We start from the raw sequence: 72,089 nt of genomic DNA, 5'->3' as shown, positions 1-72,089 counted from the left end.
GCCGTTTTGGCAAACTATCGTCCGGTCTCCAACCTTCGCTTTGTTGCGAAGGTTGTGGAGAGTGTGGTTGCACGACAGTTCCCACAGTTCCTGGATGAAACCGTCTATCTAGATCCGTGCCAGTCCGGCTTCAGGCCTGGGTACAGCACGGAGACGGCATTGGTCGCATTGGTGGATAATCTCTGGAGGGCTCGGGACAGGGGTTGTTCCTCTGTTCTGGTCCTGTTAGACCTCTCAGCGGCTTTTGATACCATCGACCATGGTATCATGCTGCGCCGGCTGGAGGGACTGGGGGTGGGAGGCACCGTGCTGCGGTGGTTCTCCTCCTATCTCTCTGACCGGTCGCAGTCTGTGTTGGCAGGGGGGCAGAGGTCGACCTCGAGGTGCCTTGCTTGCGGGGTGCCGCAAGGGTCGGTCCTCTCGCCGCTCCTGTTCAACATTTATGTGAAGCCGCTGGGTGAGATCATCCGTGGTTTTGGGGTGCGATGCCAACTGTACGCTGATGACACTCAGCTGTACATTTCCACCCCAGACCACCCCAATGATGCCCTCGAAGTGATGTCCCAGTGTCTGGAGGCCGTGCGGGTCTGGATGGGGAGGAACAGGCTTCGGCTCAACCCTTCCAAGACCGAGTGGCTGTGGATGCCGGCGTCCCGGTATAGCCAGCTGGTGCCATCGCTGGCTATTGGGAGCGAGTCACTGACCCCCACAGAGGGGGCTCGCAACTTGGGCGTCCTCCTGGACACACGGCTGTCTTTAGAAGAGCATATGACGGCCGTGGCCAGGGGGGCTTTTTATCAGGTTCGCCTGATACGCCAGTTGCGCCCCTTTCTGGATCGGGACTCCTTGTGCACAGTCACTCATGCCTTGGTTACATCACGCCTGGACTACTGTAACGCTCTCTACATGGGGCTCCCCCTGAGGAGCACCCGGAGGCTCCAACTGGTGCAGAATGCGGCCGCGCGGGTGATTATGGGAGCGATGTGGCGCTCCCACGTAACACCTCTCCTGCGCGAGCTGCATTGGCTCCCGGTGGTCTTCCGGGTGCGCTTTAAGGTGTTGGTTCTCATCTTTAAAGCGCTCCATGGCTTAGGGCCAGGGTATTTGCGAGACCGCCTGCTGCTACCGATAACCTCCCACCGGCCAATACGCTCTCACAGAGAGGGCCTCCTCGGGGTGCCGTCGGTCAGGCAATGTCGGCTGGCGGCCCCCAGGGGGCGAGCCTTCTCTGTGGGGGCACCCGCCCTGTGGAATGAGCTGCCTCCTGGAATACGATTGATCCCGGACCTCCGGACCTTCCGTAAAGCCCTGAAGACGTTTTTATTTCATCAAGCCGGCCTAGCCTAAATGGTTTTTAATTGGGATTTTAAATTTTATGGTTTTGGGGTTTTAAATTGGGTAGCCAATGATTTAATTCTTTTAATTATCTTAACTCTTGCATTTGTATGTTTTTTAATTTTGGTTGTTCACCGCCCTGAGTCCCTTCTGGGAGAAGGGCGGTATACAAATTAAATTAATAAATAAATAAATAAATAAAAGGGGAGCCCCATGTAGAGAGCGTTACAATAGTCCAGATGAGAGGTGATGAGTGCTTGAGTGACTGTGCGTGGGGAGTCCCGATCCAGAAAGGGGCGCAACTGGCGTATCAGGCGAACCTGTTGCTCTTCTCTGCACTCTTTCTAGATTCTCAACATCCTTTTTGTATTGTGATAACCAAAACTGGATGCTATATTCCAAATGTGGTCTTACCAGTGCTTTGATACATTCTAGGACTGCATTGGCGTTTACAGTGGTGATGAGTGCACCATTGGAAGATTTGAAGATCAAGTTAGGGACCATGTATGAGACAGATTGTCATAGAGGAAATCTATCAGGTCATTAATAGTCATTAATAGTCTAGTAATAGTCAACCCTGACTTGATAGCACATAATCAATCACTTGAGGGTTCAGGGGAGATTTTATAGTCTGAGCAACTTGTTGTTGTACCAACGCAGCCACAGGCTGTATCCTTGTCTTAAAACATTCTGACTATTGTAATTCTGTGACATGAGTTAATTTGGATACATGTCAATCTCACATCCCAGTCCAACTTTCTAAAGATTCTTTGTGAAAATCTCTACTAGAGTAACTATGCTAGAAATCTGTAGAATCAATTTCTTTATAGGTATTGTTAATGTCAGTATATAAGGGTTAATGAATTGGAATAGACATGGTAATAGGTCAGCCAATGGGGACTGTTTGGTGACCCAGATGGCTCGGAGCCTGGGGGTGGCTTAGGTTCACTGAAATAAATAAATAAATAAATAAATAAATAAATAAATAAATAAATAAATAAATAAATAAATAAATAAATTTATTGTCGTATACACAGTATACGACGGGTATACACAGTATATCCGTACAACGAAATTCACTTAACACCCGAAGACCAGGTGCAAAACACATAACAATCCCCAAACACACTCCCACCCACCACAATTCTCCACCCTTGAACCACCCAAACATCCACACAACAGACCAAATAGTACTGTCCAACAGCTCACTGATGGTGGCCCTTTAGTTCATTGTTGAGTGCAATTATAGCTCTGGGATAATAATAATGATCTGTATCATTGATGCTTGTGAGTGCTTCTGTGATTCTATAGCTTCTGTGATTATTGATTCTGTACTTCTAGATTCTGAGTTCTGATTCTGGCTTCTGCTGTATGATATTGTATATAAAGAAGTTTCTTATATGTATGAATCCTGCTGAATTATTTACTTGTGTGCTGGTTGGATTGCTGCAAACTCTTAACAGTTAATTACATGCAGAGTTACATACTAATTTCCTAGTGCTGTACATAAGAGACCCCTAAAGCATCTAAGAATTATCAGCGTGATTGAAATCTTAATAGTTTCATCTCTGGCCTGGGAAATATTTGTATGTAGTTCCATAACCATGATGACAACAGAAACATAAATTGATTCCATACCTTTATTAGAACTGAACCTACTTCAGAATTTACTCAGAAGATTGCCTTAATTCAATGCACAAATGTCAGTCCAGAACCTATTTACTATTCATTGAAATAGTTTATATTTTTTTCAGACTTCTGTGTAAGTCACAAAAAAAAAAAAAAACCCACAGTTGCAGCTGCTTCAAAGAGTTGATTCTTTAAAGCATCGTCTCATCTGGACTACTGTAATGCTCTCTACATGGGGCTCCCCTTGAGGTGCACTCAGAGGCTCCAACTGGCGCAGAGTGCAGCCGCACAGGTGGTTATGGGAGCGACGTGGAGTTCCCATGTAACACCTCTCCTGTGCGAGCTGCACTGGCTCCCGGTGGTCTTCCAAGTGCGTTTCAAAGTTCTGGTTATCACTTTTAAAGCGCTCCATGGCTTAGGATCTGGTTATCTATGGGACCGCCTGCTACCACCAATAGCCTCCCACCGGCCAGTACGCTCCCATAGAGACGGGCTCCTCTGGGTGCCGTCGGCCAAACAATGTCGACTGGCGGCCTCTAGGGGGAGAGCCTTCTCTGTGGGGGCACCTACGATCTGGAACGAGCTCCCCCCGGAGATACGTCACGCGCTTAAGACCTTTTTATTTCATCAAGCTGGCCTGGCCTAAATCTTCTCCCCTTTTTAAATGTAAATTTTAATTTGTTTTTAAATTATGGGGTATTTTAAATTTGTTCAGCCAAATTATTTAATTCGTTTTTATTCTATTTTAAATTTTTGTATGTATGTGTTTTATCTTGTGGCTGTTCACCGCCCTGAGTCCTTCGGGAGTAGGGTGGTATAGAAATTTAATAAAATAAATAAAATAAATAAAAAAGCAGCCATGATTTTTTTCCAGATTCATACAGAAGCCTGCAAGGGGGGTGGGGGGAATGAGTGTTGCAAACAATGACTAGCAGAAGTGTGCTCCATGCTTCTCTTGAATTATTTTCACAGTTCACATCTTTATAGATTTTAAAATTCTATTCGGTTTTAAAAAATGAAATTCAGAAAAGAGTTTTAAGCAGGGAAGTCACTTTTTAACTTAAGTACATTTGTGAATTCCAATTCTTTCTTTAGAAAGAACTCATTGATAAAATGTGAATGCAATTGTAAGAGAATGCATTGCTGAACAAATCACGTTTCCCGCTTCAGGTTGTTATGTATCTTATGGGAACTAAAACAGTTTAAGAGAGGGATTAATGCTCAGACAATACCTGAATTTGAAAATGTGTTTCCACTGTGCATGCCTGACATCTTAGCATTCTAATCTTTGTTAAAAGGAAACGCCTTGGATATCTCATGGTGGGATAAATCCTTGAATAAAAATAGAGAATTATGTAATTCAACCTCCATAAGCAATTAGTACTTAGAAAACTGGAGAGATCTTCTTGTTCACAAGAAAAAAGAACAAAAACGAGACATAGAAAATCTGTTCATAATGTCGAGAAGGACTGTAGTTTGAGGTCAAAAGCAATTGCCAAGAAGACGTTATATGTAATTCTTGTAAGTACACTTTTTCAGGACAAAACAGATTCTTGCAGTTTATAGGCATGAATGATAATATATTTTTGAAACGCACAGCTGAATTAACCTGAAATAGTATGAATGTGAATAGCCAATCAACATAATAAATGTCGTATAGAGGTAATTTCTTCCTTCACTAAGTTTTCCCAACAAAGGCTTACCGTATCTGGAAAACTTGAAAATAAATTAAATATAATGAGAACTAGATACTTGCTCATAGGGAATATCTGGTTTAAGGGCTCATTAATCACTAGTTTAAATCCTAAATTCCCTAGTCATCTTAATTAATGGTATATTGTTGACATGTTGGGCTCACCGTAGAAGCAAAAATGAGAGTGGTTTTGCTGACCCTGTTTATTAGGTGTTATTTTTAAGGAAAATAAGTTGTCAATTTAATTTAGATTTCCAAAAGAATAACTGTGTTTGGAGTCCCTCTGCATTACGAGGCCTCCTTTTTTCATTGATTTTCTTGGGTCATTTATGCCTGCCCTCTAAATTCATAGAATAGATGTCTTCTTTGGTTATGTCCATTTAGGTTCCTACTGATACAGCACATCCTGCACAACCATTTAATTCTGGCAAAGGTCAGGCAATTCTTCATTTGGAATAAACTACAGAACCTGAGATACAAGCAGGCTGGGATTTACTATCTTTCAGATGCTGTGCCCCAAGTTATTTCCTTTTCTTATTCTTTATCTTTACCATATTGCAGTCGTTAACCAGCACAAGAGAATGGATATATAAATGGCCAACATATTCGAAACTAAATGGATAATCTCAAGGTATTTGAGAAAAGCACACACAGACAAAAAACATTGGCTAAAAGACAATGTTAAATCAAAATACGGTAAAAGGTTTGCTCAGGCTACACAAAGCAAGACGTTATTTGATGGAAGTTGGGACTTTGCTTTTTTCAAGAGGCAACTGATCTTTCTGGTTTTTCTTTGAGGACGTTTCACTTCTCATCCAAGAAGCTTCTTCAGCTCTGACTGGATGTTGGGGAGGACCATCCAATCAAAGCTGAAGAAGCTTGTTGGATGAGAAGTGAAACGTCTTCAAAGAAAACATCTAGTCAGAGCTGAAGAAGCTTCTTGGATGAGAAGTGAAACGTCCTCAAAGAAAAACCAGAAAGATCAGTTGCCTCTTGAAAAAATCACCTTTGTGACAACCATGATCTGGATGACTGAGAATCTCCATAGCAATTTGATGGAAGAGTGTTTCTGAGAGATACCTGACATTTATAATATGACAACAATAATTTATTACAATTTATCATAATTTATCACACTGTGTGATAATCTATAAAGGATGATAATAATTGATTTATTATAATTTGTGAATTAGAATTAGATTCCATATTTAGGGGGGGAAAACATAAAATAGCAAGTTATTTGCATCCCAGTGCTCAGATAAAAAATGTGTCCATTTCAGGAAAAACTATATATAAGCACGTTAGACAGTTTTACTAATTTAGTGGTTTTAAAATGTGGGTTTTTCTAAAATTGCCCAATCCTTTTGCCCAATCCATAGACTTTTATGTCTATGCATTTTCTTTTTTCTATTACTTTATAGATTTGCCAGGCCATCCCATAGCAGCCATTTTTTGAATGAACTATAGCACGGGTTCAATCTGTCAGACCTGGAAGCCATCTTTCTACCTTTGTGCCTTCAGGTTTCAGGCCTGCCACAAATCCTACTGTGGGAAATTGGGAGGGGGGATTGCATAGAGGGAAGAAGATATGTAGTCATAATAAAATCCTTTATAGAAAGTCAAGGCCATGGTGCCCTACAGCTGCGTTGAGAAGAATGAGGAGATTCTGGATGATACCTGATTGGATGTGTGGTAGACATGTGAGCAAGGGGCAAGGTCTTGAACTTTCTTTTGGGTGTGGAAAACCCAGAAGCTCTCCGATTCGGGTTTTCCCAGATGTGCCAATATGACATCTCTAATAAAAGTTAGCTTTGAGGAACTTCAAGCCTCGGAGTTCGATTTCATTGGGGATGTTACTTGGAACCCTGACCCAAGCCTGCAATGCATCCCCCAGGCCCAAATAGGTCCTAAGTTATTTTGACAGCCATTTTATTGCCACTATCCAATTATCAGAGTTATTAAGCAAAGGGCTGGATTTCGTACTCTATGCCTTGGCACCGCTTTGCTTCGTATTAACAAGGTCCCATAATGTTGGTATCGCCATTACACTGCAAGATAAATCCTGCCCTGGGCAAGGCAATGCTAGGATTGATTCAACTGCAGAGAAGAAGGTTTCTTCTTTCTTATAATGCTGGCACCAAAGATTTTATTGCTCTTTGCCTTTCCCCTGGTACCCTCTTAGTTCCGTATCCCTTAACCTGGGCTACTGGTGACAACTCTATAAGGAGAAAATTCCATCACCTATGAAATGGAAGAGGAGCCAGCAGACACTGACAATCTCCAGAAGTCATTCCTGAGCAATTTCAGTCCAATTGTTTCCTCTTTCTTCTTCAAGAGAGCTTTTTCAGCCTCAGAAGTAAAACGTTTTCCTTAAAAGAAGTACCCTTTTCACTTGACTGTGTAAAGACTTTTTGTTCTGACTTCCACCGGGCAGAGGAAATCAATATGTACTTTAGATGAAGCCCGAAGGACACCCCCTCAGAAGAATTGGGCCAAAAGGTGTAATTATGAAGCTGTTCAGTTTTATTTTCTTAGCTCCTGCTAGCCAGTTTGTTGGACAGCTTCTTCTTAATCTTGAATATCTTCGTTCCTCCACACCAGGAAGGTGGAAATCTAACCCATGCTAGAATATCCAGGTCAAATAAATCCGGTGCCAGTGGTTATTTAATTCACCTTATTATTCTTTGTAGGCAAATATATCATTTCCAACATCATTCATTTGTTTGCAAGCACATGCAGAGAAAGCAAAAGCTCTCCAAAATGAAAACAAGAACAAAATGTGCTATTTTTGAAATATTTAATCACTTCAGTTCCAGGAAAGGAAAAAAAAATGTAGATGTTTTCATTTTGCAATGATTGGTTCAAGGCACCAACAATGCTCTGGACATTTCACAATTTATTCCAAAGTGGAATGGAAAGTAATTATGAAACACCAATCCATTTTTTCTTCTTCTTATGAAAATGAATTTCTTGTGAGAACATGGAATACAAATTTAGCTCGTTGTTTTCAAAAATACAGCAACAAATGTTGGATTCAAGCCTAATCCTGCATGAAACAAAACCACTAAAAATCAAACTTAATAAAGATGGGTTGAGAAGATTCCACTGATTAAGACTGGCTCTTACTTGAAATAACAGGTCTTGACTTTACAAACCTAGAGCACATTGATCCTTTGTGGGTTTTTCTGTCCTTAATCACAAAACTTTTATTTTAGCACCACTGTTCTGAATATTTTTTGCCAATTCATTTGCCAAACTCTTGAAAACAGGCAACTACTGGATTATATTACTTGAAGGACTATTTCTTTCACAAAGTTTCCATCGATCAGGTGAGGTTATGTAGAGTGGGCATACTACATGTTCAGGGGTGGGTTCTACCTACCTTTACTACTGGTTTGCAACGGGGTTGCGTGTGCGCTCTTCTGCACATGCACAGAAGTGTTCTGATGACATTGGGGTCGGTGGGCGGAGCCTCCTGCCAGTTTTACTAGACCGGTTCTATAGAACTAGTCCGAACCGGGGGCAACCCACCACTGTACATGTTTCATTGTCTATGGAGATCCTCAATCTTCAGGTCATGGTTGCCCAAAAGGTGTTTTTTTTTTTTTTCAAAAGCCAACTGGACTTTCTTGTTTTTCCTTGAAGATATTTTGATTCTCATCAAGGGTGAGAAGTGAAATGTCTTCAAGGAAAAAGAAAGAAAGCCCAGATGCCTTTTGGGGAAAAAAAGCACCTTTGGTATAGGTTTCATTGATTAAACAATGACAAGTTACAGGATCCAGGGAAAACCATTCCCACCACTGAGAAGAGACATCCTACCAGAGATCCATATTGCTTCTATCTTAGTGATCTTCTGAAGACTATTAAAAATCTGGTTCAGAGGTGGGTTTCAGCAGGCTCTGACCAGTTCTGGAGAACCAGTAGCGGAAATTTTGAGTAGTTCGGAGAACCAGTAGTAAAAATTCTGATTGGCCGCGCCCCCATCTATTCTCTGCTTCCCAAGTCCCAGCTGATTGGGAGGAAATGGAGATTTTACAGTATCCTTCCCCTGCCACGCCCACCAAGCCACACCCACCAAGCCACGCCCACAGAACCGGTAGTAAAAAAATTTGAAACCCACCATTGATCTGGTTGTTTACCCAAGCTTTGTGAAAACGAAAGTATTAAAAATTGTCTCCTCTGCCATAGGAAAAACAGAAGATCATGATCATATAAAGTCTGATAAATTCAGCTTTGTGCATCGTATTCACATTCCTGGATTTAAAGTTTGACTCTACACACCTGCACACGTTTTTTCATAAGGAATGCCATCATTACCTATGAACTCTTACATGTAATGATGTACCGTATTCTAACTCAGTCAGGCATACACCCATATCCATCATACTATTTTCTTTTACAGTAATACTATGCAAAGTTCATAAAGAGAATAAGCAATAGCAATAGCAATAGCAATAGCAATAGCAATAGCAATAGCAATAGCAATAGCAATAGCAATAGCACTTAGGCTTATATATCACTTTGTAGTGCTTTCTCTAAGAGGTTTACAGAGTCAGCATATTGCACCCAACAATCTGAGTCCTCATTTTACCGACCTTGGAAGGATGGAAGGCTGAGTCTACCTACCTGGTCAGGATCGAACTGCTAGCAGTCAGCAGAATTATTGCAGAATTAACCTGCAATACTGCATTCTAACACTAACCAGTAAGAAGCAAAAAGAAGAAGAAAATAAAAGAAAGGAATAAGAGAAAATATAAACAAATTATCCAAGCTACTTTATACCATATCCAGGATATCTTCCCATATTTGTTCATCCTTGCAAACCATTTTTTCCACAAAACCATTCACAACTCCATATACTACCTTTTGTTCTTTAATGTTTTGTTATATATACCAAGCTTTCTCATATACATCTCTCAATAACCCTTTGAATGACAAAAATCTGATCTGCACGCCCCTTCCTAAATCAAACTGTACATTTCATTTTTCCTCTCATTGTCCCCTCAGAATAGAATAGAATAGAATAGAATAGAATAGAATAGAATAGAATAGAATAGAATAGAATAGAATAGAATACTTTATTGGCCAAGCGTGATTGGACACACAAGGAATTTGTCTTTAGTGCATATGCTCTCAGTGCACATAAAAAAAATAAATACATTCATCAAGAATCATAAGGTACAATACTTAGTGATAGTCATAGGTTACTAAATAAGCAATTAAATCATACTAGGAAACAAATAAAACAAGATAAACCCGTGATGGTGAACCTATGGCATGTGTGCCACAGGTGGCACGCGGAGCCATATATGTGGGCACGCGAGTGTTGCCCTAGTTCAGTTCCAGCGTGCATGCATGCGCCGGCCAGCTGATTTCCAAGCCTTCCAGTCCCACTGGAAGTTGGGAAACGGGCCGTTTCCAGTCTCCGGGGGGGTGGGGAAGGCCGTTTTCGCCCTCCCCAGGCTCCAAGAAAACCTCTGGAGCCTGGGGAGGGCAAAAAAATGGGCCTACCTGGCCCACACATGCCAAAAGTGGGGAAAGCACAGTGGGGTCATGCACACATGCGCAGGGGGGCCCACATTGAATTGTGGGTGTGGGCACACACGCGCGCAATCCCCCCGCGCTCCCTCCGCTTTTGGCTTGCGACAGCAAAAAGGTTAGCCATCACTGATATAAACCGTAGAGATACAAGCAACAATAGTTATAAGTTATAGTTATAAGCTATAGGTAATAGGAAGGATGAGAAGAACAATAGTAATACAGTCTTAGTAAATAGTTTGACAATGTTGTGGGAATTAGTTGTTCAGCATAGTGATGGCATTCAAGAAAAAACTGTCCTTGTGTCTAGCTGTTCTGGTGTGCAGTGCCCCATACAGAGGTGGGTTTCAGCAGGTTCTGACCAGTTGTGGAGAACCAGTAGCAGAAATTTTGAGTAATTTGGAGAACCGGTAGTAAAACATCTGACTGGCCCCGCCCCCATCTATTCTCTGCCTCCCAAGTCCCAGCTGATTGGGAGGGAATGGAGATTTTACAGTGTCCTTCCCCTGGAGTGGTGTGGGAATGGAGATTTTACAGTATCCTTCCCCTGCCACGCCCACCAAGCCACGCCCACCAAGCCATGCCACGCCCACCAAGCCACACCCACAGAACCGGTAGTAAAAAAAAATTTGAAACCCACCACTGGCCCCATAGCATCCTACCCATTTGAGGGTAGGAGTTGAAACAATTTATGTCCAGGATGTGAGGGGTCTGTTGATGTACTTTTTGTACCTTTTCAATCAGAACTCTTTCAAACACTCCCCAAGGCATACTTAACAAACTAATAATTGCCCTGTTGTTTTTACACTTACTCTTGCTGCCTTTTCTTTTGTTCAGCCTGGCAATCTATGAAAGGACAAAATTCATAGCTGATGTGCACACTCCAGACAATATTTTGCACTAGAAATGGAAACACTTAGAGTCTACACATTCCCCCAAAAAGATGAAGTAGAAATGTTTTGGAACTCGTGAAATAATAGTCCCTCTTTTCTGTTCATCAAAGCAATACAGGTAGTATTTATGACCTGTACTTACGACCTCAACTTACGACCACAATTGATCCCCAAACTTGTGTTGCTAAGTGAGACATTTCGTAAGTGAACTTTGCTCCATTACGACCTTGCTTGCCATAGTTGCTAAGTGAGTCACTGCAGTTGTTAAATTAGTAACAGGATTGTTAAGTGAATCTCGTTTTCCCATTGACTTTCCTTCTCGGAAGGACACAAAAGGTGATCACATGATTCCCGGAACACTACAATGGTCATACGTGTGAGTCAGTTCCCAAGCATCTGAATTTTGATGATGTGACCATGAGGATGCTGCAGAGGTCGTAAGTGTGGAAAACGGTCTTAAGATGCCTTTTTCGGTGCTGCTGTAACTTTGAACGGTGACTAAATGAACTGTTGTAAGTGCACTTCATTTTTTTTTTTAATCTTCCATTGTGGTGGGGGGGGGATTGCTATTTCAAGGCCTCAATTTATGAAAGTTACTGAGACTCTTAAAGCAGCTGTATTTGTTTTCTTTTCAGGATTGCATCATGGCCTAAATAAAGTCAGGTTGCTTTTAATGACTAGCACAGAGGTCATTTGCTTTCAGCTGCTAGACATCCAAAGCACATTTTGTGAGTTCTTTTCAACACCAATTCTGATTTCTACAGAGAAGATCAAATACTTGTTTGGGAACAAAACATCTTATGGATAGTCCTTGACTTACAACCACTCAGTTAGTGCTGTTCGAATTTAGAACGGCGCTGAATAAGGTGACTTATAACCAATCCTCACATTTCCAACAGTTGCAGCATCTCCAGAGTTGCATGATCAAAATTTGGCTGCTTGGTAACCAGCATGCAAAGCCCAAAAGCAGGGGTGAAATGCTACCGGTTCGGACCGGTTCGGACCGGTTCGCCCGAACCAGTAGTAATAAAAGCTACCGGTTTGGGTGAACCGGTAGTAAAAAAAGTACTACTGGGATTTGCAATGATCAGTTGTGCAGCACAATTTATATTTGCTAGAAAGCAGGAAATTCTGCTTTCTAGCAAATGTAAATCACACAGCAAAGCTGTTCCCCCTCGCTGTTCTACTTACCTTAGAAAAAGTTTCTTAATCCTCCTTTTTCAGTGCTGCACAGTAGTGCCTGCAGTGTGCATGCACGCAAAGCGCACGTTTGGGGCACACTGTGCATGCATGCGCAAAGCATGCATTTGGTGCGCATCACGCATGCGCACACACAGCAAACTGGTAGCGAAGCAAACTGGTAGCAAACTTTGGAGCATTTCACCCCTGCCCAAAAGACAGTTCTGAGCTGGTTCCAAAGTTCTGATGGCCGCTCACTTTTCCTGATCATGTAACCGAATTTTGGGCACTCGGAAATCAGCCTGCATTTATAGCTGTTTGCAGCTCGTCCAGTCTTGGGACTGCAATTTACAACATTTTCAGTAGTGGGTTTCAATTTAGTTTGCTACTGCTTTGCTTGTGCGCACGTTCGTGTGTGCAACACTTCTGCACATATGCAAAAGCGTCTGGGTGGCGCCTCCCATCACTGCCACTACCAGTTCGCCTGACCCGGGGTGAACTGGTAGCAAACCACCACTGAACATTTTTACCAAAAAAAACCCCACATTATAGGTTTTTGACAAAAATGCCCCATAGCAAACAATGGGTTTGCTTAACAACTGTGGCATTTGTTTAATGACTATGGTGGTCACTTAATGATCATGGCATTCACTTAACAACCACTGCAAACAAAGCTAATAAGATCAGGTTGGTCAAAGGCCACTAGGTAATTGATTTCACTCACATGGGCTTTTAAAAAAAAAAAAATTGGCTGTGAGCCCCACAGGTGAGGAAATCCTACTCTTTCATTATGCTACTTGTAGTGAGGGTGGGAAATGGCTTTACATTTGAATTAAGAGGACACAAGGCTAATATGAAGCAGTTTACAAGGCGTCTGGGCAGCAATCGATAAAGTCACCTGCTGCTTAAAAGAAAATTACATTCAATCACTGAGCTCAGCCTCCGAAGCCACCCCCTTAACAAAGGAAATCACAGAGGAGGGATGCTGAAAGAGAAAGGCAGGATTCTCCATGCCTTTCAGAGGCAGCAGGCGGTGGACACAAGAAGCTGACCTGAACGCACAATTCTGTTTGTCACTCCTGGGTGATAAAGAGAGGAGAAAGAGGAAATGAGTCACAAAGAAGCTACTTTTGTGTACTACAGCAATCTGGGCAGCAGCTAAACTAATTCTAGCAGTTACCTGGATTTTTGCAGCCCAGATAGGGTAGAACAGGGGGTGTCAAACCCATGTTGTCACTTCATCACGTGATATATCACAACTTTTTTCCCTTCGCTAAAGCAGGGGTGGGCGTGGCCAGTGTGTGATGCATCTGGCCTGTGAGCCGCGAGTTTGATACCCCTGGGGTAGACCTATTGGAATAAATAAGATAACTCCCCCTTTACCCCCCAAATTCCTTGTGGGGTTGATCTCTCTGTAAGCTTAAGACACCCTGTTCTCTTTTTATTTATATGCCACAAAGCTGGCACTAGGAATCAGAGCTTGGTGGTGTTTGGTAAAGCTTTCACCCAGGAAGCTCCGCACCAGTCCCATTGCCTGCCTACTTTCATTTGCAAGCAGGTGAGCAGGAAGAACAGCTCTATCTGTTTATGTTTACCTTTCTGTTTGGTACTGGGAAGCCAGGGATAAATGATAAGGACACACAACCAGGCACTGGAAGTAGCCAGGTAGAAAAGCCACTCAAGAAGACCGGTGAGATATTACCAAGGCAAAGATGCTCTAAGTTTAGACATGAATTCTGGTGCCACGTAGACACAAACATGGAGGGTTTTTTGGAAATATTTGTTGTGACCTAAGCTTACTGAGTCATTACAATACACAATTAGTCCCAAACAAACCTATTTTATTGTAACAGCTGAGAATTATGTTCATTCCCAGCTGAGTCCCAATTAGTTGCAAAACAAGTCCTTCGGAAGAAGTCCTTTGGGATAATCACCAACCTTTATCTTCTTTGACACCCTGCCAGAGGCCTTACTTGGCAAAGCCCCACAAAGTTCAGAAACAACAAGAGATGCCAACTGGAAACACAGTTAGCAACGTTGCTTTCCTGGAAAAGGCCCAAGAGCCTTTGTTTCTCTTTTAAGCCTTATGGGAGGGGCCAATCATCTCCTGGCCTTACTCCCAAGTCATCCCTTTTGCTTTAGCTGCTCTTGCCTTCTGGCAGCTCTGCACATGTGTACACTAGGAACAGGCTCCTCCTGTTTATCTGCCTCTCTGATGTCTGACTCTGGGGGCTCCGGAGTCCACACATCACTCCCAGATGGCCTGGCCCCATCTCTGTCTCCGACACAGAGCCCTCATCCAGGCCTTCCCCAGACTCCAGAACTGGCCCATGTTCCTTCCCAGCCTCCTCACTGTCCAACTCCACTGCCAGCTCCGCAGGCTGATAGCGGACCACAACAATATTGAAGCCATCTGCCCTTGCCAACTATTAATCAGAACTGTCCTCCTTAGCTTCTGGATCAATTATATTCAGTCAGGTAAGTTGAAGCTGGCATATCCATAGTTTAGTTGAAAAGTGTATGCATTTCATACAAAAGACTCGAGATTTGGTATAGAGACTAAGGAAGATAACCTGGATAGAAATATTCAAGGACTGTTTCCTAGGAAAGAGGGTTAAATATGTTTATGTCTGAAGAAAGAAGATAATATTCAAAAGCATCTTATAGGTAGGGAATCTTCCTAATTCACTGGGATGTAAGAAAGACAAAAAGTATAGAATAATCAAACTTGCAAAATTTTGTTATTGCAGCCAATCCAATGAGTGTGATTGTAATCTTTCTCTGGTATAGATTTTCTGGTCTGGTTACCTAGTGAGGTGATTCCATGACTAACAGCTGCAGCAAATAAGGTAGAAGGGCTGAGAACATTTTAAAGAGTGTCCACTGGATAGAAGAGGTGAATAGACATTCCTTCTCATTTCATTCAACCACAGGAAGCTGATATTTCGAGAATCAAGATGCAATTGTTCCAGCAAAAGTGATACATCAATAATAACACATAGGATTGTATTTAAGGCAGTACAAGCACAAAGGCTATTCGTACAATGGGAAATTCCCACTCTTATCTCTCCCACATCCCAGACATTTTTTGAGAATTTTATAATGGACAGGGGACTTCTTGAGATAACAGGTTTCTCACAAAGAAGGGAAGGAGTAAAGAATTCTCTTAGACTCTAGGGCAAATGTCCTTGTGCAGATGGTGCATTGGATACAACTTTGTAAACTCTGTGTTCATAATAAATCAGAAGCAAAGTCCACGTCAGTGACAATTTTGAAATGTGCTGAGTTATGTTAAAGTTTACTCAGTGATTCCAATACTCTGGAAATCACCTTTGGAAATGAAGCATCTGAATCAATGTTAATCACCTCTAAAGAATAAAGATGTCCTTTTGCTTAACATGATTTCCCCCCCAATATTCTCTTTTTGATCAATCAGCCATTTATTTCTCTCTTGCCCAACCCAACCCTAACTTGTAAACAGAGGATGGCAAAACGGCCCAATTAAATGCATCAAGTTATATAGGCTAAATCCTAATTTAGAGATTTGTAGAGGACATAAACTTCCCGTGAGACATTCTTCTTATAAAAACTATAAAGAGAACAGAATGATGGCATAAAAATCAATCCACTTTCATGAAAGAGGCCATTCATTAGGACAAGATAAAAATATATACTTCATTCCCATTTACAATCGTTGAAGTTTATGCATGCTGGAGCTAAGTGAAAATTTTTAGATGCACAAAGAGACTTAATTGGTCTTTAGTTCAATATTTGGGTAGGGGGTTCTTCTTCAGAAATATAGCTGCAATTTTAACTGAACTCTTAAGAGTTGTGGCAATTTCTAAAACTGCTGGCATGGAATAATTTTACAGTGGGTTGCTTGTGTGTAGCACAGTTTTAAGCAAGCAAGCAATAGTTACTGATTAAGATTCTGGATATCTAAATTCCTGCATTTCTGGATCAGATATAGGAAACTTGTGGCTCTCCAAGTATTTCTTAACTTTAAGACTCAGAAATCCCTACCAGCATAGCTTGGAGAGAGGAGCAGAAAGTGTTTGTTCAGTTACAGCCTGGAAAGGTACAGATGCCCCATCTGTGGCTACAAATCAAGGCAATCAAAAAGCCAAAAAGGAAACAAAACGACTAACAAAAAGGAAACATCAATACTGATAGGACAGGCCACTAGTATATAAACAAAGAGCAAACATCACTCTCTTTTAGCACTGATGATGTTACCTAGTTGGGTAATGAAATGTCTGCAAGAAAACCATCAATCTCAGAGAGCACCAAGGACCCCACAAAAGGCAGTTTCATGTACAAAATGATGCAGGAAGCAATAGGTTGCATAGAGTGTTGTGTGAAAATATAAGAGTGTATATTCCTGCCTTCAATAGCTGTTAATGGCTACTAACAATTTATCGACAATGGCAGCGCTTTATTAGTGGATCACACTCTGGATTTGCCAGTGCAGTATTTCTCAACCTTGGCAACTTGAAGATGTGTGGATTTCAATTCCCAGAATTCCCCAGACAACATGCTGGCTAGGGAATTCTGGATGTTGAAATCTACAAATCTTCAAGTTGCCAAGCTTGAGAAACATGGTGTAGCTAGAAAGTAGCTCAGAAGTCTGAATGGCTGCGTGCGACTTCTAGCGTCCCTATTCCTTATATACAGGAAGTTGCTTTTGAGTGACCTATGTGTTTATTACTGTGACTTGAATGCTCCTTCAATTTTATGATTATGATTCAATTAGGAGAAGAGCCAGCATGTGCAAAATCAGAGTCCTCATTTCTAGCCTTCCAGGACAGAAAGGAGGTTGTAAGTCAAGATGTACAAAGGTAGGATTTCCAATCCTGCTGAAATTTTCCTTATCTTACATTTTAAGGGCATAAACATAAAGAAAGGTCATAAATTCATTTTCTGATGATGTCCCGCCAAATGGCATTGCCTGGAAAAGGTTTCAGAACATCTCCTTTAGAGAGAAGGCGGAGAGCATTTTTAAGATTTAATTGCAAACTGAATTAGAACATGTAGGGGCTGGCAAATATTAAAGCCGGAACTTTTCTCAGGAATCTGTGGTACCTGTGGAAGGTATTTGCACAATCATGGGGGGGAAACCTTGCTCCTTTAAAGAGTTGCAAATATATGCTCTGCATTCCAAAGCAGCTTTTTTTGCACACCAGTATGAAGCCCTGTGCATCTCTCACACATACTGTTCTTTGTGTCAACAGTGAACAAATGCAATTCATTTCAGAGATGACATTTGGTGCTGTCAGAACATGTAACTGGTGCTGCTGTGTAGTGTGAGCTGAATATTCAGATTGTGTTTATTGGAGATTATTGCCCTTACTTAAGGCCTAGTCACCTCAATCTTTGAGTTGCATATTAATCCAGGAACCTTGCAGCTCAGTGTGTGTTTGGAATAGTCAATGAAAGTAGGAAAATATGCTTTTTAATTTGTTTTCCTAGGCAAACATTTGACATGAGCATATCTTCCTTTACCTGGTAGACAAGGTAAGGGTTAAGGGTTAATAGTGAAGGTTTGTGGGATTAAACTTCCAGAATTACCAGCCAGCCAAAGGTCTTAAAAGCTAAGAAAGCTGGAGTGATAGTTCCAACAATAGTTTGATGTAGTGGTTAAGGTGCTGGCCTAGAAACCAAGAGACTGTGAGTTCTAGTCCTGCATTAGGCATGAACACTGGCTGGGCGACTTTCTCTCTGAACCCAGCTCACCTCACAGGGTTATTATTGTGCGGAAAATAGGAGGAGGAAGGATAACTAGGTATATTTGCTGCCTTAAGTTATTTATACAAATAATAAAGGCAAGATATTTTTTTCTAAGAATAAAAAATACATCTGAAATGCATCAGAATAGTCCTTTTACGTTAATGTGAAGGGGATAAGGAGAAACAAGAGACAGATATAAGTCTGTAAAGATATTCAGTCATCCAGGTCATGGTTGTCCCAAAGGTGCTTTTTCAGGAGGCAATTGGACTTTTTGGTTTTTCTCTGAAGACATTTTGCTTCTCATCCAAGAAGCTTCTTCAGCTTCTTCAGCTTCTTCAGCTGAAGAAACTTCTTGAATGAGAGAGAAAAATAGAAAGAGAAAAAGCAAGAAAGTTGTCTCCAGTTGCCTCCTGAAAAAGCACCTTTGGGACAAAGAGACAGATATCTAAAATCACATGAAGATAGAGAACATGTTTTATTCTCACAAGATTAGAACTCAGAATCCAAATATGGGGGAAATTCAGGATGAATAAAAAAGAAAGTACTTTTACACAATGGGGCAGTTAGATTATAGTTAATATGCCAACAAGATCAGAAAATCAGACTCCCAATGGCAGGACTGATGGTTGCAATTTGCCTCTTGAATTATAGGAGGAATGTCTTAAATAGGAACTATTAAGAAGCAACAGTGGGAGGGAATTATTGATTCCACCCCCTCTTCATTTAGCTTTCTGAATTAACGTGATTGGCCACAATGCAATAGGATGCTTAATTGTGGACCTTGGGCAAAAATATAACTGCACTCATTAAAAGTAATTTACCATCCCAATCTTGGATATGCTATTTGTGTGTGCAGTGGTCCATGAGTGCAATTCTGATTCCTGCTAGAGGGTTTGAACCCCATAAAATAAGAACTGGCTATGTACATCTAATGATTCCCTATAAGGATGAAACTACTCTGGTCTCATACTGCCTCCTGATGATTGATTTAATTGGTGAGAAGTGAAACTCAGGATCTATATTTCTTCCTACACACAGCCCATCTTTAATCACTGACATCTCTAATTGCCAGAATCTTATGGAAGAGGGATGGGGGTTCAGCTTCAGACTTTGCATTTTAGGAAGTTATCCTTTATTAAGTCAAACCATTGCTCCATCAAAATATGTGGAACTGATACTGAAGATAGTTCAAAAACTTCAGTTAGCAGCAAAATACTGCAGAAAAAGCTAGAACTGGGGGATATAATCATCAGCCTATTTTTTCGTGATCTTTACTGGCTTCTACTATATTTGAGGTTCCATTTATTGATTGATGTTCTTCATGAAGTGACTTGGGCACTTCCATCAGTTCCCTGGAACTGATTTCATCCAAGTTGCTTCTTTTTATCCTCTTCTTCAATTTCTTTTCAGGTCCCAATTTCAGATTAACTTCTAACACCCTTTATATAATCATACCCTGTTTCCCCCAAAATAAGATAACCCTTGATAATAAGCCCAATCGGGCTTTTGAGTGCATGGCAATAAGGCCAAGCGCTTATTTCAGGGTTCAAAAAAAATATAAGACAGGGTCTTATTTTCGGGGAAACACGGTATTATCAAAAGACCTTTTCACATTCCTACTGATATCCTAAGGTCAACTTTAAAGGATCCTTTCTTGGTGTCTTCATTAGACAGTTTGCAAAACAACTAGCAGGAGACCAGACACATTGCAAATATATTTAAAAAAAACACTAGGAAAAGATTGAAAAAACCCAAATAAGCTGAAAAATAAACTGGGTTCTAAAAGGAATCTAATTGTTGAGATTTCCATAACTATAATATGTTAATTTCCTCTGTTATTTTCAAATTCTTTACTGCTGTTTTTATTATCTATTTAATAGTTTGGTTTATTTTATCTTGTTTATTTTGTATTTTACCATGTTGTCAGTATTAATTTGTTTAATTGTTTTTAATTTTATTATAAACTTGTGAGGTTTTTTTTAACAGGGAACAGTATATTTATTTATTCAGGTTTTTTTTATCACCATCTGGCTCTAATATGAATAATTTTTATATACATTATAAGTATATAATTTTTTAAAAAATAAACAGCCATCAGATTATCTTCTCAGACCAGTTCTGAAGAAGAACAACATGAGGGAGTAGGTATGCATCACAGCAAGGCTGACCTTGCATTGCAGCTTAACTAGAGTTTTAATATTAACAACAGAAACGAAGACCACAGCAAATGCTTTTATAAAATGAAACTTTTGCATTGTCAAGATATTGTGGGGTTGGTACAAGGTTATTGGAAAGGCAGGTTAAACAGCCTTTTTTGGCAACAGATATATATTTGCTTTGGGGGAATTAATGTGAACTTTGGAGCCACTTGAAACAGTTGTACTACTCTTGAATCAGTTTCTGTAGCCACGTGATCCCAGGAGATCAGTTCTCTTTGTCAATTCAGCCCAAGTTCAACCTGGGCTGAATCACCTTGACCCTATTAAGGGAAACAGAAGCACCATGCAGTTTTAGAATGTTATTTCCATTGGCAGAAACACATGCTTTTCTCTTAATTTTCCTGTGTTCTCCCTCCTCCTTGCAAATATTAAGCTGCCTGATAAAACCCCAAATATTTCAAACTGAGCAAAGGAATGGTGTTTGGATGCCCTCCTCTCAATGTTGAAAGCCTACGTTTTTTTTCTCCAAAGCACAACATGATAAACACAGCATGAATTATAAACATGAAAGAGGAGGAGATAGTGATCAAATATCTTTGGTGTGCCTCTTTCTCCTGATGAAAGGAGCACGAGTTACCTTGCATGCTGTTTTCTGCAATACAACATTGGAAAGAGTGAGGACAATTGGGTTGTATTGAAACAGTTGCTCAGGACTTTGGGAGGGTTTAGGGAGAAAAGGGTGTAGAATTCCAGAATTATAAAAGCTAAAATCTTAAGAGACCTAGAGATGTAAGTAACAATAGATATTGTAGGATTCCAAATAATGATCCAGATACTCCATCAATTAACCAGCTTCTTCCACTTTGGCACCCTCTTGGTGGGTCATTTTTCAATGCCAAACATCGCCAGAATCAAAGGCAAAAGAAAGCAAAAACAAGGCTGTGCTCATACCACTTGTTCATTATGAGTCCTATAAAAATAATAATATTTTATAGGATATTTAAAAAAATAAAGTCAATAAAATAAAAACGCTGGATTTGAGAGGAACTGCAAACAGTTCTATCTTAACACAGTCTGATGATCTGCTTCCAAACAAACCCACACAGGATTATGCTGTTAGAAATTAAGGAAAGACTGGGAAGAACTTGATCATTCATTCATTCATTCATTCATTCATTCATTTTCTATAACTTGCCATCTCATGACTCTGGGCAGCTTAAATGACTCCCTATGGATTTTACTATGGTGGTACTCATCTCCATTTCCAGGTCATTGAGCCAGCGCTGTCCAAAAACATTTCCGAGTTCATGTGGCCAGCATGATGTCATGCAGCACGGTTATCTTCCCACCAAAGTGGTACCTATTTATCTAGACAACTTATAGTTCATAAAATAGATTATACTTAAAATTTAAAAAATACTTTAAAACAGTATGGGATTATTTCTTGACCCCAAACAGAATTTGCAACCAGGCCTACTCTTCATTTCAGTTTTTAAATTGCTGTAGAAATCTTATCTTCTTACTCTTTCAGCATTATATTCTAAAAGAAAACTGCAACCTTGTGTTGTATACTGATCTTCATATAGTCCCTCACTCTCAATGGTACTGACTCTGAATTTTAGTACTGACCTTTCTAAGGACAGCTGTGACAAAATTATTGCCATTTCTCATTGAACTGTGCATGAAAAATGTTCATGGAAAGGATTATGCTTTCTTTTTTCTTTTTTTTTTAAAAAAACCCTTTTGTTTTATGGGGGAAAAAGAACAGAAAATCATGTTGCTGACCTTTCTTTGGTCTTAATGAGGTATTTTCAGAGCAGGAAAATAATTATGATGAAAAGAAGATGTCTACTTGTATTTGGCTGCAGGGTAATTTCATTGTGGGGGGGTTGATAGAAGCTACCTTTCATATATTAGAACAATACAAATATGTCTATTGAGAATGCCATTATCCTCGGCAATATATACAATACATTAAGTCATAGCAGCTAATCTAAAAACCAAAAGCTAAGCCTGATTAGTATTTAGATGTGAGACCACCAAAAAATACCAAGATCAGACAGGAAAGTCAAAAGATATATTGGAGAAAGGCAATCACAAACTACCTATTTACTGTTGCTAAGAAGGGCATTAAAGATTTAGCAATTTCCTTCCTCAGTATGATTGCATTGGGTAATTTTTCCCCAACACTTTGTATTCTTTTGTTGACTGATTCTGTTTTTGATTTCCATTTTATTGGATTTTATTGCTATTTTATTGATGATGTATGCCAACCTAAGTCATGGGTGGCTATAGAAATCAAATAAATAAATCAACCGGCACAAAATATATATCTATGTAGTCACCAAGAGTGAAGTTCAACTCAAGGAGATTTTATTTTAAGTATATTAAATGGCAGAGCTCAGTGCTTGAGGAACATTGTGTCGATATTACCATCCCTTGGTTGAAATTGAATTTATTTAATGCTGAGATTGATCTAAGCGCTGACACAGAAATGGATGATTCAGTTTTGAATGAGGGTATCCAATTTTATGTCAATAGCATCATTTTCCAGAAATAACTATGTGTTACACATCATTTTCAGTCTCCATGAAAAAAAACAAGTTTAAGTTTGCCTTGAAAGTTAGAATCAAATCTTGATTGCTGCTACATATTGTCCAGGTGCTCATCCTTAGCATTCATAGTTAATATTACATATTTTGTTCTCTTCTCAATACCCAGCTCCTACAAAATCAAACAGAAATCACACCTGGGCCAAAATCTTTACAAAATCATTAAATCCTGAACGCTCATACAAAATTGCATTTCAATTTTGCAATGTTCAAGAGAGATATTGGATCATAAGAAAAAGGTACTATAATACTAACTGGAAATGCTGGGAATTGTATATATAACTGTATATTATCTGTATATAATTACAAATTCATACCTGTGTGAATTGACCTAAAGCAAGGGGCAATTTGGCCACTGCCGTTTCTGCTGTTACTATAAAAAGCTACCGTAGCTTTGCAATTAAGCATACTATCTCCCACTTCAATTCACAGTAAGATTGCAAACCTTAGCAACTACATTTTTAAAAGAAAAATAATACTGGTTGATTTCATCATCTGCATTAAACACATTCAAGACGCCTTGCAGAGTTATCTGTTTAAAAGATAGGTATTTCATCTGACACCTTTAACTAGATTTGTGGCCATCACTCCACTCCTATGTAATAATCAAAATGATTAGCATTTAACTACTTTGGAAAAAGCTAGGTAAATGAAGTAAATTGGATGTTTAAAAAGCCAAAGGTCATATAATGAATTAAAAGGCAAAGTTCATATACCAAGGAGAATGTCTAAGACAGCACAAGATTGAACTCTAGTGGTTCTTTTGAAACATTGCAAACAGCTTTGAGCATTGTCTCCCAACAACAGATATTTTGCTTTCCAGCTCTTGAGGAAGACATCAAACTAGTAGTCAAAATGCTCATGGAGAGGAGTAACATATGTTTTCCAAAATAAAGGTAGTGAAAGAGAGGTTTTCTAGCACTAGACAGAAATCCTCTCTATTCAGAAATCAAAATCAAAGATGTCTGTGTTTCATTTGGGCCCTGTTGTCTTCCTTTGTTCTTTCCAGGTGATCAAAAAACATTATTTTCCCCTTGCATGCATATTAGTTTAACAGCTAGAGGGGTTCTTTAATTTCTCATCTCCAATTTTATTGACTCAACTTGAATGAAATAAAGGCATGCCTTTATCTACAGCTTTCAAGCTTGTGAGTTATTTATTGTACTGATATCATTTTCCCAAGAGCTGTAGCTAGCTTATATTGGTACAGGGATGTCTGCAGAGTATGATTTTTAAAAAATCCAAAATGGCAACCACAATCAAAGCAAGTGACACACATAAATGAAGCAGTGGAAACATCTTTAGTTGAATGGCAAGGTTTACATCTGCTAGCAGCCCAGTCAGTCAGTCTCATTTGCCTATGAGCTGCCCAAAATTATGCTACAAATATACTAATTCTAGGCCACAGGCCTATAGTATATTATTCTAGGCCATAGGCCTAGCAGAACAGACAGGTTTTACAGGGCTCATTTGAACGAGGGTAGGGGGAACTGGGTATTTCAGAAGAGATGCTATTCCAGAGACCGGGTGCTGCAACAAAGAATGCCCATTTCTGGAGTGCTATCAGATGCCACAACAAGACTCAAAGCTGTTAACTATGTTGGATCAAATACAGGAGTATAGGGGACAGATAAGTCCCTCAGATAGGCATAGATGTCATGCAGGGATTTATAGGTGATAACCATCACCTTGAATTGTACATGGAAGCATACCGGTATGGCATACCTATAATAGTATAAATACAAAGATGGTTAGGGGTCTGGAGGCTAAAACATACAAAGAACAGTTGCAGGAATTGGATGTCTAATGAAAAGGACTAGGGATGACGTGATGGCAGTGTTCCAATATCAAAGCAGTTGCTACAAAGAAGAGGGAGTCAAGCTATTCTCCAAAACACCTGCAGGCAGAACAAGAAGCAATGGATGGAAACTTAAGCAAGGAGAGAACCAACGTAGAACTAAGGAGAAATTTCCTGACAGTTGCAATGATTTGCCTTCAGAAGTTGTGGGTGCTCCAACACTAGAGGTTTCTAAGAAGAGATTGGACAACCATTAATCTGAAATGGTATAGGATTTCCTGCTTGAGCAGAGAGTAGATCAGAGGTCTTCAAACTTGGCAGCTTTAAGACTTGTGCACTTCAACTCCCAGAATTCTCCAGCCAGCTATGCTAAGCTATGCTGGCTGGAAACTTCTGGGAGTTGAAGTCCACAAGTCTTAAAGCTGCCAAGCTTGAAGACGTCTGGACTAGATAGAAGACCTCCAAGGTCCCTTCCAACTCTGTTATTCTGTTAGTATGCCCTAAAATGCCTGTGCCACCACATTCTGTAATTTGTATCAGCTATAACTTCTGAATAATGTTCAAAGGGAGTCCTTTTGTAGAACATGTTTCAACAATTTCAATGCCACAAAATATGAGTGACTAGCTGGAGGGCCTCTCAGTCCAGAAATGGCAGTACAATTGGCACACAAGATGTAATGTTTGTAAGAATGCTCCCTTGTTATTTTTAAAATTAGGTATGGTGCCATCTGTGTGATCCAGTAGTAAGAACATGGGGTTTTTGCTCTGTTCCTTGAATATTGGTCATAATAAAAGAAGCTAGCATTTCGTTCTAGTGTTACCTAATACCGAAACTCATAAAGAACACCAGCATGCTGTTTCTTTGATGCTTGCATAACAGCTGTTGTTTTCTTTGAAGTCTTTTACCTGATATTTGCCCAGGTAGCAACATTAATTGATAAAAAGATTTGCAAAGGCTCGGTTCTGTTAGCGCTCAGAAACATTTGCATAAAGAGGGGGGGAAAGATTGATGCATACCTTACTCTATCAAGTATATTCTGCTTCTTAGACTGTGTTTGTGTGGGTGTGGTAGGTGTGTGTGTACATATGGATTGCATTTTTATTAAAGCCAGGCCATTATGTCCTAATGCAACAAATGTAGGAGCATCAGTAACACTCTAGTACTGACAGAACCACCACTATACAGATTGCACAACTCCTGGGAAGCCATTTATAAATTACAGCTGGCAACCACCGAGGGGGAAAAAAAATTCTCTACTTGAACAGCATGCATACATTAGATGGTGAAATTTCATCAGATGAGGAAGATAAACATCATTTGCCAGTACACATTCACCTCAGCAAGGACTAAGATTTAGAGCTACAAGAGGTTTAAACCCCCTGTAGAGGAAACTATATATTTACCTTCTTGGAGATTCTTTTGAAATGCTTTGTTTTCCTGTTACAGATCGTATCTGATTTTGATTATTCATTCTATGCAAACACATCTATTTTTCAGTCACTTCAGACGTGATGAGTACACAGTGAGTATCCTAGGAGTAATTAAACATTACAAAGCATGAAAAGAAATCTCCAATAAAAAAGAAAACTTGCAGGGAAGTATTTATAAGAGGGTTTAATTTGAACAAGGATACTTAATATCCAGAATTAATTTTGAATATTACAAAAAAATATACCAAGCAGTTAAAAATAATGAGAATATCAACAAATGTGTAGGGAATAAATTTTCCCACTTTGGAATAAGAAGACAAATTCAAAAACTAAGGGCAAAAATCTTGCAAATTTTAAGCCAACTGGGATTCTAACTATTATTGCCATTCCTCATGGCAAAAGTATTTCATAAAATTCAGCTTCTATGTTAATTAATTTCAAAACAAAAACCTTCATAATAATGAAATCCATAGCTGCATTAAAATATATATTTCATTTGTAATAACAATGTTTATAATTTGTTTAGTTACATAAAACTGTTCTGGAAAAGACTTCGTGGAATGTATATTTTGCAAACAAGATTTATTATAAAACACATAATGGAGATGGTTTTAGTCATACTATAATAATAACAGGGCAAATTGTGTTAACCAACTGCACTAGAACTAGAACTCCAGTTACTTGTACCTATCAGTGGTATGACGTTAATCTTAGATGGTGAAGGGAGAACATCAGCCTTCTCATAAGTAAGTCCTGCAGGCTCCAGGTTGGCTCAACTTAAAGGCTGCTCTGCTGAAAGGCCAGATGTGGGGCTAGAGAAGAAGACAGTAAAATGGTAGATATCAGAAAATAACAAAGAAGCTTGCAGAGGAAGTACTGGAAATTCTCTTATTGAGGGCTGTATAAACAGACATTTCCATCTCTCCTTACTTCCTGGTTGGAACCCAGTTCATTTGTCAGGCAGTAAATATAACTGGTTCCTCTAATGCAGGGGTGTCAAACTCAATTTCATTGAGGGCTGCATCAGGGCTGTGGTTGACCTCGGGGGGCAAGGCGGGTCCCTCGACTGTGTGGGTGTGGTCAACTGGGTGGGCGTGGCCATCTTGATGCCACTCCCCAAACTGCTGGTATGTTTCCTCTTTGCATTAGGTAGACCGGGCCAAAGCTACTCTGACCCAATCTTTGTTCTTTGCACTGGGTAGACTGGGCCGAAGCTACTCTGGCCTGATCTCTCCTCTTCACATTGGGTAGACCAGGACAGCCCCGTGGGCCTAATCTGACCACATCTGGCCTGCGGGCCTTGAGTTTGACACCCCTGCCAGTGGTGGATTGCCCCTGGTTCACACCGGTTCTATAGAACTGGTAGTAAAACCAGCGGGAGGCTCCGCCCACCGACCCCGATGCCATCAAAACGCTTCTGCGCATGCGCAAAAGCACGCGTGCGCGCATGGCCCTGCTGCGAACCGGTAGTAAAGGTAACTAGAACCCACCCTTGACCCCTGCTGTAATATAGTGTTTCTTAACCTTGGCAATTTTAAGCTACGTGGACTTCAACTCCCAGAATTCCCCAGCAACACTAGCTTGGAAATTCTTGAAGTCCATCTAGTCTGCCAAGGTTGACAAACACTGCTCTATTGGAATTCCTTGCTTAGAGGTAAGGAAGGAGGCAGTCTTCCCAAGTGAGGAATTATCTGTTTGCTGCGGGTGCCCATTCAATCTGGTGGTGGAAAGGAAAATAACAAGTCTCCAGTTACTGCTGCTTATCCCATTTGTCTTCCTTGCTTTGAATATTTTGTTTGAGAATTTTTCTTTAGCATGCTTGGCTTGGACTGTTGACACACCAAAGAGTGGAGAAAGAGGAGAGAGAGAAGAACAAACTGCAGCAGGTTTTCTTCATCTTTGGAGTCCAAAGAGTCTCATGAGTCAGCTCTCTGTCTACAAGAGACTTTGCCACATCTGGATAATCACTTTTTTGTTTCTGCCATGTCCTCATAATGTTGACTTGGTCTCTGTCCCAAAACATACCTTTCTTAAGATTTAGGGCCATCTGTTCCGTACAGGACATTGGGCAGCAATTGTTCTTCAATAATTTTGATCTGCCAATCTTGTTGAATTGTACTTGTTGCAATAGTAAAGGGATTTTTTTAGAAAGCAGGGGTGGATTGCTAAGGTTGGCAATGACAGAAACCATACCTGAAGCAACTTTAAGACATCCTTTAAAGATTCTAGCTTTAATAGAATGGAGGAAAATAAATTTTATGTTCAACAGAGAAGATTGGTAAAGATGTTTTATCATGGATATATGTTAATTCTCTAAAATTGCTAAAAAAGCTACTGAATAATTTTTTTTTTAATATTTGGTGGCAATGTTGTGAATTTCAACATTTCTGGAAAAGGATTTGTACTAGAATGAAACAAAATTTAACAGCTGAATTCCCATTTTAACCTGAAGTAGTCTTATTAAAGTTTACTAAAACATATATTTCCCTTAGCTATACTGAATTAGCTTTGTATATGTTAACACAAGGGTATTATGTTTCTCACAGAAAAGGATGTCTAATTCTCTTTTAACCAACATACTTTAATATGCAAAATAATTTTAAATTGACAAACATTTAATTAAAATAGGACACCAACTCTGGTCTATAACTCAATATAATTTTATACAATAAAATTTGAGTTTTTCTATGTATACAGTCAATATTTCAGTCCTATGGGATATTTAAAGTAAAACAGATTTTTAATTTTGATTGAATATATTGTCATTTATCATTTTATTTGGTGATTTATACTTGTTGATCATTGTTCTTAATTATCCTTGCTTGAAGCTTAATTATGATTTTAGTCATTTTTAAATGATATATTCAATCATTCAAAATTAATTTATACCAGGAAACTACTATCTCTTTGATATTTTAGGTCCCTTGTTCATTTTGCTTTACTCTTTTATTCTCTTTGTGTGTTTTTTTATGTATATTTTTTCCTCAAAAACTTAATAAGTTTTAAAGAGCTTTCCCTCTTCTTCCCGCTCAGATTTTGCAGTGGATTTGATCTGCGCGCTTCACTGATTCTTTGGCAGCTGATGCAGTCCGGGGGTAGGATCTGCCCAGCTTTTATCGGACACAGACCTCCACTAACATTTTGGCTTGCATAAAAAGGCGGGATAATACTTATCTGCTTGTGTCATGCCATCTGGTATATTCCATAAGATATAGCATATCCTACACGAGCACCTTATAAATACCAGTATTTATAAGAGCTTTGTATCTAGTTTCAGTAATACATGATCTGATAGGTAGTAGTTATCAAGAGCAATGGAAAGCTTTTTGCTCTGCTAGTTCCAGTCCCTTAGTAGTTGCCCCTTGTTTGCTAGGCAACTTGTCAAGTACATAAAACCACCATTTTAAGCATCTGCCTACATTCACCTAACCCTGCCGCAACTGTTAGAAAGTGTTTGAGTGATTGATAGTTTCATCTCCACTAGCAGATGACAATTGGCAGGAAGAAAAAGATGCCAGGAAAATCAACTAATCCCTTTCTTTAAAATGCCTTACAACAAATCAGTAAGAATAGAACCACCCACTGACTTGGTTGTAGCAGAAGAGACATCAGCAGTGGGGGCCCGCACAATTTATACCACCATTTTTTCAATCAGCTCAAGGATTGATGGTTAGCACGTCAGCTCTGTCTTGAGAAACGGCTGTGCAAAATATCTTATTAGGACAAAGAATCACTTGGAACTTTTAGCTTAGCAGTTATCCAATTATGTCCTTTTTAAAATTAGAAATAGCAAGTCCTTTACAACAAATACCTTATTATTATAGCAATAACAATAGCACTTATATACTGCTCCGTAGTGCTTTTACAGTCCTCTCTAAGTGGTTTACAGAGTCAGCATGTTGCCCCCAACAATCTGGGTCCTCAAGGATGTAAAGCTGAGTTAACCATGAGCCCAGATGAAACTCCTGGCAGTGGGCAGAGTTAGCTTGCAATACTGCATTCTAACCACTGCACCACTGTCTTCTATGATTATGGTTATTGACAGTCAGCCAGATATTTACACTGAACTTGGCATTTTTGTCCATCTATCATCATGTCCTTCTTAAAGATGTGAAATTGCCAGGTGTTGATGTTCAATAATACCAATGCTGTTGTCACAGAACGTAAGCTGTTCTGAATCAAAATGCCTTTTGCAATTGACTGGTGGTGATTTTTTCAATGCCAATGGTGTTCAAGTGGTGCTTCCAACATTTTGGGATTGCATTCAAGACACCTATTATCATTGATACTATCAGTGCTTTATTTTGCCACAGTCGTTCTACTTCAATTTGCATGTCTTTGTATTTTGTGATTTTTCTCCAGTTCTTTTTCTTCTATACTGCTGTCTTCAGGTACGATCAGATTATCTAGATTTTTTTTCTTATCTTTCTTTTCAACAATTGTTAAATCTGGGGTGCTATGTGACAGGTTGTCTGGGTTCTAAACTCCCAGAGCACTTTAGTTCTTCATTTTCTATTATTTTGGCTATTTCGTGGTCTTACCAGTTCTTGCTTGCAGGCAAATGGTATTGACTGATGATGCAAAGTAGAATCATATCATACATATATGGCTAGGAATAAGATTCACTCCTTTAGGAAGTGAGAAATTGGGGTGTTCCCTTTTTTAATCTGCAGTTCCCATATGCTTATTCCCTAAACTAATTCACTGATATTTTGACAACTATGGTTGATGGGGTCCTTTAAGGGATTTAATTTTGCCAAACCCACCAGATAAAGTCAAAAGTAAAATAGAATGATTAACTTAATGCTTAGATATGAATATTGTTCTTTTTTTTAGATAAGTGTGTTATATTAAGTTCTTGCAGGCTTTGGTCTCTATGTGTTTGTTCAAATCAAGGGACGTATCAATATTCTGAAAGGGCAATTGGACATGTCTCTGTGAGTTCTCTTTTAGCAAGCATATCTCACTATTTTATTCTATGCACAAGATTACCTTCAAATACAAAGCAAATAAAAATACCCTGAAAGAAAAAAAATTTTTTTTTTTTTTACTTCTCTGAGATTCTTCTTATAGAAAAGTTTTGCAGAAGTGGTATTTTTTTACTGGAATGTTAAGGACCAAATCTTGGATCTTCCAGTGTAAAAAGTGCTGTGGGTTGCTGTGCGTTTTTTTTTTTTAAGAAAAAAAACTTGCATGTTCTATTATATAACATTTCTCTACTCTTCTAGAACAATAGAAACAATAGAAACAGGAGTACAGGTCAAAAATTCAAGTATAAATTATCCTAAAAATTTTTTTTTTTCATCAGCTAGGACAAGTATACTCTCAGTTCTTTAGTAAAAACAAGATAAGGCTTAGATTTGCAGTACTGTAAAGCCAACTCTAAGTAATTGTCATGTATCCATATAAAATGTGACTATTTTAAAATTTGATTTCATGCTACAGGTAGTCCTCGACTTACGACCACAATGAAGCCCAAATTTTCCTTTGCTAAGCAAGGCAGTTGTTAAGTGAGTCATGCCCCAGTTCACAACCTTTTTTTTGCTACACTTGTTAAGTGAATCATTAGGCTTTAAATGGATCATGTGGTTATTAATCTTTTGATCTGGCTTCCCCCATTGACTCTGCTTGTCAGAAGCTTCCTAGGTACAGTTGCAAATGACAATCACAAGGCCCTGAGATGCTGCAACCACTGTAAAGACATGGTGGTTGCCAAGCAACCGAAATCTGATCACGTGACTGTGGGGATGTGTAAAAACTGCTCATAAGTCTCTTTTTTCAATTACGTAATTCTGAACGATCATTAAACAAATGGTTGTAAGTTGAGGACTACCTGTATATTTTTAGTCACTTTAAGGAACAATTTTCCATTCAGAAAACTTTGAATTAGATTTAAAGTTCAGTTGGGAGGTTTGCCCCATTCTTTAGTCCATTCTCATCATTCTTCAAAGGAGCTGTTTCATTAACATCTTGGATTTTTTCTACTGCTTTTAAGTTTCCTTCATCCTTTTCTGTCCTTGCATCCTCATGATCTTTCTTTTCTCCGTTTTCCTTCACCCTTTTCTTCTCTTCTTTTGCAAGCATTCTGTAGTTGTAGTAATTCATAATGAAGAGGAATGTCCCAGCCAAGACCATCACTGCCCCGCATTTAATGAACATGTATTTGTAGTCTCCAAAGGTGTCAATCAGAGTACCTGTGAATGGAGAAATGACATCTTAATTATTAGTGACACTTATTGATCAAAATAGAATAAGGCAAATTTTGAATCTAGATTGCTAAAATGGTTAGAGAAAATGGCATCTATTCAATCCCACAATTAAGGATGGGCTTTTCTTAAAATAAGAAATCTCAGCAAATCCTAAACTAATTTTGAATCAATATTTTGCCATCTTTTTCACTTGCGGTACATGCATTTCATCCTCCAAATTAATGTGCAATCATGGTTTCCTTTGACCATTTTCTTGACTTTGAGATACTGTGCATTTAATAACCACCATGGCGACAATTTATTGAAAGCATGGTACTTAATTATTCTAACGTCTAATCAAACAAACCATACATTTTGTAACAAAGATGAGATGCTTCCAGCTTGGGTGGATAAAAATACTGCAGCAAGGAACAACATAGCCCACCTTCATGCTTTAATATGGTGGCATTAGCAAAAACATCAAACAGAGGCTAATTGCAGCTATTCTCAATCTCTGCTAATCAGGATGACCTTAAGATCTGCAAAATACATTTCAATGAGAGTTTTAATGAGAAGAGTACTGGAAAATTCAACAATAGAAGAGTATTTCCACCTCCTCCTTTGAGAATAAGAGAAAGTCATAAAACACACCAGGAAAAATTACTTAGTCCATTAAAGTAAAACCCACTAGTAGGTTGTTAAATGCCAAAGAACCAATCAATTTACCACTTATTAAATAGGGAGCAACATACTGAACTCATATCGCAAACTATTATAAAGCACTTTCTAGCCTCATTAACAGTCTTCAACAATTAGCCCTAATCTGCTTCTTAAAACTGCATACTGAAGAAAACATGCATGCTGACCTCTCACTCTAAGAAAGAAGCCAAGTCCTCGCATTAAAGAAAGGATAATTGAATAATAAATATTTTTTGTAAAGCCATTGAAATCTGAGGTTCCTTTTCACTTTTTGGACAATTAATGGTCATCTGGTATAAGTTGAAGTATCATCATCCACTAAATATCTGTATTTCAATTATTCTCTCATTTACACCACATGCATTTAAGGGTACAGCTTTTTGTCCAAAGCCATTTTAGTTCCACTAGAGTCAACAGGGTTAAATCAAATTAAATCCTGTGGAGCAATTATTTTCTTAACAGCAAACCGCAATAACTTAATATAGATTGCAGTCATTTTGAACCTGCCACACATGGTCCTTAACTTCCTCGATTCAATAATACTGTTCTTCTACAATAGAAACAACAGATACTTCCTATATCTAGATTTAAAATCTAGCTAAATCATCCTAAAATAAATCAAAAGGAAATGGGCACATAAAAGCTGTTAAACAGTGGATTCTCTCTTGCTGGCAGTTTTCAGATAGGGATGGCTTTCAGGAATGATTTAATGGATTCCTGCAATGACCAGAGAATCAGATAAGCTGATCGGTAACTCAAACATTCTATGGTTCTAAAGTGATGCTGTTACCAGCAGTGATCCCCAAGAATTTATTAAGAAAATTAAATATTTACCTTTGATGCACCTGGCTGCATCCATTTCATCTTATCTTAGCAATATCCTCTGATAAAGTTTTCAAATGTTTTATGAAATTGCTAAACGTGTATTAAACATATGTCTTCAACATATGAACAGTATTGCTATAAATATTCACATATTTATTTGAAAGGCGCCCCAGGACATGTTATCAGTGAGATAGAAGGCATCTCACTGTAATCAATAAAAATAAATGAAGTGTAAAGATCTGAATGATTAGTAGATGGTCATGAATAATTAGAACTATCCATGTATTTTAATTTCATCCAATGATCATCTGGATTTTTGCAGTTCAGATGGTAAACTATGTCTGTGCAGTCCTAATCCAATGCTTTAGCTATCTGAAGACTGGTTTTATCTTGACTGTTTTAATCTTATGACCACTGTTTATTTTTATATTTTGCCTGTTTAACTTTATATTAAGAATAATTAACTACTCAGCAGTACAGAAATGTAATGAACGAACTGAGATCCTATTTATACATTTACTAAAGGAAATTACATGAATATATTATGTTAATCTTTATCCAAAATCTAACTATTAAACTTGCCAGCAAAGAAATTTGAAGTTTTGCAAGGCACAGAACATTTAGTTAGCAAGGTTCATCTAAACTGATTTTTAAGCAGCCTTTAGGTAGTTTTAACAGTTTAGTTCTGCAACATCCATTTTAATGAATGAAAATTCCAAGGGAATGAATTTTCTTGCTGAGTGATAGTTTTATTCCTTGAGGCATACTTCGGATGAACCTAAATGAAATTTGAAAACTTCAGAGAATGTGGAATTGATCAGGACAGTGCAGAATCAAGAAATCAGATTTTAAGAGTAGGAGGGAAAGCGTTAACATCTAATGCTTCTTCCTTGAAATTAAAAGTAATGATTTTTTTTTAATTGTTGAGCAGACTAATGGGAAAAAAAGAGTATAAATGTTCTTACCCCCAATAGGTGGCCCAAGTAATATGGTGCAACATTCCACTATAGTGACTAGTCCTACAGCACTCGTGAAACGGCTGGCGCCAACAAGATCCATGAGAGTTTCGAAGAGCATTGCACAAACCATACCAAAGGCCAGGCCAAAAAAGATAGAATAGATGACTAAGCCCATGTAACTTGTTGCCAACGGGCACAGCAGGTGGCAAACGCCATTAAAAGCTATGGAGAAGCTGAAAAAATACTGAATCCTTGGCCGCACCCATTTGCTATTTGCAATGATCCCAGTAGCTGGCCTGGCTATCATGTCAACTATTGCTAGAATGGAAAGGAGAAAAGCTGCTGAATATTCATCAATCCCACGGTGCTTTGCATAAGGAGCCAAAAAGACAATCGGTGCAAAAAATCCTAAAAACATCAGCACGTTCCCTATCAGATAGATCAGGAAGCCTCTGTGTTTAAAAAGCGAAAAGTCAAGGAACTTGTTGATGTTTTCACAACAATCTCTGTCTTCCTTTGTTCCCATATCCTTGTCCCCCATTTCGTCAATGCCTCCATCAGGTTTTTCTCTTGCGTCCTCTTTTGCATCTTTGTTTTTTTGCCTCTTGGGTGTTGGTCCAATTGGTCTGAAAAGGGCTCCAGCTACGCAGCAGTTCAGCAGAATTGCCCCAAGAATAAAAAAGCTCCCCCTCCATCCAAAAGTGTCAAAAAGGAACTGGTTCAAGGGTGCAAGGGTGCAAAGCATGACAGGACTTCCTGCCATGGCAAGTCCATTTGCAATGGGACGTCTTTTCAGGAAATACTTCCCAATGATTATTACTGAAGGCTGGAGGTTCAGGGCAAGACCAAGTCCTGTAATGAGAGAATAAAAAAGAGGAATGTTACCTCATTAGATTAAAAAAAAAACATGTTCTGTTATCATAGAGACTAATCAATTAAAGGGAGTTCCAAATAGTTCTGTGGCAGGAGTATATTACTAAATCTACTTTGCCCTAACTCAAGATTCCTTAGTGGTCTACATGTTTTGAAATTACGGATCCCAAAAATCCACTCAGCATCACCAGGTCTTGGAAGGTTGGCCCATTTACAGGTCAGATATTTTCTAAAACTCATCTGCGTGAAAACTGATGTGCAGATTTATTTTTAATAAACTTTTCAGAAGTAAACAATAGGTTTGCTAACAAAATCTGTAACCAGAATCTATATGCAGCAGTATTTTGGACAGCCCTATCTGAAGAATAAACTGCTGTGAAAAGGGCATTATTTTAAAGTCATCCTGACAAGAGCCAGAAATACATATAAGTGGATGAACATTTTATAGGAGAAGGTTCTTGACTGTGCTTTGAAAACAAAGGAAATCGTATCTATTTTCTGGCTCTATTATAAATCATGACCAGCATGTGAAATAAAGAGGTCTGGCAGCTATTCTTGCTCTTTATACCACATTTCTGAACTTGTTCTGAAAAAAAGTAAATATATTGTCATAGAGGATTTTGAGGACATGGTAGCCAGGAAATTAAATAAATTTTATAACTTCTTAAACGAGAATAGTCTGTTCTTGATGACACTTTATGCTTTGGTGCCACTGAATACTAAGTGCTTATTTTTTTTTTATTTTACATTTATGCTGCTTTTCTAGGAACAGCCCCAAATAACATACCAATAAGGACAACAAACTGATGAAGGGAATGATGGAAACCATCAAAATATACTACTGGAGAAAGGAATTCTCTGCCACCTACAATTCGCCCGAACCTATTCATGAACATATATACCAGAGTGTTCATTCCACCAAAGTAAATCTTGAAGGAAAAAGGGGGCTCTGGAGAATTATATGTATGTTTTTGGTTCTGATTCTTGTTTGACTCTTGAGAGTCTTCTCTTGGGCTTTTGGCAAAGTGGCTTAATACAGTATGTGATCATAAGAGCTCAATATTACTATAGCAATGCCTCAGTATACAACACTATGGTCAGAATGTGGCACCATGGTCATAAATGAAAACTACCAGGTATCTCTGGGATCTTCTCTTGGGACATATAACTTCTGTAAACTGGGCTGTGGTGGCGCCAGTGGTTAGAATGCAGTATTGCAGTTTAATTAAGCTCACTGCCAGGAGTTCGATTCTTACCAGCTCAAGGTTGACTCAGCCTTCCATCCTCATGAGGTCAGTAAAATGAGGACCCAGATTGTTGCGGGCAATATGCTGACTCTGTAAATTGCTTAGAGAGGGCTGTAAAGCACTGTGAAGAGGTATATAAGTGCTATTGCTATAGAAAAGAAAAAAATTACCTGTGATGAATCCAGCACAAATGTATAGTTGAAAAATGCTGGTGCAGAATGCTGCTGAAACCATTCCTATGCCACATAGTAGCCCTCCAAATATGACCACCGGCCGGCTACCAAAACGATTCACCAAAATACTGCTAAGGGGACCTTTAAAAAATGAAGGGGGGGGAAAGAGAGAATGAATCATTTTTATAAATATGTCTCTAATGTGACATATTTTAAACATTGATAGATTTGACAGATAGGTTCTTAAATTCATGAATCAGAATAAGCATTAATTAAGGTGTAGGAATGTCTCCCAGCTGAGTAGGAGAAGAAAGATGCTTGTACAAAGTCTGTCAAAAATTGTCATTTTTGGAAACATTTGTTTATGTACCTGGCTAATCCAACCACTAGCCATAGCATTTGAAAAGAGAAGGTAACATCTGACAAAGGAACATCTAGAAAGAAATTGGAGGGAAAGGAGAGCAGAGGAAAATGGGAAAGCACAGGTTGCTTAGCAGTAAGTATCATTATCGTATGATGCATGAATAGTATGAAGGAGAGGGAGGGAGGGAGGGAGGGAGGGAGAGAGAGAGAGAGAGAGAGAGAGAGAGAGAGAGAGAGAGATTGAGAGAGAGAGAGAGAGAGAGAATTGTGTCAGACCAACAGTTTTTTCATAGGTTCATGACATTCAGTCTTTCTATTTCAAATGCAGTCAGAACTCATCTTTCCATTTGTAGGCCAGAACAAGATATATGGGTAAAGACATGAATTCAGTGCTGTTTTTTTTTCATTAGGGCTCAGTACCTGAACTGCAAAACTCTAGATGATTATAAATGGTAATACACCATTTCTTTGCTGACAGCTAGTGATTGCCTGGGCTTTTAAAGGTCAGATCTGATAGCCATAACAGAGTATTGCCAGGAGGTTAGCGCAAAACATAAGATAACATGGAAACTATCATAATTCATTATAGAAACACAAGTATGTTTTATCACGAAGATAATACAATGTTTACTAGTAGATTGCTAGATGCATTAGTCTACCAAAATGAAAACAATTGACATTAAACTCTAACCGATCTTTTATGATATACATTTATATGTAATAGAGATGCAAAAATGGATGGATGGATAAGAGATTATATCCATAAATATACAGAAAAAAACGTTAAAAGTGGAGACAAAACATGTGAAATGCAAGACACCCTGTTCGAATTTCTTTCAAAGCTCAAATGTGATTTGGAAATATGCAGTGACAAACTATAACAGCAAAACCTAACAAATGCTAGGAAGATGATATTATGACCATTTAACATTCACTTACCTTTGGTGCACGTATTTTTATATAGAAACGGCATAGACAAAATCTGAATGTTCTGGCTTTGTGACTTCATTGAGCTCACTCATGCACTTCTAACCATATCAAATCAATGCCTTGCTAATTGTTTATGAGGATATAGCCTGAAGATGCAGATTTTTTTTCTCGGCCCGCCCTACAGTTAGTTTAGTGTTTTCTGTAGCTGTTCCTGTAGCTGTTCCTCTTTTCTACTTATGCTTTTCTGTTTTCCCAACACAAGTTTTACTCATATGAATGGCTTCAGTCAGGATTCGGTCCTGGGCTTCATAGTTACTACACAAGTCTAACATACTTCTGAAAGAGCATTAGATTATCTGGATTCTTTTCAATCAGGATTCAGACCTGGGTACGCAATTGAATTGATGACAGATAATAATCAGACCAACCAAAAATCAGAATATCCTACTTTTCATCCAACCCAAGAACTGGAGGAGTGAACATTCATGAAGCCATGAGAAAAGCCCTTTATGTAGACTTTTTATTTCTAATAAATAGCTCTATATATAATCTACCAACTGAAAGGATATATTTAAAATATCTGTTGATGATTTCAGGCTAAACTGGATGGAAAGCACCATACGATTCTTTAATTTTAATTGCTATTTTAAGATTTTTTTATTTTTGGGGGGGAAATATTGGAATTTGATAAAGAGTTGGTTGGAAGAAATTTTGTTAATAATTAAATCAATTAATTATTTAATTAATTGACTTAATTAAGTCAAACCGGAATTTTTCCTTTTGAGAATGACAGAGGGCAAATATAAGAAAGACATAAATTATCTATTACTGCATATACTTACAGCGGCACGGATAGCCTTTACGCAGAAGTGGAAAGAAAAAGACACCCCAACTGAAGAGGAAATATTACTAAAAATTTTCAATTGCGCGGAACTGGATAGACTCATCTTGGAACTCAAGGATAAAAGTAAAACATTGTATTATAAAATCTGGGCAAAATTCTACAAATGGTTAGATAAAAGGAGGATAGCCGAGACAAATGTGTAGTGTTAGCCTGGAATCATATATGTTATTATAGATAAATATGTATGTGAATTGAATAGATAAGTATATGTAGGTATAGATCAGGGGTGAGTTCTACTCACTTTTACTACCGGTTCGCAATGGGGCCGCGCGAGCGCTCGCTTCACTCGCTCATTCGCTCTTCTGCGCATGCGCAGAACTGTTCTGATGACGTCGGGGTCAGTGGGTGGAACCTCCCTCCGGTTTTAATACCGGTTCTATAGAACCAGTCCGAACCAGGGGCAACCCACCACTGGTATAGATATGTATAATTGTATAGGAATAAGGTATAAATTATTATTATTATACTATGTTTAAATAATGTATAAGGTCTAAGGAATATATTATTATATTATCATTAGTACATTATGTATTAGTTTAAAGTGTTGGAAGATGCTTGGGACCAGTGATGTCAAATCTATGTCCAATGTTTTTAATTTTGACTTACTAATAAAAATCTTTTTTAAAAAAAAAATTTTGGGGCAGGGGGGAAATGAATTAGCATTCTTACTCTTATGGTTCTATGTAAGAGAATTTATACCCTCGGATTATATTTTGGATTGTCCTTCATTGTATAATCTCTGCTAAGTGTCCCCTTACTTTTTATGAAAGCCTTTAAAAGGTGTTTAAATGTCTGCTTCTTAATTAAGAAAGCAAGGTGAGAAAGAAAGTAGAAGAAACAGCTGGCAAGGATCTTCTGCTATACTCATAAAGCTGCTCTTTACTTGTCTTGACCTTGCTGAGGAAGTGATGGTTGTGTTGATAGGTTCCCATGAAACATTTCAGAGCTGAGGAAGTGGCCTCAGAGGTTTAGTCAACAGCTGTTGGAAGTTTTATCAATATGGCCTGCAGCTTTTAAAAAAATGGGAGGAAGGGAAACCACCTGAGAACAATCATTACTAGTTGCTATGTGGAGTCAAACAAACAAATGCCTGGCTCCTTATAATAGGGAGCTTGGAAGACTCTGCATTGACCTTTCTATCTATTAAGGACAGCTGTCTGCCTGACTTGATGAACCAAACACAGGATTTTAAGAACAAATATCTCAGCGATCAAATTAGACCAATTATTTTATTTTAGTCTCCAACCCAAGCGAGGAAAAACAATTATGTACGCAACTTTGGCAATCTTCCAAATGCTGTCCATTATTTTCTACATATTTTATGCATCATCTCTCTGCAGACAAAAGAGTTGGGGGAAAACCACAGAAAATAAAAACAGGATTCTGATTTTTATGCTGCAATTAAATTATGAACCAGAAATTACCAAGAGGAGACATAGTCCAGGGATAGACTTCACAATTTTCATATGAAGTCTGTGTATTCAAACAAATATACACCAACTACATTTTAGACTAATGCCTTACATCAGGGGTGTCAAACTCGCCGTATCGCAACTTTTTCCCCTTCGCTAAAATGATGGGTGTGGCCAGTGTGTGACGCATCAGGCCCACAGCCCACGAGTTTGACAGCCCTGCTTTATATGAACCCAGCCAATGTGATTTGGGATTGAATAAACCAAAGTTACAAAACGTGACAAAACGTGATCCACTGGAGAAGGAAATGGCAACCCACTCCAGTATCTTTGCCATGAAAACCCCATGGACAGTACCAAAAGGCAAAAAGATATGATGCTGGAAGATGAGCCCCTCAGGTCGGAAGGTGTCCAATATGCTACTGGGGAAGAGCAGAGGGCTAATACTAGTAGTGCCAGAAAGACCGAAGTGACTGGGCCAAAGCCGAAAGGACGCTCAGCTGTGGATGTACCTGGTGGTGAAAGGAAAGTCCAATGCTGTAAAGAGCTATATTGAGGGCAAAAGAAGAGGATGACAGAGAATGAGATGGCTGGATGGAGTCACTGAAGCAGTAGGTGTGAGCTTAAATGGACTCCAGAGGATGGTAGAGGACAGAAAGGCCTGGAGGAATGTTGTCCATGGGGTCGCGATGGGTCGGACACGACTTCGCAACTAACAACAACAAACCAAAGTTAATAACGGTGTTACAAAAACTTAAATTGTTGGTAGAAGCAAATGAGTAGAACAACTGAAGTTTGACCATAGAGAATAATGAATATGTGTAAGAAGGTGAAGAAATGTCTTGTCTAATGTCAATTTTGACATTAGTCAAGAACCAGAGATAAGAATGTTATCTGCCATGTAGCTTGCAAGGCACATTTGACCTAGTAACCTAATGTTCAACAAAAGGACAGCTTTTGTGATGATGAACTACAGTTGACAAAGAATGTAAAGGAAGGTGGAACAGGTCAAAAACTCCTAATACATGCACACGACTATGTATACAGGGCACTCTTGTCTTTCCCAGTCCCTGTACATCACTTAATCAGAGTAGAGTGAGGCAAGTGAATATAAATGTGTGAGTAATGCTTAAGCAATTGTAAGCTTATGTAGGTTTATAAAAACCAGGAATAGGGGATGCTATGGCTTCTATACATATCCCTGGACTCTAGAAGATCTTTGTAATTTATTGAAGAACAACCAGAGCTATGGAAAGTAGTCCATATCTCTATTCCCATTGCTCCTGCATAAGAACATAAGCAGTGTCTTGCTGGATAGTCCAGCAGTCTGTTCTCATAGTGGCCAACCAACTGCACAGGAAGTCCACTAGTCTTCTAGTCACCCTGCATCAAGGTTAATAGCCATAGATCCCCAAGAATTGATCCAAATCTCTTTTGAAACCAGCCAAGCTGATAGCCAGCATCACATCTAATGGTGGTGAATTCCAAAAATTAATTATGCGCACATTATATATCTGTATACCACAGTCATGTTTCTTCTAAGTCATTTCCTTTCTAAACAGGTTGGAAGAAGAGAGTGTTCCCACAACCTTGCAGGAATTGAATATATTTACGTGGATGGCAGCCAATTGCTGCCTGGAACTTTTAGGGTATGTGTGAGAAGGTCTATTGATAGGAATCCAGTTGAACTTCACCCACTATATTTTTATATCTTTGTCCTATGACATCATATAACAAGCCAAAGGGAATAATGCTTGGGGGGAGGAGAAATCAACATAGACCCCTAAATCAGGTATGTTCTACCTTGAAAAACAGTTTGAAATGATAAATTGTGGCTCTACAAACCAAACAAAATTAAGAAAAGTCCTTATATTTGTTATGGTGTGTTACTTCAACATGGCAGATAAAGTGTTAATGCTTGAAGATTGCCTAGATCAGGAAACAGATGCCACTGGAACAGTAAAGCTAAGCTTCTTTTGAGAGAGAACATTAACAGTGTTCTAGAAGTCTGGATGCGGGACAAGGGACTCAGTGGCTCAGTAGCTAAGATGCTGAGCTTGTTTGAAAGATCGGCAGTTCAGCAGTTCAAATTCCTAGTGCTGCATAATGGGGTGAGCTCCCGTTACTTGTCCTAGCTTTTGCCAACCTAGCAGTTTGAAAGCACGTAAAAAATGCAAGTAGAAAAATAGGGACCACCTTTGGTGGGAAGGTAACAACGTTCCGTCTTTGGCGTTTAATCATGCCCGCCACATGACCATAGAGATGTCTTTGGACAGCGCTGGCTCTTCGGCTTTGAAACGGAGATGAGCACCACCCCCTAGAGTCAGGAATGACTAGCACATATGTGCAAGGGGAACCTTTACCTTTAGCTAGAAGTCTGCTTATACTGCATTGAGTCAGGGAGGATCCAACCTGAGTCTCTTCCTGATACTATCTCCTTTCCCAGGGCTGAAGGAATGTTTCTGCCCTTTTTGTTTCTGTAACAACTTCTGAGTGTTCCCATCAAGGTTATCTCTATTGCTCTCTACAGTTAATGTCAATACAGATGGCAACCCTCGCTTTGTAGGGAATTTTCCCAAATATGAATGTGCCTATTATCAGAATAAGCTTCAAGCTGTAGATGAAAGATCATAGTAGAATGTTACTACTACAGAGCATTCCCCTTTGAATTCTCAGGTATCACTTGGCCCTACTAAGCAAGTAGAAGCATGCATTTCATGAAAATATTGCTTAAGCAATTGTAATAAATAAAACACTTGAATGTTATCTGTATTCTGGGTTCCCTTGAGTATTTTCATACTGCATAAACTCCTGAAGTTGAAATCTGTAACAATGGGTAAATGTGATGTGCACATATAGCCAAATGCTCTTAGAATAATATTTGGCATGTCCACCAAGGGAGGTTACAATGAGCCCTGCCTTGGATAAATGAATGAAGCTCAAGGGAGTATAAGGCAGCATCATATGCTCATTTTGGCTGGGTTCATACATCATGACAAGCCATCACTTGTTTTAATAATAGTATAATGAATACGCCACAAATGGCTGAATTCACACATCATGCTAAGCCAAAGTACACAGATGATTAATTGAAGAACAATTTTCCATTTGGGGAAAATAGTTATAGTTTTATAAATTCATTGTTTGAAAATATTTATTATTAGTTGCCCAGATTTTGTGGAAGCTGGCTGCATACAAATCTTTTAAATCAATATACTCTCAATGCTGCTACACCTGAACATTTGCATTTCATTTTCATATTATTTAGTGAGCCAGTATGCTCTGACAATGGACCACAGAACTATGAGATCAGCCAAGAATCCATTCCTATGACAACAGAGATGACTTCCTGATGCATAAAACAATGATATGGTGTTTCTCAAGTGCCATTTACAATATTGCCCTAAACAGGACTTCCCTTCCATGCCATTAGTAGAGGAATAGGACTGACTTTGAGAGTTTAGAATTTGCCAGAGCAGGAATGATAGCTATTTTAGACACCAACTGACACTTGGCACCAAGTCTGACAGATACAAAACAAAGGGGAGTTTATTAGGTCATAGAAACAGTAGGAAAAAGAAAAGCTAGATTTTTTTAGAAATCATTGAAAACTCCTACTGACAGTGAGCAATTAGTTGCTTAAAATGGCTTTTTTATCTAGTTTATTTAACTTTGCTGTGTTGAGATAACTTTTTCCAATTTGTTCAGGGGCTTGAAACTTGGGTTACAATTCCATCTGATCTTCAAGGATTGGAGGACTCATCTCACCGTATCATTTGAGCTGTACATTCAAAAGGAAGTTGTTTTAATAGAACTGTTTTTGATTTGGCACAGGGAAAACAGGAAGGACCTGTACTGCTTTAGAAATGGCACATGTAGCTTGTTTCACATCATTAATCTTGATTGATTTGGCACTGTAGCTTAATAAAGTGTTGTCATTCAGTAACTCACTCATCCACTGTTAAAACAGTTTGACTAAAACATTTTTAAATGGCTGCAAACCAGGGGGGTAGCAATCTCTTAATGTATTTTTTTTTCTTGATGTATATTTTGAATCTATTCTTGAATCTGAGGAAAAACTGTTACAAAATTAAGTACCCTTTGCTAATCCATTTTAAGTATTACCTAAGCAATTATGCAAACAACATCACTCTGGCCTCTCTTATAGACAAAGGTGAGTGAGAACAAAGTTTCTACAAAGATATTTGACCTGTGAATAAGTATACTGTAGCTGGAATGCCTTCTCTGTGTTTGCAAAAATCACTGATTCAGAAAAGAATCTCTGGTCAGCAGCTTCTAAGTCTCAGTGTTATGTTCCTCTCAGCTGATTCCATTACTGGGTTGTTGTTTTTTTAATCAGGGCAACCTGGTCTACCCAATTATGGGATGGAGCATACTGCTTCTGTTTTCGCCTTTCAGCCCCAATCCAGGAACCTTCATAGGCAGTTGCTTTCGCGACAAACTATTTTTGTGTTAAATTTATGTTTTGCCAACAAAGAAATAAAGGGAGACTAGTATAGAGACTAGTATATGAGGTGGCTGGATGGAGTCACTGAAGCAGAAGGCGTGCGCTTAAATGGACACCAGAGGATAGTAGAGGACAGGAAGGCCTGGAGGAACGTTGTCCATGGGGTTGCGATGAGTTGGACACGACTTCGCAACTAACAACAACAAGTATAGATCTATTTCAAGCTATTTAGCTCTCATCAGCTAGCCATACCCTTCTGGAATCCCAGAATTCAACACATACATGCTACTCTAAAGGTCTTGAGAATAAAATGGTTACCAAATCATAATAGAACACTAATAGTTAATTGCTGCTGAACTCCATTCTGGAACCTCAGATTAGTCTTGATGGCTCCTTGGCTGTTTGACTTGGATAGGCTTTGCTTCCTTGTCCAAATATTTATTATTTTATCTCTACCTATGTCAGCCTTCTTGGATAAGTCAGGCAGGAAAGACGACTAGATGAGCCATATCTATTTTGTTGTAAGGCTACATTAACAGACTATTGCAAGTTTGAAAGTTCAAATGTCCTACTTGCCACATTTACTGTAATTGCTGGACCCATTAGGACGGACTTTCCTAAGTTTCGTTCTTTGACTGTTAAACCAATTGCGATTAAAACCTCCTGACTCTCTTATCTGATCGTTTCCTAGGCAGCATCACCTCTCTCCTTTCCTCAAAGTTATCTATGCATTCCATTACATCCTCTTTCGAATCATGCTTTCAACTTCACTCAAGGTTCTGCTTAAATTATTGACTCAGATTCATACATTACACTAAGTTGTAATGTGGGAGTTTTAATTACTTCCATCATAAATATTCTATCTTAGATAAAAGATTTGCATGGCTCCTTCCAGTTCCTGAACATGTTTGCAGTCTTCCGATTAAACTAATGCATTATTTTATTTACACCGTGTTTATATTTTGTAAACTATTTATTTACATTCTACTAAAATTATTGGAGCAAATATTATTGTATTAGCAGCTTTATCATATTGAACTCTCTTCTGGGTCCATACAATCCAATTTCTGTATTTGTGTATAATTGAATTTGTCTTTTGCCTGATCAGACTAAACGTGTTTCCAGCATTTGTATTTGATTTCTATCAAAAGGTTTTCCAGAGATGCATTCTGTTTAAGAAGTTACTAAAGAGTTTATGCAAGGATTGGTTTTAAGATATAATTCTTCCTCTGTCCAACTCCAATCTTCCTTGGTAATGAGATCATCATATGAAACTTCTTTGTTGGCAAGTCTCTACATAAGGTAGACTATTGCAATCATTTCTGTGAGCAGAATGGTACACTTGCCAGACTCTGGAAATTCCAATAGAAGAGAATATATGTAGCTCAGGGTTGAACTGTGAAGCCCACAGTGCCCTCTGAGCTTGGTTGTTTCCTTGTAGACATTTCATTCCCTAATGTAGTCAGGGAATGAAACATCTGCAAACAAATAATGAAGCTCAGAGGGCACCATGGAGAGTTCAACCTTAAAAAGAAATATTTCAAATATATTGCAGAACCTTACAAGAAACATATTATGTATTTTTTGTATTATGTTATGTAATCTTGTTATGACACGTATTATGTAATCTTGTGATCCATGTCTTGGCTGTTATAGGAGAAAGCTGGAACCCTATAGAACAAAGGTGTCAAACTGGCGGCCCATGGGCCGGATTCGTGGCGCGCAGGCCACGCCCACCCCTGCTCTGCAAATGGGGAAAGTGTTGCGAAACGTCACGTGATGGCAACATGACACAGCAAGTTTGATAACTGTGGTATAGAAAATGTAATTTTCTTAAGAATGTAATTTATTTTGCTATACTAAATAAAATAGAAAGAATAGAAACGCACATACTGGTTTTTCCCCAAAGGAAATTCTTTCACCTTTGAGAGTGGGGGAGAGGAAGGGAGAGGGGAAGGGAGGGTGGGAGGGAGGGAGGGAGAGAGGGGGAGGGGGAGGGAGAGAGAGGGGGGAGAATGAAAGAATCCCTTTCTTGTCTGTCTTTTTTCCTTCTTCTATAAGGATACTTGGCTACATTTCAGTATAACTTCTGGAAACAGTTCTTTTTCCTGCATCAAAATATATGAACATAAACAAACACATATAGCAGGCAGATAATGTTACCATGTATGGTGATGCCTGCTTCTCTTTACGCAATAGTATCATTCACCCCTACACAAAGGTAGCGTTATAGCTCTTTGCTTTAGATTCTGTGTAAACTTTTAGGCTCCAGAGCACTTGCATATCACCAGCACCATGCCATTTATCTTCAACTTAAAGTCACTTAATCGTTATTAATAAGATAGTATAATGTTTATATGAATAGGTAGAGCAGAAATAACACACACGGTGATGTCACTGACAAGTTAATGAGCTACTGTCATCTCTTCATCACAGACAACGGAATAGCTAATAACAGTGGATGGATATTTTTTCATCCAAAAATGTAGAAGCAGATGTTTCATTAGGAACTTGCTCAGGAACTAAAAACTGGTTTTAAGATGCTAATTTCTATGAATCTATGATTTTGGTGCTCTTTACTGATCTGCTTATCTACCATGAGTTGCAACTACAATCTCAGGCTTTACTTATGTCTCAGCTAGAATAGGCTTCCTCTATCTGCCACTGCAATTTATAATAAACGTTGGGTAATAAAACTATACAGGTTTGAGTATATAGAAAATATTCAAGGCCAGTTGCCTACTAAACATCCTAAGTGTAGTGCAATGGTCTACAGGCCAGAGATTCACCAGTTGAGAAACTGCTGGCTGAAGAAAGGGTTTGTTAATATCACACGGATAAAAAGAGCTTCATATTCCAGAGTTTAATCCAATACTTTCAAAGAATAAATAATGAAGGCCAGTAATTAGGAGATCTGTACAGTGTCTCAGATTAACAATATTTCAAATACTTTGGTACATATGTGGGCATATTGAAGACATAGATATTAATTCTGTAAGCCATCCAGAATCACTTCATGGAAAGATGGGTGGCAGGCAAATTTAATTAATTAATTAATTGATTGATTGATTGATGAATTAATATGCTACGTTAGAGGTTTTCTGCTTGTCTGACTCAGACACATGAGGATTCATACCTATCAGGTATGAAGCAAGAGGAGATATAGTGGCAAATGTTGTCTACTAAAACTCCCTTTCTGTGGGCAATCTGCACTCTGAAATTAGGACAACCCCACAAAGTTTTCCAAAAATTAGCAAAAACCAGTCCTTCTATCTGGCCCTGTAGTATGACTTGCAAAACCACTGTTGCTTATTTTACTGATATATTCATGTATTGTGATTGTTATGGTCTGCAACAAATTATATAGCTACAACTTTTCCCAAGACTATAGGCTGCCCTCCACTGCTGCTGCAAACCTTAGAAAAAATGGGTTTGGGGTAAGATGTTGCAGAGACGGATTCTATTTATATTCCTTTTTGTCAGAATCCAAAGCACAGCCCAGTCCTAATAAAAGCACATTCCTAAAACACCTAAGTACTACTTTACAGGGAAAGTCTATAGTTTTATTTGAAAGTAGCCCTGGTCAACAAACATCATTAAGCTTGCTGTAGATTGAAACAAATGTATAGTTAATTTCAGAGGAACAGCACGGGAAGGGAAGCAGGAACAGAACATGTAGAACATCAGCTACAGTGGTTTTGATCCAAGTCAATTTGTTTCTTTTCTCCTTTATTTTAAAAACAAAAACAAAACTACACTCAGAATCTTACAAAAAGAAGAGGGCAGTGGTGGAATTCAAATTTTTTTACTACCAGTTCTGTGGGCGTGGCTTGGTGGGCGTGGCATGGTGTGGCTTGGTGGGTGTGGCAGGGGAAGGATACTGTAAAATTTCCATTCCCACCCCCCACTCCAGGGGAAGGTTACTGCAAAATCCCCATTTCCTCCCAATCAGCTGGGACTTGGGAGGCAGAGAGTAGATGGGGCGGGGCCAGTCAGAATTTTTACTACTTCTTCAAACTACTCAAAATTTCCATTACCGGTTCTCCAGAACTGGTCAGAACCTGCTGAAACCCACCTCTGGAAGAGGGGCAGAAAGATTCCTGGATAGGTGGACTAAGAGCAATGGGGATCAACCTCAGAGAGCTGCTTCTGGGAAATAAATGTGTCTGGGTCTCGTCACTATGGAAGCCATTTTGAAAGCAGACAACCCTACTCCATCACACTCCATTTTTGCCCCAGGCAGCCATTGTGTAATAACATTTAAACAGTGGAATAGTTTGCCTTCAGAAATTGTGGGTGCTCCATCATTGGGGGCCGGACCAGAAGACCTCCAACATCCCTTCCAGCTCTATTCTATTCATTTCACTTCTCATTCAAGAAACTTCTTCAATTCTGATTTAAGGGGAATGGAAGGATTTGCATTTTTACAGTCATCTGGTTGTTGGCACTCTGCGAATCAGTCATTAGCTCTCTGAGAGTTGTTGAGGTCACTTGGAGGTTTATTTGCATCCTCAAAGACACCTGAATCAGATTGCAAATAGGTATGAAACCTTCTTGGGACTGCTGAAAGGACTGTGTTGCAAACAGGTGGTGTAATATCTTTCCCCCTCTGTTGAGGGAAGACTGTTCAATTTTGACATAGATGGCCTCTTATCCTTCCGTTTGAAACAGAAGAGTGTTAACGACCAGATGACTGCAAAGAATATAAATCCTTCCATTCCCCTCCAGTCAGTTAGAAGTGAAGAAGCTTCCTGTATAAGAAGCTAAATGTTTTAAATATTTATTTTTAAAAAAGTCTAGTTGTATTTTGGAAAAAACACCTTTGGGGCAACCATGACCTGGATGATTGAAAATGTCCATAGACATTGTAAAATAACATTCACAATGTATTCTTTAGATTCCAAACTTATAAACTAACCCTAAGAAAAAGGTTACCTGCCTTTTTCTAGGAACTAAAAGTAATTGTCTCATTTTAAGTAGCAAAACATTGAAGTGTATAATTTTTGAATTCAGGTTAACCTTCAAATTGCATGATTATAGTAAAGAGAATGCATATTTAATTATTTATGTATTAACTTGATAGTACAGGGGTTTAGTGCACCCTGTTATTAACACAGCTGCCTGCAATTTCTGCTGGTTCGAATCTCTCCAAGGCTCAAGGTTGACTCAGCCTTCCATCCTTTCTAAGGTAGGTGAAATGAGGACCCAGTTTATGGGGGCAATAAGCTGACTTTGTATAAAATATACAAAAGAATGAAGGCTATTGCTTAACGCATTGTAAGCCGCCCTGAGTCTCCGGAGAAGGGCGGCATATAAATCAAATTAAAAAAAAAAAAAACTGCAGCTAGAATTGTATTTGCACAAAATTGGAAAAGTGAAGAGATCCCTACTGATGACAATGTGATTAGGAAAATATTAGAATGTGCAGAAATGAACAGATTAACGCTTGCAATTAAGGAGAAAGAACAAACTGAATATTATATAATATGGGGATTATTTTATCAATGCTTAGAGAATAAAAATTATTATGGCTATTAGAATTATTATGCTTAATATTATTATATTCTTATTAGAAGATATATTAAGAGGGAAAATGAATAGATTTACTATGTTCATACTACAATTGTAAGATCAGAGAATTAATATCAATGTAATGAATGCTGTTGTAAACCTTGATGGTTATTGCAGAGAGATATTGTTTAAGGGAAGATGGAATGTTTATATTAAATTAATTAATTAATTATTAAAAATTCATTATTAAAAAAATTAAAATTAATTTAAAAATTGCATGATCCATTACTTCCTTTCTTCCCAATTCTTTACAAATGTCCTCACTTTACTGGTCAGTTTTAACCAGAATATTTTACTACTTCTTGATATGCTTAATTACAACTACCTCTCCTTCAACTGAGAATTAGTATTTCAAATTCCACTTGGGGTGAATGCCTACAGATTGAAACAGCTTCAAGAATATAGCTCTTCTGTTTCAAACACCAGAGACAAAATTGAGCAGAGCTGATATTCTGTCCATGACAGAGAACCTCTCTAATGAAGATCAGAAAGAAATTATGAATAACAGCACATTTAAGAGGTCTACCAATCAAAACTATTATTGCCAGAATATCAAAGGCAGCCAAGCATTAGCTAACATAAATCAGTGTAAAATCACATTACTAAAAGCATGTTACTGATACACAACATCTGGTCATCAAAGTTATTTTTCTCCCAAATAATCTATCTGAAATAAATATTTTCATTGCTTAAAGAAGTCTGTTACTGAAAAATTGTACCACAACTTTGCATATTCAGTTTTACGCAGATGGAAATATGTTAATATTTTGCATAGTCATTCCTATACAGATGGAAATTTATCAATAATGAGGCATCCCCTTCTGTCTTCATTTTATGTAGAATTAAAATGGTTTATGGTTTGATATATGATGTTAAGAAAAGGCACATGATGGAAAACTGTTCCGGGAAGAGCAAGCAGAAACTCGCTGGTAATTTATAATGAATAGTTTGATCTAAAATTTGTAAGTCATTGTCACAGGACTTTTTGTTTTTTATTTCTAACATGTATGTTTAATTTTTCAAATTTATGTAGTATGTTTGTAGAGCTGCTCACCTTACAAAAGCGTGATTCTGGGCAATGTATGACAATTAATTAAAAAGAAAAACCAATACATTTATAAAAGCAGTCATCTTTTACAAAAACTATAACCCCCTCTGAAAGAGATGGGCAGTTTAGAAATAGGAAATATAATAATTAAAGCCTATAAAACCACATGAGCAATGGGGGAAGGTGCTAACTGTAATAAGAAAGACATCGCAAGATCTCCCCAGTCTCCACACCCAAACCATTCAAAGATGCAGGTTGTCCTTTATTTAGGGTCACACCTGGCATCAGAGTTTGCGTTGCTAGGCAAGATAGTTGTTAAATGATTCACACCTGAGATTTTTGTCATGTTTGTTAAGCAAATCACTACAGTTGTTAAGTGAATCATGCAGTCATTAAGCGAATCCAGTTTCTCTCTTTGACTCTGCTTGTCAGAAGGCAACTGGGAAGGTCGCAACAGGTGATCACATGACTCCAGGACACTGCAGTCATTGTGAATACATGCCAGTTGCCAAGCGCCCAAATTTTAATCAAGTGACAGTGGGGATACTGTAATGGTCGTAAGTGTGAGGACCAGTTATAGATCATATTTTACAGTGACATTGTAACTTTGATCAGTTGCTAAATGAATGGTTGTTAAGTCTAGGGGTACCTGTAGTCACAGAAGTGGACATGCCTCCCCCATCAGATGACCTCTAGAGCAGGGGTTCCCAACCTGTCAGTGGCTGGTTGGTAAGCACACACACAGCCCCACTTGCAGGAACATCTTGGGGGCTCAGGCTCCACTCACACAAGCATCATGGCCACTCGCAGCCCTACTCATAGGAATAACAGGTGTGCCTCTTTCCCCTCTCCAGGCTGCCAACCCGGAAAGGTTGGGGAACTCTCCTTTAGAGGTATTGGGAATTTCTAGATATTTATGAGATTTGGAAAACCAGAAATCATGTAACCTACTTTTGCTATTTACATAAACTATGTTTTATTGATCGTCCAAGTACTCAAAGCATGTCAGCTGGATCCAAAGTGCTAATAACAGGAGGCATATTAGTAAGGTTGTACTCAATTCTGTCTCTCTGGGTTTTTCCTTTTTTCTGTTGACGCTCCTTCCAGCATTTCTGGTTTAATGCTAATGTAGCCTGACAGCAATACAGGCAATGGTCAAGAATGCTATGGGACCTGAATGCATAACATACCTCAGGAAGTCTAGGACTGCAGCTAAAAGTGATTATGTGCAGCAAATCACCAACAGTGATATAAATCAGTCCCCTAAGTTCTGCTATATTAGCTAATCATTGGGGAAGGGATGAAAGAAGAATGCCATATATTTATATATATATATATATATATATATATATATATATATATATATATATATATACACACACACACACACACACAACAACAACAACAACAACAACAACAACAACGTTATCTGAGAGCATTAAGGTCTTTCCAGCTGCCCAACTAAAGAAGCAGGCAGCCCTGTTGGATGGCAGCAATATAGGAAGATGCCAGAAGCAGGTGATCCCTTTAGTGACAATAGCAAGGTTCATTTCATACTGTATAAGAAAAGACACTCTTTTAATTGATCAAGAAATCTTATATGTACAGACAATATAACATAGAAGTCTGGTGGTGCAGGCTAAACTCTGCCCCCAGCCCAAGGTTCGATCCTGATGGGCACACTATAAAAAAAGACGGTGAGACTCTAGAAAGAGTGCAGAGAGAGCAATCAAGATGATTAGGGGACTGGAGGCTAAAACATATGATGAATGGTTACAGGAACTGGGCATGGCTAGTCTAGTAAAGAGAAGGACCAGGGGAGACATGATAGCAGTGTTTCAATATTTGAGGGGTCAACCTATTTTCCAAAGCACCTGAAGGCTAGACAAGGAATAATGGATAGAGATGCAACCCGGAAATAAGGAGAAATTGAGAGAGCAATCAACCAATGGAACAGCTTCCCCTTCAGAAGTTGTGGGAGCTTCATCACTGGAAACTTTCAAGAAGAGACTGGAGTGCCATCTGTCAGAAATGGTGTAGGCTCTCCTGCTTGGGCGGGGGGTTGGACTAGATAACCTACAAGCTCCCTTCCAACTCTGTTAATCTGTTAATCAAGGTTTACTCAGCTTTCCATCCTTCCGAGGTTGGTAAAAATGAGGACCCAGATTGTTGGGATCAATATGCTGATATTGTAAACTTCTCAGAGAGTGCTGTAGAACACCTTCAGCCAGTATATAAGTCTGAGTGCTATTGCTATATAAAGTGACTGCCAATACAGTATTGGATGATGGACCCCTCAGGTGAGACAGCATTCAATAAGATACTGAGAGGGGAAAAAACTGAGATCTTTCAAAATGCCAACAGTATTTATGATGCAGCCAGATTAAAACCTTTGGGACTTCCAGGTGCTGATGTTGCCATACAGGAAAATAAATCTGAAGCTGTAAAGATAGAATTACAGTGGAAACAGAATGTAAGAAGCATGAACACGAGAAAACTCAATATAGTGAAAAATGAAGTCATTCTTCTACATATTAGGTAGCAATGAATTGAAATGGACTGGAATTGGGCAGTTTCTGTCAAAAGATTATACTTGGGACACAAAAAGAAGATGTGCCATTGCTTTCAAAGGCAGGAGAGATACAGCAAAAACAGTACAATGGATACAATGCAATCAATGAACAAACACTCTCAGTGGGGCTTTGCAGACAATTTAAGTTATCAAAGTTTATATCACAACCACTGTAAAAATGCTTAATTTTCTAGTCAAGTGCAATCTGAAATTCACAGAACATGAAAGAATGATGTGCTGCTTGTGAACGTAGCTTGCCACAGCAAAGTTGGAAACAGTAAGGAGGAAAAGTCCATTATCATGTTTGGTCGTGATTGGGGTTGCACTGTCCCAGACAGACTTGGTGTGTAATCTGGGGCTTCTCTTGGATTCATGACTCCCGGACTCATAACTCCTGACTTCATTTTGTGCACCAGATACACCCATTCCTGGACCCACAGTCACCCATGGCCTGGTCATCTCTGTTTGGACTGTTGCAATGCACTCTACTTGGGGCTGCCCTTGAAGAGTATGTGGAAGATTCAGCTGTCTCAAAACACAGTGGTCTGCATAGTTTTAAACAAGTCCAAATTTGCACATGTGTCAAGTCAATTTGCTTCTGTGTAAAATTCAAGCTGCTGATTATCACCTTTAGAGCCCTACATATCTTGGGGCCAGGTTATTTGAAGGACTGCCTCTTCCCAGTTACAGGAACTGGAGGGGCAGGTTGGGGACAGATCATTTTGGAGAAGGCCTATTGATCTGACTGTTAAAATATGACACTTGATAACACACAATCAGTTCTAAATCATGCACGCAAAAAGTGCTGACAATTAGCCACACAAGCTCCTTCATGCCATCAAAGTAGGCAGGGGTTGAAAAGATGGACTTTCCCATAAGTTTTAAAAGAATTTTAAGAGGCCAAATCAGTATTTGGGACACATTTAACCTGTTAAAAACCCAAGGCCTCTCCCAGAAATTTGCACTCATTTTGAGTCCAGATTCTGCCTGTTTTTCATATGTGACCCTCACTATGCTGTGCAAAGCATCGTGTCCTTCAAGCCAACAGGCACTGCCAACACTCAAACTTCATTATCTAAAAATACAATTGCTGTAAATGTCCACGTTCTACTTTTCCCCATTCTCTCTGTAAGGAAGAGCAAACTTAGACAAAGAAGACAGGTTCTCATGTATATAATAGGAGCATACTTGGAAAGAGTATGAAGATCTGAATTTGTTGTTCTTTGACCCTTTGTTACAACACAAATACTGCAGAGCGAAATCTACTTTCAAGGACAGCTACTTGTCATTGGCTCAGAGTAAAAGTCCTTGTGGGGAGGGAGGAGGAATAAAATACATATCACCCTTTATTCTTTTACATGCTTTATACACGCAACAGCCTATTTATACATGAAACTATATTGATCCAGTTTGCGGTATTCAGCATAAATTTCTGAAGAGCACTGACATGACAATATGTTTCATCAAACATTAACCCTGCAATTCTGTCTGAATTGGTGCAATCCTATCTGAATTAGTGACTAATCACTCTAAAATAAATGGCATTCTTCCTTTTCACGGAATTATAATATATATCTACCCGTATCTTGCGGCTTCATGATACTGGGTAATTTTTTTCAATGTTCAAATGATTAGCGGAAACACAGAATATTGAATATTTAAAAGTAAAAAGCATGAGAAAATTAAGTCTTCAGAGCAGCTTTGAAAGATTCAGAAAAGGACCATTAAATGATGCCTATTTGTAATTATTTAATTTAAATATATTTCAGTATTATCAGTGGATATAGAATGGTCACCTGTAGCAAGATGATAATACTTTAAATTCTTATGTTTCTACGAGAAACTATTTTGCAAATTTTTATTTCTATTATCCTCATTCATAATGTTTCTGTAAACTGATTGAACTCTACCTCATGAGAAGATGAGGAAAGAAACTGAACACAAGCTAATCTAATATAAACTATTATACATTTTCATGAGGATACAGTGGCCTTAGTGAATGTCATGATTCATTAGTTAGAAGTTGAGAATTTTGCCTGCGCAACTGAAAAATCAATGCAAAAACACAAAGTGATTCTTTAGAAAAGGAGTTCAATACTCTAAAATTTTAAGGACTTTTCAAATATGTCTGCAACCAGATAGCACTTGACCTGTGTTTACAAAAGGAGTTATCCATCTTATATTGCAGCAGAGCAGAATATCATTGGTTTATATTGCTTTATAATTCAGGTTATAAATTGCTTAGAATGTATAAAGGCACTTTAAATTTATAGTGTAATGTGAACAAGAAAAAACATTTCATCATGTTTGTAAGATGTGCAAAAAAAGCTTGAAATTTCTGGATTCAAATGCATTCACTGATTCAGAGGATTTTAAAGATTAATATACAATTGAGAGCAGAAGTCATTCTTTTGGGATCAATGCATAAACAGTTGGGGGGAAAAAGTTATGGAACTTTATTCCCATACATAATAACTGCAGTGAGATTATTGTATGCATAAAGATGGAAAGATTCAGCACTACCCACAATGGAGGAATAGTTGGTGAAGTTGATGGCACTTTCTGATTGATTGAATTCTTTGATCAGAGAAAAGACAATATTTATGTTAATGGTGATTGCAAATCCCAAATCCCAATTTTTGCATGAAACAAAAAATATAATTCACTTATGATTTATGGTTTTTATAATTAGACAGGATAAATTATAGAAAGAGGTTATGTTGTGACCACCACAGAGTAAAAGATATAGCTATAATTGTACTTATAACTGCTGTAAAATAAATCGAAAGTAATGCTTTGTATCTGTTTTCTTTTCTCATTTTCTTTTATTTTTTTTCCATTCTTGCACATTTAGCTTTTTTTTTCTATTTCTTACTTTGTATGAGTTTATATTCATTTTAATCTTTCTTTTTAAGAAAAATATTTAATAAAATAAAACTTAATCGTTTCCCAGAATTACTACTGCAGCAATGCAAACAGGAAACATTTTGCATCCAACCTGATTACATAAGATCAGATTTGAAGAACTATTTTATTTTGGTATAAACCAGTACCATGGACTACTATGACTGAGCATAATGTACCTGCCAATTTCAATAGCGTCCGCAGTTTAATTTGGGGACATTTAACTTCTACAAGTCAAAGCCAAATCAACAGATTACTCTCTTCTACTTACCTCCACCATATGTAGCAGCCAACATAATTGAAGAAACCCATGCAATCTCACTGTATGATGTACCAAAGAAATCCTGGATTTCTTTGAAGAAGATTGCTATTCCTTTCGGGAAAGCATATGAAAATCCAATGGAAATGAACGCTCCAAAGACCACTGCCCATCCCCATTGGCCATCTGGAGGGGTATAGGCCAAACCAGTGTCTGCTGGAGGTGGCATGGCAAGACTAAATTAAGTTCCTGTAAGCACTTTTCTGGAAACCCTGAAAAACAAAGTGCACACCCATAATAAGCTAATGACACATTTTCATAATTAGCTTGTTACTTTGGCATAATGTTTTCTTCGCTCTCTATGTACTGTATTTCTGAATTGTGGCGGCTCCTCTAATACACAAAACAATTGCTAGAGATACCTAGAAACCCTATTTTCCAGAAAACATTTACTCTGCAGCATGAATTTGACGAGAGGTATTGATGGATTGTTTCTTCCCTTCAGCTAGCTTCATGTAGCTTTTGGGATTCTCAAAATCTTAAAAAATAATCTCCAAGAACGTGAAGTGATTTATCTGTGGACTTCATCTCATGTTTTTAATGCAATACTATATCTCTATTTACATCCCATATAATATCCCAAATGACTATATTGTAGTCATAATAACAGATTAATTAGAACACCTTCTTCTGACACAAAACACTGATTTTTTTTTTCTCATGGTACCTTTAAGTCAGCACTGATCCCAGGTGATTCTCTGGACAAGTTTATTAAGTTTTCTTGCTATGGTTTTTCAGAAAACTTGACTTGCCATTTCTTCCTCCTTAAGGCTAAGAGTGATTGGCCCCAGATCATCCAGATGGTTTTAGGCCTAAAGTTGAACTAGAACTCCCAGTCTCCAGGTTTCTAACCCAATGCCTTACTCACTCTGATTTTTAGAGCGCATGAATCCTGCTTAAAGTCTGAAACTTGTCATATGAGTAAGTGCCAGGGATTTAAAACATAATCAGAACTGCATGAAAAATTAACCTATAAGACTAATTTTAACATCAGGTGCCCATATAATAATACAATAAAAAGTAAGTGGCACAGAAATTATTCATCGGGCAAACAAATTAATCATTAGCTTTTAAAATAAATTGAAATGCCTGGACAAAAAGGAACAAGAAGGCAAGTTATTAGCAGTGGTAATTTTTTTTTTTAAATTTGATTTATATGCCGCCCTTCTCCGGAGACTCAGAGCGTCTTACAATGCGTTAAGCAATAGCCTTCATTCTTTTGTATATTTTATACAAAGTCAGCTTATTGCCCCCACAAACTGGGTCCTCATTTCACCTACCTTAGAAAGGATGGAAGGCTGAGTCAACCTTGAGCCTTGGAGAGATTCGAACCAGCAGAAATTGCAGGCAGCTGTGTTAATAACAGGGTGCACTAAACCACTGTACTATCAAGGGTCTCAAGGTAATAACTCCCATAGGATGGCAACATTTGAAAAATATTTGTATTAAGAAACAAATGATGAGTAATAAATTGTTGTGCTGCTTCCTAACCATTAATGCTCTGATATTAACCATGCACTTGGTTAAACTGTACAATATAGAAAACTTGGGAATAATTATTTTTCCAATTAACCCTTCCACAGAAAATCTATCGATGTAACAAAAATGCCATCCATATCAAGGAGACCTTCAGAACAGGGACAGGCAAAAACTTCTTCGGCTATGTGTGCTACTCCAAGCTCGCTAAGGTGCTCCAGATAATTCAGTTTAATTTCCAGAGGTGGACTACATTTTTTTCATCTCTGCCAAAAAGAAGACTCGCTGACAATTCAATCTTCATGAGGGAGTAGCCTGAAAACAAGAACCAATTTAATAAGATCCCTCTCCTCCCAATTCAATACCATCTCACACAGTCTCAAATATTACTTCTATGCTATGTCCTGAAGAATATATCCAGCTGATGACAGGCTTATAATAAGTTAAGATGTTGTCATGGTTGTCACTGTGGCCTGAAATCTCAGTTGGCGGCAGCATGGGAAATGAAATATTTTGGGATAAATGCCTTGTGGGTTTTTTTTTTTAGCTCTGTCACATAGATTAATATGTGGGTTTGCTGGATGATTTTCCACTTTGTTTCTTTGTATTGGTACCTAATTAAAAAACATCAAATATTCATTCGCCATTGGAAAGCTACATAGATTTCTTATTGATGGGGGAAGATTTCTTATTGATGGGGAAAAAGATTTCTTATTGATGGCCCACTTTTTGTATTGGGCTGCATACTTATGCAGATAAAATTAACAGAGATTTATTCTATCCACGTAATTGCAGCAATTAAACTTGCTAGGTGTTTCTCCTGTAAGTCCATAGTTTTCCATCTTGCCCTATGGAATGATGGAAAACATCATCTGACCTCTTTTTTAATTTTTTTAAAAATATACATCAATATCAATACATGAACAGTGGGCATCTGGGTATCATTCATTTGAATACAAGTAGTAATGATAGTATTAATATTATTTGTTATTTAAATCATACTTACATAATTATAATAATATTGTTATACATACCCTGTTTCCCCCCAAATAAGACATTCCTTGATAATAAGCCCAATCGGGCATTTGAGTGCATGGCAATAAGGCCAAGCGCTTATTTCAGGGTTCAAAAAAATATAAGACAGGGTCTTATTTTCAGGGAAACACGGTATTTGTATTAAAATATGAGCCTTCGTTATTTAATTGTTCAACATTTTATCTGACCCCTGATGTAACAACTTTTAGGTTTTAATCTGTCTGGGCCAAAATGATTTAATTTGATTTTATCTGGTTTTTAAATTTTTTGTATCTATGTATTTTATTGTTTGGCTGTTCACCGCCCTGAGTCCTTCGGGAGTAGGGCGGTATACAAATCAAATAAACTAAACTAAACTAAACTAACTAGGTATTTGGAGAGTGACTATTCCTGTCATCTCAATTTCTTCAATTTCTCTTCATGGGCCTTAGTTTCTAAACCTCTAATTCTCCTTTCTACTCTTCCCCAGGTTTCTTTCCGTGTGCCTTACCTCTCAGGATATTAGTTATCTCCCCCAGGTTTGTGTAATCTGGAAATTTAATAAACATTTGTTCTACCTTATTCAAGCTTTAACAAAATCTTAAAGAGTATGGGGCTATATAGTCCACTTGATACTTCTTTAGGGTTTGGCAAGTATTTTTTAAATAGAATTTTCAATCCAGTTATGCATCCACTTTATTATCATGCTATCCAGCTCACAAGAAAAAAATTTTCTTCCATTGAACAATCCCAGTTTGCTCTACATGTTTTCTTGCTTTTATCTTGTTATATCTAACCATCTTATTTAACTGGGTTATCCAGGCTTCATCTTCAAACATTTCTAGCTTTGACCATTGAAATAGGATCCTCTATTCTATTTTTTTTCTCATTTGTAATAAACAAAAGGACTGCTTAAATAAGTGCAGGAAAAAACACCCCAAATATATGAAAAAGCAGATAAACAAAACGATGGTATGATTAAAAAAAATTTTAATTGTTAAGTTTAATGGAAAAAATAATTGATATTATTTGCATGTTTAAATAATCCATGTTTAAAAATTGGGCTGAGTGACTCTTGGTTTAATATTTTGATTCTTTTTTTATTGACAATTTATTTGAACCCAAGAGATGCAAAGAATTATCCATTCGCATATGATTTTGCTCAAGCACTAAGGACTGTCATGAAAAAAAGTCTCTCTCTAGATGTCTATGGAGATTCTCAGTCATGCAGGTCATGGTTGTCCCAAAGGTATTTTTCAAAAGGCAACTGGACCTTCTTTGTTTTTTGAAGACGTTCTGCTCCTGATCTAAAAACTGAAGAAGCTTCTTGGATGAGAAGCGAAACGTCTTCAAGGAAAAAATGAAAGTCCAATTGCCTTTTGAAAAACTCCTTTGGGACTCTCTCTGGATTCCTCATTGGGTAGTAACTGGAGGCCGCACCTTGTTAATAGTCTACTTCGATCTACTTGTCCTTATTTATTTATTGGATACAACATTGCCAACTCCATTTAGATTCATGAAATCTTACAAAAATCAGGACATGCTGTGATGATTATTCAAAGCAATAAAACATCATGGTAAGCACAAAGAATAAAATAATATCTACAAAGAACTGTAATCAACATAACAAAGAACTGTACAAATAATTAGACTCAGTAATTAAACAATCTTAACTAAATTACACAAGAGAACAACTTATCAACTGTAATAATAGGCAATATTCAGCCTTCTAAGTTCTTCAGAATAATTCAGTCTTTAGTGTTTTCTGGAAGGGAATCACAGGGGCACAAGTCTAACATTTATAACGAGGCTGTTCCATAAAGCAGGAGCAAAAACCAAAATGTATCTTCTCCTGCTTTAGTTTCTACACACAAGTATCTTCTAGAGCCGTCGTGGCGCAGTGGTTAGAATGCAGTATAGCAGGCTAATTCTGCTGGCTGCCAGGATTCAACTCTCACTAGCTCAAGGTTGACTCAGCCATCCATCCTTCCAAAATCAATAAAATGAGGACCCAGATTGTTTGGGGACAATATGCTGACTCTATAAACTGCTTAGAAAGAGCTGTAAAAGCACTGTGAAGTGGTATATAAGTCTAAGTGCTATTGCTATTCTAGTAATGTGGAAACCCATACCACCTTCTTCAGCGATGACCGCTAATGTTTAAAGAAGACAGCTGTAAAATTACTTGAAAGGGTATAGAATTTTTATTTATCTATTAAATTTATTTACTGCCCATCTTAACATAAGGAGATTTTTTTATAGGTCTTACCTATTTCACCACCACCACCACTCTTTTTTTTTGGTACTTGTTTTATTTTCTTGAAGTACTAGATTAAAAATGATGATTGCCTTACAAAAATATTGTACAAATTAAGTTTTCCTGCTTTTTAAAACTTGGTTAAGAGGATAGGCATACACTTCTAATTACCTTGATGAAAAAATGATGACACCAGAACTCAAAAACTCAAAAATCACAAGTTTTGCACCACAATGACATGATATACTTCCATCAATTGTAGCCCTGCCCCCAGTTTGGATGCTAAACTTCCACTATATTTTGAGGTCACTTTAGTTGGATGTTTGGGGCTTTTTTAATGGAACAATTCATTTCAAAGGATGTGGCTAGGGGGTTTGAAACATGCTCTTTCTAATGAGAATGATTTAACAGTTTCCAGGTCTTTTTTTGTAAAAGTGGGCTGAAAATACCCTAATTTTGTCGTGTTTACAAAAAATGTCAACTTTACATACAATTTGTAAACTATTGGAAAGCAGTAGGATGAAATTTTATATTCGAAAACCTTGTGTTGCTAAGTTATTACGCACAAAATTTCACTTTCTCATACCTTTCCTTCCAGAGATATAAAAAGCCAAACTTTAACCTTTTTTTTGAGCCGCAATATTTTCGGCCAACTTTGCTCCAAATTATCTAGATGGAGATCACACATGAGAATGTTTTTATTATTTTGTTTCATAGAGCACAAAAAGTTGTACAAGATGGCCAGGTTTTGTTTCTCTCAACAAAATATTGCCGGAGATATTACATCTCAAAGTTGCTGGAACCTGAGAGTCATACTGTAGAAGGCTGGGGTATGGGGTCACACAAATGACTATATCTCTGCAAGTATTGCATCTGCACACATAAGACTTTACCAATGTTCATTGGGGACATGTGTGCATGTTCACACAAAATTTCATCGAAATCCATCATGGTCGAGCAGGGCACTTTTTTGAAATCATACCACTTGACATGGAATGACCCAAATGCTATTAATTAACTTCAGAATTAATTATTACTTAAGACCCAAAGGCCATGTTAAAACTAGTTCTGAGCCTCTAGGCAACTGCTCCTGAACAAAGAGAACTGACCAAAGATGCAAATCAAGCCGAAACCTGCCGCAATCAATTGGTGCTTTTCCCAAGAGCTGCTTCTATTGTTTCTTCCTTCATACTCGTATCTAAACACCGGTGCAAATTTCACCAAAGGAAAATGAAACATGAGCTGAATATCATTGTAAATATTCATGTTTAAAGAACTGTTTGGCAAATATAAAAAAGACCTGATTTTCCTGCAGTTACCTTGCATGTTATTTATGTTATTTAAATATATGGATAGTAAGACACAACAGCGAGTGGCTGATCACAACATAAAATTAATCAAAGTAGGGCCTGCATACTTCTTGGATGGGAGACCACCAAGAAAAGCCTTGTGGGGCAGAATGGGAAGTTGAAAAAAGCATCCTAGAGGAAGGCAATAGCTGACTGCATCCATAGACAGTTAAAACTATTTGGCTAGTCTACCAGATTCTAGCTTTACTTTCTAAAATTGAAATCAATAGGTCATAATCCTCAAATAATAAGATATTTTGTACTTCCAGAGTTGGCACTCTTTTGGAGGAACATCTACACAAAAATGCACAGAGTCACAAGCTGCCTTTCTTTACATACAATGTGGTTTTATACCAAAACAGGTTGCAGTTTCGGCTTACACACACTACACTGCTGTATAGAGGCATATCATCTGTTGCCTGTATTTGGAAACTAGTACACACAGGTAGATTTAAGCAGGTAAAACAAGACAGCAGCTTATGCCTCTCAGCGATGCTGCTTCTACCATGCAGCCCAAAAGCCAACACTTCTTCTCTTTCCCAGACTGAAATACTCCTTGCCCAAGTGTCAAGAAAAAGAAACACCACACCAGCATCGCTGAAAGGCATAAACTATTATTTGTTTTTTTTAATCCTGCCTTCATTATTTTTATAAGCAACTCAGGGCAGCAAGCATATCTAATACTCCTTCCTCTTCTTATTTTCCCCCACGACAACCCTGGGAGATACGCTGTGAGAAAAAGCTACTGGCTCACAGACACTCAGCTGGCTTTACAATTATAGAATAAGAGTTGGAAGGGACCTTGGCGGTCTTCTAGTCCAACGCCCTGCTTAGGCAGGAAGTCCTACACCACTTCAGACAAATGGTTATCCAATCTCTTCTTAAAAACTTCCAGTGTTGGAGCATTCACAACTTCTAGATGCAAGTTGTTCCACTGATTAATTGTTCTGTTAGGAAATTTCTCCGTAGTTCTAGGTTGCTTTCCTCCTTGATTAGTTTCCTCCATTGCTTCTTGTCCTTCCCTCAGGTGCTTTGGAGAATAGCTTGACTCCTTCTTTCTTCTTCTCTTTCATGCCTAAAGCAGGATTAGAACTCGCTGTCCCCTAATTTATAGCCTGGTGCCTTAACCACTACTAGACCGAACATCCCTCAGCGTGATGGGCACATGCAACTCTGTAGCAGATGGCGCCGTCAGAGGCTGAATCGTAGCCTCTGTAATGCCCTAGCCATGGTAACAGACAACGCTGACGACGAAACATTTTTCCCTAGTTTCTCGGGACACACCGAGTATACATTTGTAAGCGCGCACTCTTGCACACCCACAGGACACGCTGGCAGATGACGCGCGCCCACGAGTCCCGGCCCCTCCGAGCTCCACGGGTGTGTTAAAAAGCGCTCCAGCCGCCTGTGGAAAGGCTTTCCTCCACTTTCCCTTGACTTCGAAACCGCGGGGAAAGTTGAGCGACTTTGGCGCGCTTTTAGCCCTCCCCACCTCCCGCAGCTTCTGCTTTGGAGCCCGCGGGCGGGCGGGCGGGCGCGCGCAGCAGGAGCTCTTACCTTTTGCTTCAGGCCAGGCAAGAAGTCTTGCCTGAGAGCGCTGGGGACCCGAGGCGCTCGGGGGTGAGGGGCGGAGACCTGGATAGGCGGGGTTTTAGGCGGGGAGGGCAGGGAATATTTCCCCCCCCCCCGCCCTCGGCCCCACATCTGACGCAAGAAGGGCGAGCTCCTCGCGGTCTTTCGCCTCTTTGGGGGGAGAAACCTTGCCCCGGTCAGCGCGCGCGCCCTGCCTGCAAGCCTTTAAATGGGTGCGCTCTGCCTCACGCTGCCCCGGGGCTGGGAAAGTCTGGCTGTGCTTTCGGGGACTTCGTTGAAGGCAAAGGCAAAGGCAAAGCAGCACCAGGGACCCCCAGAAATTAAGGCGAAGAGCGTCTCTATGGAGATTTTCAATCATCTAGATCATGGTGGTCCCATAAGTGCTTTTTCCAAAAGGCAATTGGACTTTCTTGGGTTTTTTGTTTGTTTGTTTGTTTGTAAGCGTTTGGCTTCTTATCCAAGAAGCTTCCTCAGTTCAGAACTTCTTGGATGAGAAACGAGACATTTTCAAAGAAGAAAAACAAAGAGAGTCCAATTTTTTGGGGGAAAAAAAGCACCTTTGAGATCACCATGACCTGTCCTGAATGATTGGAAATCTCCATAGAGAGGCTCTTCGCTTTAGTTTCTGGGAGTCCCCTGCTGGTGCTTTGCCTTTGCCTTTGCTTTCAGTGAAGTCTTGCTGCCTGCTGTACTTTCTATACCAAAAAGGTGTTCAAAAAGTGGGGAAGGAAAGTTGAAAGGAAAATTCAAACTTCTCGAATTGCTTCAAAATATATTGGGATTACAGAAGTTATATATAGAATGTAGGCTACCAGTAAGGATTACTGGTTAGGAAAGTTATTGTTACAATAAGAACTCATGTCATTGGTTCATTAAAAAAAATATCAAAGAAAATCTTTAGAGAGAAAAAAAATCCTTTAAAAAAAAAAAGAAAAATGGAAACGTTGGCCAAATGAGAAATACAAAAAGGAACATAAAAGTGCATAATGGAAGGAAATGCTGAACCAGGCAACGAATTCAGAGGCAAATTCTATGATTCTCTGAAGGATGCGAAACAGAACTTTAAGAAGAATGTTATTAAGGCAAACATTACAAAATTATTTCAGGAAGGAATTCTAAAGAACTTAGTACAGTATCTTTAGGATCTCACTGCATCACTAGGCAAGCTTGATCTTTTGGGTTCGTGCCTGTAATGTCACAACGCACACCAAAAAGTAGTGGGCCTTGCATTGCAACATTGCTTTCATCAACTGGACCTTGCTTGCCTCATTCCACATACATAAGATATGGTGTTGAACTTAGATAAATACTGTTGTATCAACAAATGAAGCCACTCTGCAATTCTTGCATTAGGCAAGAGATTGGATTAAAAGATTTTCATTTTCCATTTACTTTCCAGTCCTTTGACTCTTAGATTTTACTAGCAAACAGAAAACAAATCACTGTGTTCAGCTGATAGCTGTCAAACTCTTAAAAGAATTTATCATGCGAAAATTGCTCCTACCCACCCCCATGTAATTGTAAGCCTCAATACAAGATGACTGAAAATGTGCTTTATAATGATAATTTTAAAGCAATGATTGGATGGCAGGAAGATCTAGTAAATTACACATCACTTGGCATAATATTTATTCCAGGCAAATTGATACAAAATACCATTGTTGTGTTTCTTTGAAGCAGATATGACTATTATAAATGTTCAATTCATGAAAATGCCTCTGTCTGAATTATCTGCTTCTGTGTTTCCGTTTTTCCCCCACCTTTGCTCCAGTTTTCTAACCTGTGGATTGTAAGAATAAACAAAGACTATTGAGAAAGCTCAAGCTTTGGTTTATCACTGAGTTGAGTGAGGTTTACCTTTCTTACTAGTTAGATGAAGGGTCATATAACAAATACTTTTTACAGATAAAATGATGAAGCATTTAAAAGGCTTTATAAAAGAAGATAAATCCTATCTCATTAAGTACCAAGCATGTCAACAAATATGTAGATAGCGGTGGTATGGAAGAAATTATTCATTCAATTTTCCAAAAAGATTTTGACAAAATCAGATTCAGCAATTAGAAAAATAGAGGAGAGGTCCTGTTATGGATCTCTGTTCTCTAAAACTCGTCAATAGCAGCCTTTGGCCTTCCATTATAAGGAAATCTTCCTAGGGTACCGCAACATATATGCACTCATAAGGCTTCACATCCAAAAATGACATTGTCCTTTATTCCTTGCAATTGGGCAGGCATAATGCAGAGGTGGGTTTCAGCAGGTTCTGACCAGTTCTGGAGAACCGGTAGCGGAAATTTTGAGTAGTTTGGAGAACCGGTAGTAAAAATTCTGCCTGGCCCCGCCCCCATCCCCATCTATTCTCTGCCTCCCAAGTCCCAGCTGATCGGGAGGAAATGGGGATTTTGCAGTAACCTCCTGCCATGCCCACCAAGCCATGCCAATCAAGACATGCCACGCCCACTAAGCCACGCCCACAGAACCAGTAGTAAAAAATTTTGAAACCCACCACTGGCATGATGGCTCAGTGGTTAAAGACGCTGAGCTTGTCAGTTGGAAAGCTGACCGCCCAGATTTGAGACCCGAGCAGAGTGTGAAGGGGTGAGCACCTGTTATTTGCCCCAGGTCCTGCTCACCTAGTAATTCCAAAGCATTGCAAATGCAAGTAGATTAATAGGTACCACTTTCAGTGGGAAGATCATTGCTTTCCATGCATCTTTGGTATATAGCCATGCTGGCCACATGACCACAGAAATTGTCTTCAGACAACACTAGCTCCCTCAGCCAAGAAATGGAGATGAGCACCTTGCCCTACAGTCAGACAACTACAACAACTACAACTACTGTAGACAGGGAAACCTTTGCCTTTTATTCCTTGCAATTATTGTTAAGAAGCCAAGGAAAAATAACATTCTGGTCCATCCAGGAATAATCCAATTGGTTGGCATGAAATTTACTTAGGCAAGCCAACAGCTCAAAGCACTTTCTGCTTTGTGCCTTTGTAGGACTGGTATAGCTAGTCTTAGCCAGCATAAACCCATTATGTAAAAAAAAAAAATCTTCATTTTGCTTTTAGGTGCTTAAGTTAACTTTCCCTTTCCTGTTGCAGATAAATGAGCTAAAAGGTTTTGCATACTTAATTATCAGCCTTATTAAGTAGGAAATGAAAGGGCATTTTAGTAATGAATTGACCCGGGAGAACCATTCTCTGCGGGGCTGAGAATACTTTGTTGCTTGTTGCCTGTTGCTTGTTAATGATCATGTGCCTTTGTTTTCCAAAAGTGAATTAAAACTATGCCAATTTGTGTGCAGATAGTGTTTGACTTACAACTGTTTGCTTAATGAGCAAAATAAGCATTTTTCATACTTATGACCAATGCAGCATCCCCACGGCACTATGAGCAAAATCCAGACACTTGGCAACTGGCATGTACTTATGACAGTTGCAATGTCCTGGATCATGTGATCACCGTCTGTGACCTTCTGACAAGCAAAGTAAATAGGGAAGCTAGATTCACTTAACAACTGCAGTGATTAACAGCTGTGGCCATGAAGGTCCTAAATGGGGCAGAATTTCCTTAACAACTGTCTTTTTAGTAACAGAAATTTTGGGCTCAATTGTGGTCGTAAGTTGAGGACTATCTGTATTGGGGTCTCTTGATTTGTAATGTAGTCCTGAGAGTACGCCTGATCCCGCTGTGCAGAATAAACAGGTTGCAATTTCCCTTCTTGTGTGAGAATTGGCTTCTTTGCAGCAGGGAAAATTTGGCCTTGGCTGGGCCAATTCATGGTCTGGCACCTTATCTACTTGCGGAAAAGTGAATTCACCACTTTTCCTTCTTGGGATCCAGAGTTTTGATGGTACCTGAGTAGGTTTAAAACAGCCCCACCATCTCCTTAACTGGAGAGTTTGTTTTATAAAAAGGGAACTGAAAGCAAGCAGGTGCCAAGAAAAGAGTTAATCTGGAAGACGGAAGATAAAGAGCTTAATTTTGTACAGTAAAACAGCTTTGCTTGTGGGGGTGGGGGGGGAACAGATACAGGTTCTTCATGTATGTTCTATACCCTATCAAGAAAAACATGTCAAAATAAATATGCTAGCCAAGATCCAAAGCATTTGGGATACATGGTAATCCTATCTGATGTTTCCCTCTACGACAGGGGCATCAAACTCAAGGCCCATGGCCTGGATGAGGTCTGTGGGGTGCTTAAATCTGGCCCACGGGGCTGGCCTTGAAATAACAAAGGACTGGCCCGCTGTGCCTCTGGCAGCCAAAATGGGGTGCATGTGGTCATATGCAGCCCCCCTACACCCCGTTTTCAGCCTGGACGGCCTCCTCCGCCGTGCGCGGCCTCCCCCACACGTTTTGGTCGGCAGGGTACTGCAGGAGGCATCAGTCCCATCTCTCCCCCCTGGCCGGCCCACACAGGAGAACTACAATGCTGATCTGGCCCTCAAAGAAATCCAGTTTGACACTCCTGCTTTATGAGGTACCTCAAGCATCAACGGGCTTAGCCCACTTGATTTGGTATACGTCAGACAACCTAGGGGGATATTGGATAAACAGTAATTAAGAAAGGTGGCATAAAAAGCTCAAAGAACGTTTTGGAATATATTCAGTGAACATTAATAAAACAGTACAGAAATACATTTGATAGCTGGTACGTTTTCCTGTCAGGATACGCATCCAAAATAATCAGTACTGTCTTGTTGGAAATTATACATGTTGTTTATTATTTTTATTTATTTATTTATTTATTAAATGTATATGCCGCCCCTCTCACTATCTCAAGTGACTCTGGGCAGCTTACAATAATATAAAAACATACCTGTAAAAACATTAAAAGCGTTAAAATTAAGATTAACAATCAAATAAAAGGTTAAAATCAAGAACACGGATGGTATGAGGCTGGACTATTGTGTATATATGTATATATAGAATGTAGTGTGTAGCATAGAAAAAAAAACCTTTGTTGTGAAACTCAAACATAATTACTGATTACTCTAGGAATTTCTTCACACTAGATAATCTGTAAATATTAAATCTGTGTTTATTATAATTTCATTATGATTTCAACCAAACATACTTCCACAGTAGCTTACAGGTTAGGCAGAAACATCACCTTCAGTTTTATCATCTAAAAGCACTTTACAAAAATTGGAGAGAAGGAAAGAAGGGGGTTCTTGAAACAACTATCGTGGGTGGAAATAGTTCAGATAACCTGATGGAAAATGGGTAAAATACTTACGGTACTTACTTACTTACTTACTTACTTACTTACTTACTTACTTACTTACTTCTCAACAGTGTCAAAGAAAAGGTTGTTTTCCTCTCCACTTCCTTGCTATCCTGTCTGAAGGATTAGCTGAAGGTAAGCCTTTGAACTATGGTGCTGGAGAAGACTCCTGGGAGTCCCTTGGACTGCAAGGCAATCAAACCGGTCAGTCCTAGAGGAGATCAACCCTGACTGCTCTTTAGAAGGCTAGATCCTGAAGATGAAACTCAAATACTTTGGCCACCTAATGAGAAGGAAGGACTCACTGGAGAAGAGCCTAATTTATTTTATTTTATTTATTTTATTTATTTATTTATTTCGTCAAGCATGTATTTATGACAGATACAAGTGTAAACATAATTATAAATACATGAAAAGGATATGAATAAAAGAAAACATTAGGACAGGGATGGTAGGCACACTGATGCATGCCCTTAATCATTCCCCTAATGCTGGGAACGACTGAGGGCAAAAGAAGAAGGGGACGGCAGAGAATGAGGTGGCTGGATGGAGTCACTGAAGCAGTCAGCGTGAGCTTAAATGGACTCCGGGGATGGTAGAGGACAGGAAGGCCTGTAGGAACATTGTCCATGGGGTCACAATGGGTTGGACATGACAACAAAGCAGCATTGTGGAGCTTGGGAAAATATCTGTCTAAGTTAAGGTGACCAGACGTCCCGCTTTTGGCGGGACAGTCCCGCTTTTGAGCAATTTGTCCCGCGTCCCGCGGCGTTTCAAAAAAGTCCCGATTTTTCTTGAGCCCCAGCTGATGGCTAGAAGAAAAAAAAAACTGTTTAAACTCTTGCCCGGGGCTTCAAAGGGCCGCCCTACAGGCAATCAGTGTAAAGCAGTTTTTTTTCCCCCTAGCTAAGCTTCAGAAACGAAAACGAAACCAGGGTCTTTGGTGCAGCGTGACAAAATGAGGCAGAGAGAGATTTATTTTTATTTTTATTTTTCCTCCCCAAAAAAGGTAGGTGAAAAACTGCAAACAATGGGAAATTTAGGAGGAGAGTTCAAGATTTTAAAACACAAAGGAAAAAAAGGCTGTATTTAACTAGGGAATTGTAATAATTGAGATACTATTAATTGTATATTGTGTTGAAAGCAGAAATGGTTAAGTTGTGGTTCGGAGGAATATATGGGAGAAATTATTTGGTTTATTATTATTGGTAAATATAATTAATTGATTTGTAAGAAATTGGATTGCATGGAAATAATTGGAATATTCATGTTCATATTGATTAATATACAAAAAAGATAGTTTTATAACTAATTGATTTATATTAAAATGTTGAATTTGTATTAAACAACTGTATTACATAATTACATAATTAAACAATGTGAGGATGGATATAAAAATAGATGACAATGGGAAGGGGTATAATATAGAATAGAAGGGAAAAATTGAATTTGATTAAGATTAGAGATGAGGATGAAGGGTAATATTGGTTTTTTTAAAAAATAGATGAGGAATAAATATGGCAAAAAGGAAATATAGAAATTGTAAATTTAATTGAAATGACTAAACACTGTTTAAATTTGTGAACCAGCCAAATATTCTGTTCAAAGAAAATACATTGTATGTTTGTATGTGTGTTTCTAATTATTGCTATTTATTCATATTTGTTCTCTTTTATTCTTTAAAGTTTAACAATTCATTCTTTATCTTAATATCTT

General features: G+C 38.6%; 1 protein-coding gene across 1 annotated transcript; it reads right to left on the bottom strand.

Moving 5' to 3' along the window:
* Positions 1 to 31,020: 31,020 nt before the first annotated feature.
* LOC139309464 (monocarboxylate transporter 2-like) lies at positions 31,021 to 65,156 on the bottom strand. Its single transcript, XM_070933544.1, has 5 exons — positions 65,103 to 65,156; positions 57,402 to 57,661; positions 36,956 to 37,099; positions 34,672 to 35,517; positions 31,021 to 32,188 (listed from the first exon to the last, which is right to left on the bottom strand). The coding sequence occupies exons 2-5, from the start codon at positions 57,616 to 57,618 to the stop codon at positions 31,887 to 31,889; spliced, it is 1,509 nt and encodes a 502-aa protein (XP_070789645.1). The 5' UTR covers positions 57,619 to 57,661; positions 65,103 to 65,156; the 3' UTR covers positions 31,021 to 31,886.
* Between the last annotated feature and the right edge of the window lie 6,933 nt (positions 65,157 to 72,089).

Source organism: Pituophis catenifer, unplaced genomic scaffold (assembly GCF_029215685.1).
Source record: "Pituophis catenifer annectens isolate HBS135680 unplaced genomic scaffold, rPitCat1.0.hap2 SCAF_2, whole genome shotgun sequence".
Taxonomy (NCBI): domain Eukaryota; kingdom Metazoa; phylum Chordata; class Lepidosauria; order Squamata; family Colubridae; genus Pituophis; species Pituophis catenifer.
The sequence above is the reverse complement of the archived record's forward strand: the minus strand, read 5'-3'. Positions and strand labels throughout refer to the sequence as shown.

Excerpts from the sequence above, each read along its gene's own strand:
- LOC139309464 (XM_070933544.1), bottom strand. The coding sequence starts at position 57,618 with ATGCCACCTCCAGCAGACACTGGTTTGGCCTATACCCCTCCAGATGGC. Across the intron at positions 37,100-57,401 it reads GGCTGCTACATATGGTGGAG|GTCCCCTTAGCAGTATTTTG; the intron begins GTAAGTAGAAGA and ends CATTTTTTAAAG. Across the intron at positions 32,189-34,671 it reads ACTTGGGCCACCTATTGGGG|GTACTCTGATTGACACCTTT; the intron begins GTAAGAACATTT and ends CTCCATTCACAG.